The sequence below is a fragment of the Oenanthe melanoleuca genome, chromosome 2, assembly GCF_029582105.1.
Source record: "Oenanthe melanoleuca isolate GR-GAL-2019-014 chromosome 2, OMel1.0, whole genome shotgun sequence".
NCBI classification, from domain to species: Eukaryota; Metazoa; Chordata; class Aves; order Passeriformes; family Muscicapidae; genus Oenanthe; species Oenanthe melanoleuca.
In genome coordinates, this window is record NC_079335.1 from 118,788,428 (window position 1) to 118,860,516 (window position 72,089).

At 37.9% G+C, this 72,089-nt stretch overlaps 2 protein-coding genes across 7 annotated transcripts in view; both read left to right on the top strand.

Moving 5' to 3' along the window:
* The window catches only part of TMEM196 (transmembrane protein 196), an 18,979-nt gene extending 3,062 nt beyond the window's left edge, over positions 1 to 15,917 (top strand). For 2 of the 6 annotated variants that reach the window (XM_056484025.1, XM_056484024.1), the window contains exons 2-5: positions 8,772 to 8,828; positions 10,608 to 10,862; positions 12,715 to 12,788; positions 15,084 to 15,906. In XM_056484025.1, the coding sequence (XP_056340000.1) occupies positions 8,772 to 8,828; positions 10,608 to 10,862; positions 12,715 to 12,788; positions 15,084 to 15,090 (393 nt within the window). In that variant the 3' untranslated portion in view covers positions 15,091 to 15,906. Of the gene's footprint in view, positions 1 to 8,771; positions 8,829 to 10,607; positions 10,863 to 12,714; positions 12,789 to 15,083 lie in introns of all 6 variants that reach the window. The other 4 variants (XM_056484026.1, XM_056484030.1, XM_056484029.1 and 1 more) reach the window with 4 other exon arrangements.
* A 16,330-nt stretch (positions 15,918 to 32,247) lies between these two features.
* Positions 32,248 to 35,922, top strand: POLR1F (RNA polymerase I subunit F). Its single transcript, XM_056483869.1, has 4 exons — positions 32,248 to 32,489; positions 32,566 to 32,707; positions 33,787 to 33,995; positions 35,401 to 35,922. Exons 1-4 carry the CDS (start codon positions 32,266 to 32,268, stop codon positions 35,852 to 35,854), a joined length of 1,029 nt encoding a protein of 342 aa, XP_056339844.1. The 5' UTR covers positions 32,248 to 32,265; the 3' UTR covers positions 35,855 to 35,922.
* Positions 35,923 to 72,089: the final 36,167 nt, after the last annotated feature.

Sequence of the window (72,089 nt, forward strand, 5' to 3'; positions counted from 1 at the left end):
AAGTGGCATAAGCCTCCTTTCTGCTCACTGTAGCTTACACTGAGCTCATGTTGCCTGTATTAAACTATATGTCTTGCATAAAATATGTTATTTTTTTCCAATTCACACTCTTGAATCAGAGTTTTCCTTTGACAAGTGAATACCAAGGAAAAGAAGGGGACATTAAAGAAAAACTAATTCTTTGAAATGTTAAGATACAAAGCACTTAAGTTGAACAGTGTCATTCCTATTGCAATTTACTTGGAAATGCACAGAAAACCTTTGACCCTGTTCTATCCTTTTACGTGGGTGGAACTCAGCAGAGACCCAAGTTCATAAGGAAGTAGATGAAGATAGCATCACCATGGAAACCTTAACCTGAATTCCTAAAATTTGGGCATCTTAAAAATCATGCACATTCTATCTTGTATACTTGCCTCCCTACGATGCTTTGCACTTGACAAACATTTTTCTATTAAAAGAGTTGATCTTATTGTTCACTGCCTCCATTCAGACAGATGATTTACTAACATACCTAATTTTAACCATGTGAATTCTATCCATAGCATTATAGATACAAGTGAAGTTAAGCATGGGCTGAAGTACCCTGATCATTTCATGCCCTACATTATGTATAAGCAAGCCAGGGAAAATAGAGTACACCAGAATGAACAAATTGAAAGCCTAGGCAATGTCTGTATTAAAAAATACATAAAAATAGGGAAAAAAAAGTTTCAAATCTGTTGTTCTCATTGGAGTTGAATTGGATTAAGATAGTACAAGTTGTTTAAAAAGTAGCCGTAAGAAAACAACTGAAGGTGTGACTGTCTTCTCAAATTATCTGGAGCATGTGGAGACAACTATCCAGTTTACATCATCACCAATCTGTTCTCTTTAAAATAGGCCATGGCTGTTAAATTGCAAAGAAATGCTAAAAACAAAAACAAACCTACAATAAAAAGAGTCCCAAATACCCTAAAGTGGACACTTTGTTGATTTCTGAATTTTCTTTCTGTTTGTTATGTTTGCATTGGGATAAACTATTCCACAGGCTGTAATCAGTGTCTCCCAGATTTCTTTGTTTCCCAGAAACTGAGGGATATTTCTGAAATCCACCATTCCAATTCAGCTATATGACGTACTATAGAATAATTCAACCAATGAGAACACTGAACCACTAACAATAACATAGTAAGAATGACAGCATCCATAGCAAAGACTTTTGCACAAACAATGAAAGTCAGAAGATAATCAACCAAAAAGTATACACAGATTTTTTTTTTTTAATGTTCACATACCTCCCCATCTATATTTAGATCGCTGTGGTTTCATCACTATCACAACGAGTAGTGAATCGATATTCACACACACACATACATGTGTATGGCTCTAATCCTCATTTATTCTGCAGTGGTGAATAAATCCTTGCTGCAAATGAGTCTCCCTCACAGAGAGAAAGAATAAGAGACAAAAGCCACATCTTTAGACAAATATGCCATCTATCTTCATATGGGAGAGAGATCCCTGATGATTCACTTACGGCTATGCCCCTCAAGAGTAATCATTTCTTCCCTTATAAAGGCAAATATCTGAATGTATTGGAGAGATATGCACTTTCTGTATTCTGTATGTTGGTCTGTTTGCCTGTCTGGAAGTAGAGGCAGAATTATTGTTTCCATGATTTGTGATTTTATCACAGTGGAAGTCTGCCTGCCTATTAAAAATCTGCATTTGGCTACAGAAATTTGTTCCAAGTTGGCACTTGGAATATTTGATTTAAATTATTAATTTTTTTTAATCCAAGATTTGAAGCAAAAGAAAGAGCGCCAGTCTGTATGGACTTTCCCAGAGCAAGAAAACCTTTTAAGACTGTTAAATCCATGTTGGTGGCCTAAAATTTTAAACCACTAAATTTTACATCTAGATTTTACTGTTGCCAAGTTTCCTTTGGAAAGAACAGTCAAACTTTTTTTTTTTTTTTTCAAAAACAGCACTAAATAATTACATTATTGTTTAGCATGCAGACAAAATGCAGATGTGATCCTACTTTATTTTAACATATGCATTGCATTTTCATCAAAATGACCATATTTCTGTCTGGCTCCTGCTCATGATGAAATGAATCACAGGAATTTCAGCGAGCTCAGTAGAAGCTGGAAAGAGTTCTGTACCTATAGATGGGGAAGGACATAGCAAGGGTGGAAGCTTCTTGGCTTGCATGGAGCCAGGAAAATTCACTGAATTCAGCTGAGGTCTTTCAGTACATTTTGTCATTCAGAGACTCTAGAGGCACAAACCAACCTGGAAGATGGTCCATCTAGTTCCTGGGTTATATTTAGAGGATCTGTTGAATATAGACTGACTTAAGCATATGCTTAATTGTTTTGCATCAATAAGACTTTAGTTCACCTGCAGGGAATAATCTTTCATTTATTACTTTTCTGAGATGTAAGGAGTCACACTCAAAACCAAATAATTGATACAAAACAAACAAAAAGCATTATTTATATTTATTATTCTGATAGGCTCCAAACAAACAAAAAGTAAGCATTATTATTTTATGCTGAGAATTTAAGTGTTTTTAGAGATGGGTGGAGGTTCTTCAAATCACTGACGCCAGGTAAACTTTCAGATTCAGAAACACACTTATTAATTTTCTTGATTGTTTCTAAAAAGCATTTCAATTTTTAAAGCATCTCTGTAGGTCTATAACCAGATGAGTGGAAACACTAATCACAGGGCCCGGGATGGAATTTAAACTGCTTGCATATGGCCTGAATCAGTGGGAAGTGTAGCAGCACCTGACCTGATAAGATCCAACAGCACACTGCCAGACAAGGTATTGGCTCAGATTAGACACAATTTAACACTATACCTCAGTTGTAGCACAGTCTCCACTCCCAGCATGACAGATTTGGTGAGACACAAGGTTGGGTTTTGGCAATGCTGTTGCTGTTGCTTCTGTCTTTTAGCCAGCTAGACATTCCTGACTCCACAATCACTTGAATGGGACAACATTTAAGAAGTTTCCATCCTCCTTTTGCAAAATTATTGTATTTCTCTGTGGAGGTAAAAGGCAAATCTAGTTCCTAGGCTTGATCTTCTTGCTTGTTTTAATTTTTATTTAGTTTGATGTCTTTGTTTTCATGAGTAGATTCTGTGCCCTTTATGTCTGTGCTAAGAAAACCTTATTCTGAAAAATGCTTTGAATAAGATTTACAGTTAGAGATATCTATTCTGCTTAGTTCATCCATTAGGGATTTCAGATTTTTTCTCATTTGGATGGAGTTGAAACAACATTATTAAATAGAATTTTCCTTTCTTTACATTACTAATTTCAAATTCATGGTTGTCCTGGAAGTCACATGCTTATGCAGCTCTAGTGTAAAACAGAAATTTCTAGTTTTCTACCTGACAAGGGTAGATAAAAGTGAAACTGTTAATTCTGTCTTGATGTTTTAGTCTTCCAAGTGTCATTTGACTAGGTATGATACACTTGCATTTTTACTTGTGTTATATTCCATTTTGGAATAATTTCCCTTCCTCTGTTACGTTGTATACATATGGATGACTCATAGAGGACTTTCCATGCAGTGTATACAATTTAGCTATCTTCTTTGTCATGAACAATGACTAGAGATCAAGCTGTCCTTATATTCAATAGGTTTTCTTGACTACTTTGTTCAGCCTGTGTCCAGGAAATTTTTTATGTGCCGTTTTCATTTTTTTCAAGGGAATTACACTCACCATTGCTTTTGCCTTTTCAAAACATAAGACAGAAAGGTTTCATAGCTTCAAGATATAAAATAAAGATAGTTCCTTTTCTTCTGCATGGTGGAAAGAAACAAATCTTTGGTTTCCTGCAGATTAACTAAAACTGAATCTTTTTGAGACTACCAGGGACAAAGTTTCCATTTTCCAGAAGGAAGTGCAAGAAGCCAAGTCTTTTGTTCCAGAAAATATGAAAGAGGGATGGATCCAAACCACAGAACTTGAATATAAATTGAGATTTTAGCTTTCTTACCAAAATTTATGGGGTTTCAGATCTGAGGTTTTGTTTCAAGGCAATATTCAATATAAAGTAAATTAAAACAGTCTCAAAATAAACATTCTCCTTTTCTGGGAGGTCTTTGGGGTTCTTTTCCAAAGCTCAACAGACAAAAAGAGACATTTTCCAATACGCATATGGAACATTAGCACGTACAGCTGCAGTGTGAATGACAAGAACTCCACAGACAAACAGACAATACTGTATCACCTAGCAAGCACATGTGCTATCAGAGTGACTCTGACTTTGGTGGGTCCACGGTAAATGATCACTGAAAGTGGGACTGAAGCACTCAGCAACCTCTTAACAGCTTTTGGGCTTTGTAGTGTCTTTGGATTTTTTGCCATTCACTCAAGAGCGGTTATGCCCCTATTACTTGATGATACATTCTTATAAACTCATAGAATCACAGAATCATACAATAAGGATTAGAAGGGACCTTAAAGGTCATCTAGTCCCAACTGTCCCTGGGCAGGAACACCTCCTACTAGACCAGGTTGCTTAAGGCCTTGTATAACTTGGCCTTGAACAATGCCAGGATTTGGTTATCAACAGTCTCTCTGGACAACCTGTTCCAGTGCCTCATCACCCTCACACTAATGAATCTCTTCCTAATAGCTAGTCTAAATTTCCCCTCTTCCAGTTATCTGTTTACTCCTTGTCCTGTAACTACAGTTCCTGATGAAGAGTCGTCTCCAGATTCCCAGATATTGGACGGTTGCTATGAGGTCTCCACACAAACCCAATGACCCTCGTGGGTTCCTTCCAACTTTCTGTTCCTTCCAGAATTTTCTGTCAATCTGTGAATCTCTGAACTTTCTCTTCTTCAAGGCTGACCAGCCCCAACTTTCTCCAAGTACCTTCTTAGGGGATGTGCATCCACCATATTACTAACTTCCTTCTCTGAACTTGCACCAACAGTTTCAATACGACTTCTCTGCTAGTCTTGATGCAAAACATCATATATATATAGGAGATATGAATAAGTTGCAACCAAAAGTAACCCGATAATCAATAGAGTCTGGGTGTAATTGGTTATTTTTGTAGGTTTTTAAGTGAGGCTTTCAGTCTTTTAGCATTTTATGTTGGGGTTTTGTTTGTTTGTTCGTTTGTTTTTTAGTTGTTTGTTTTTTGGGTTTTTTTGGTGGGTTTTTTTTTGTTTTTGTTTTTTTTTTTTAATAATAATTAAAATGGAAGTCCAACAATGAGACATCTGTTTAAGAAAGTTCCAGCTGAAGTTCCCTCTCTGGCTACCACGGCATTTTGTAGGGCTTATTAGCTTAGCCTATACTCAATGAAATGTTTTAGCCTTATTCTCTGCATGAATTGTGAACACTTCAACAACTGAGCATTCTTTACAAGAAGCTTATCTTCAATGATATATTCCTTTCTCACTCCTGATTTACTGTATTTTCAGTATAATTCTGTTTGCCTAACTTACCTCAGGTAAGTTAGATTACATGGTTAGAAAATATATGGTTAGAAAATATTACTACATTTAAAGATTGAGAGATAAAGATTTTTACCAACCATGAGATTGGTTGGTAAAAATTGATTAAGGATAATCAATGATCAAGTAGAAAGGATCAAGTCCTCATTATGACAGTATTAGTTAGTCAAAGGTAAACTGTAGCTCAGAATAGCTGTAGAGTTACAAACTAAGTTTTATTGCTATGACATATTGACATGAAGTCTTTCAGGATAACTAAGAATAGAGAGAGTGAGTGTCAAGTCAACAAAGCCCCTGATGGCTGTATTCCAGTTGGCAGTATTATAAAATAGAAGATTCTAAGTAAAAGACACTTTCAATCTGATTTTTACTGCATCTTTTTTCTGGTATAAAGAGCTAGTGTAGTTAGTTTCTCCCATCCACTTTTCACTACTGCTGATTGCAACATTGAGGCATAAAAAATTTTACAGGAAATTCCTACATCACCACCAAAAAAAAAAAAAAAAAAAAAAGAGAAAAAAAAAAGAAAATAAAAAGTCTTACGTCTCTATGCTATCAAAAAAACAGAGAACAGAGTCAAGCACATCATATCCCGCTGAAATCCTAACCTTTCTAGATGTCTCCACATCAAAAGCTTGGCTAAAGAAACTCTACATGAGCAGTGTTCCTGAGCCATGGGTATTACTAATGTTCTCTTTATACAGCAGGCTTCCACTGTTTCCAGTGAATCAGCCATAGAAGAGAGTGATAAACTTGGCTCATAAGTTTCAAAGCTTTGCATGAGGTACAATTGCCTGACCCTGTGGCTCAAAGACATCCATGGTTTTAACTGCAAAATGCTGCTGATATAAATAAATAACCATTCTGGGTTTTGGGTAAGCCTTTTCTCTATGTATGCAATACACTGTCGTCTTAAAAAAAAAAAACCCAACCTAAATAACATTAATCCTTTGCTACTGCCTGAATGCTTTTCTTCCAAGGCTTTTAACATATTCAGGCACTTGAGTGCTTTTGGTTTCACAATTTTTTTATCTCATAGCCATACGGATTATAAAACTTAGGCATGACCTCAAAGTTAAACAGAAGAATGTGGAGGAAGCATGAATATCTAATTCCTCTGAGTCAGAATACAGAAAACTCTTTTATTTCTTTAACTATGGAACATGTTATTCCTTGCATGCATGTACAAATACTGTAGATGTAGAGAGAAAATACATACAGAGTATACATGAGACAATACAATATTACAATAAAATTGTAGAATTTCTCAAGTTGTAAGGGACCCATAAACATCACCAAGCCCTACTCCATGCTCCTTGCAGGACTACCCATCACTAAATCCCATGACTAATAGCAGCATCCAGAGTGCTCTTTGACCTCTGACAGTTAAAATGTTAAAACTATCCATGATGATATCTTTCAACACTAATTAGTTTTTCTATAGACAAAAATTTCATTTTGATCCTATTCAATCACTACAGAGAGATAATATATTATTAATCCACTTTATCAAGTCTGACTGAATAGAACTTAATGTCTTAAATTTCATTTGAGGTTTCTGCATTTTGAGAAATACAAAACACAATGTGAAAATGGCAGGACTGGGAGTGAAACCCCAAAACTTCACAGAAAGCCTTTGTAAGGGAACACTTACAAAGCAGATGTGATGAGCTGAAATCTTTTTTGCCTGTGGGAAAGGTGCAGAGGGAGCATTGCCCCTGGTGATTTTTTGTTTTATTGTTATTCTGGTCAGTGGGTTCTAGCAGCAATTACCAGTTGTGAGTTCTAGTATGTCCTGAGCCATTCAGCACCATGGTCCACATGACCCAGCCCTCTTCATAATCAGATTGGTGTTAAATTTACATCCCATGTTAGTGTAAAGGTTAAAATTTATACAAAATATACAAAAAATGTATATTTATAATGTATATAATGTTTTCATGGGTCTAACTCAGAGTAAAAAGATACCTCAAGGCTTATACTTAGCTATACACACAAACTACTTTAGTTAGAGTGAGATAAACTATGAGTTAAAGCCACTCCTCAACTGAAACAGCAAAATTGCAAAATTTTAGAGTGTAAAGAAGAAGTATTTGCAATATATTACACAGACCCAGAATGCTGTATGGAAACTCTTAGGTTTTTGGTTTCTTTGTTTGTTTTTTGGTTTTTTTTTTTTAATTTCTTATATAACAGCCAGGTCTTTTCTGTGATTTAATTCTAAATTAGAGTCAAGCAGAGCCTTTTGCTAGAAATACCATCTCAATGCAAAAATAGTGTGGAAAAAAATAAGTTTTAAAGCTATAAAATTACTTCCCAAGTGGGGAGTAGGGTTAACTTTATTGAAAATAGGTAGCATAGATTTCTTAATAAAGGAGTTTATGAGGTATCAAGGAAATCTTTTGACAGTATTGCTAACACCTGGAGAAGTCCTTATTACTTTTGTGCAACTACTGTAGCTCCTACCATGACTGCTCCCCTGGGGACTATTTATTGTTTTCCTCGTTAAACTTTTATGTAGGAGGAAAAAGACATCAGAGGACATCACTGGTCTTTGGCAGAGGTCACTATTAAGCATTATCATCTATTTTTATCAGTTGTTTGGTAATTAATTTTTGCCTATAGCTTGATGTTACAATTAGCAGATCAGTTGTGTGAGGGAATGACATTAAAAAAATAATAAAATTACAGATATCTTCATGCTCTCTCTTGCGAATTGGGCTATCAAGAGTCTGAAACAAATCTTTCTGCATGCCCAGAGTAGTCACACCAACAGATGTACTCATATTTACACCTGCACCCACAGACATGACTGAATTATATTCTTGCACAGAGTTTCACTGTCTTGAAGACAACGATCCATATGTGATCCTTCAGTGGTTCAGATGGTAGGATCAGGGCACTAAGTCCATATGCTATGCTTAAAAGTAGATGATTTGGTTCACTGACTAGTACCTTGCTAAACTTTTCTGAGAGAAAAGGAAAATAGTAAAAAGGCATTTTTATGCTTGCAACACTGGGGATTTTTTTTCCAACTTGTTTACCTAAGCAGCTTAAAATTCAGATTTCTTTCTTTTCTCATGGGTTATGGTCACTCAGACTTCTCATTCCAGCTTTTTAAACAGTAAGGGTGTTTATGCTTGAATGACAACCTCCTGAAGCATAAGGTTTGTGACAAAATGCTGACAACTGTGACCATTGCCTAAACTGTGGTCACCACCTCAGCAACACAGCGGGATTTGAACTTCATACCTTAAATAATGAAATAATTGCTTGGTTTCTTGTTTTTTGCAGTTCCTGCTTTGCGGCGTATGTGGAATATTGTGCGCCAAAAAAAAATCTGGACTTGTTGTAAGTTTTTCCACTACATCTATAACACATTAAGTATTTGAAAGGCTTGCTTATCTAATTTGAACTCTTTACTGGAGGGTTTCTGCATCCCAGGGTTTTTTCTAAACAGAAAAATTACAAGTTGGCAATCTAAAAAAAGCAATCAGCACTTTGGAATAGTCATAAAAAACAAGGCAGTACTGAAATGGCCTATGTAGGTCATGCGACTTAAGCCATACATCCCTATTTGTCCGTATCTGCATAAACTTTGATTGGAAATCACTTGATATAGATTTATGTCAAGTCAATAAATGCTTCTCAATAATGTCACTGGACTGTATCTTCTTCAAAAAACAGCACTGGCTTGCCATCTCAATAAGGCTGTTGACCAAGTTTGTTTCTAGATATCACAGCAGTTAAGGGTTTAGCAAGTTTGTTTACCAATCTGAAACAAATGTATGCAAGTTTTAAAGTGATGGAAGATATCTCTTTGGGTACAGTAATTTTCTGACTGCAACAAAATTGCTAGTGTTATTGCTGTGTTATTACTCAACAAGTCACAGCAGAACTCTATTTTGAAGACATGATCTTATTGTAAGTGATAATGCCCATTCTAATTTTCTGTCAGCTCGATTATTCTGCCACATACAGATGGAAGTCACACAAAACAAGCATAAGATGTGACAGGAATCAAAAGTTCTCTACAATTATTTTTCAATTATCAATGAGTTATCCTAAACTCTGTTAAAATGATAGTCCCATTTCTTAAAACGTGTACCATAACCAATTTCTAAAACTCATCGGTTCCGGAGGTCTCATGGAATAGTCACTTGCCAGTGGACTGCAATGTACATCCTCAATGCCACATTCCTCATGAAATTCTCATCCCAGCGTAAGGCTCCATAAATTTATGCTACCACAGTAGACAAGTACATATACAAGGCCATATCAAGAAACATAAAAAGCCCATCTAGATCATCTGATAGGTCAGCAGTATCAAGGGAAGTGAATAAGACAAACATTTAACACTGTCTCCATAATAAGGTCTTTTGCCCCTGAATCATTTGAGGTTAATGTACCTCCTGAACCAGTGTAACATCTTTGTGATTAAAAGCAATAGGAGGTCTTTAAAAATGTCTTATTGATTGCAGTCTGTTCCACAACTTTCTAAAATTCCCAGGAAGATTTTAGTCAACATCAACCAAACCAAACAACCAAACATCAGCAAACAGACCTTCTGTAAAGCAGCATCACAGAATTCTTTGTTGTTTCTTTCACTTCTTTAACCAGCACATTCCCCTTGAACATGTTCAAAGACTGCACAAAAGCTGCAGAAAGCCTCCAATCTGCTATCTGACTGAAAAAATTATAATTGAGCAGGAGGCACAGTGAGAAGTCACACAAAGCAAGAGATTCACTACAAATACATGAGGCATTCACTCCTAAGGCAGAGTGATAAACTGCGCAATAGAAAATAACGACACATTCTGTCACGTTACTGTTTTGCATGAACAGCTGGAAATCAGTTTTGTGTTCTAGCAGTCCTTCCACTGAATAGGTTTTAACTTTAACTCATTTTACTCAACTTTTTTTACATGCAACATCAATCTTAACTCTGATATACTAGAAGGTAATATATTCCCTTGGAGCAATATGGGAACAAAGAGAGTTAAAAACAAGTGTCTGTGCAGTGTTCTGCAGTCAATGATGCTATCAAAGAATTGAACTCATATTTTATATGCATTAATCCATCTCTGAAAAATACTACTGTGACATAACCTCTCTTGTCTCTCCTGACAGATGATACTTTTTTCTGCCTGTTGCATCTGTGGACTAATAGGAGGAATCTTAAATTTTCAATTTCTTCGTGCTCTGACAAAGAAGTCATCTGCTCTCTATTCTTTGCATCTTGCCTCCATGTCTCTTGCATGCATTGGAATTGGTGGTTGCACCCTTTCTTCATGGCTCACTTGTCGGCTAGCCAGCTATGAACAAAGGCGAATGTTCTCAGAAAGGGAACATTCATTGCATCACTCCCATGAAATGGCAGAAAAAGTGAGTTGTGTGTCCTCCCTTATTGGTTCTGCTTCTCCTGAAATGTTACTATATGTGTTAACGTTTATAGTTGGCAAGAGATGTATTCAGTTTTCAGTTTTATGTGAGAAAGAGCTTCTGGAAAATGAAATGCTGCCATTCTGTGTAAGCTTTATTATGTTTCATTATATGGAGCTATTTTTAGGTACTGTATATTTGCAGTACATCCATTTCAATGAAGTACATCCATTTTCAACATAATTCCATTGTATAGCTATTCAGGGGCTTAGCTGCTAAATATAGCACTTCCTAAATAATTGGAAGCCTTATTAATATGAATTATCATGTATTGTACTGTGAAAAAAGCACAGAAAGCTTTCTGTAACCACATCATTGCATGCTTCCAGGATTTAATCAATTTCTTCCTCTCCCAAGTACTCAGCTTATAAATTAGGTTATTTAACAGAAAAGCCACAGTTCACAAATGTAGGTGACTTAACCAAAGCATCCAAGGGCATATTTAGACACCTAAATGAAACTGGTCTCATTTGCAGCACTGAGTACTTACTTCCTTTCTGTATTAATAGAAAGCCTACCAAGATGTATAGGAACATAATTAGGTGCTGAAACTGAAAGCTGAGCATATAGGATCAAAACAATTAATGGAATGGAATTCTTGAAATCACCTCCTTGACTTAACAGATCTGAATAATATTTGAGGCATTAAGTGCTTGTAACCCTGTGCTTTGCATTTGGACTTAGTATCTATCCAATGCCTTTCATTTGAGAAATGAGCAGAAAAAAAGAACAAAAGTCAAGCTGACTGCCCACCTAAACCTCCACATGCAAGTTTGCATTACTGTTAAGTTCAAGAATCTGTTGTCTACTGAAACCTCTGAAGAGCAGAGCAAGGACTAGTTTGTTCAGACTGTAGAATTTTTTCAGATTCCTTGAATAAAACCATGAACAAACCAAGCAGTTAAAAATGACTCGTCACTATTCTTTGGTTTCTTAACTGAGATGAGACTCCAAGTAGAAATATAAACTTAATTAATCTTAGATGATGTTTTAAATGTGTTTTAAAAAGAGGATGTTTTAAGTTTTAAAAAGTTAACTAGTAGAGGTTACAACAGTAGCATAAAGCAGGGTGATAAAATCATCAGACAAGATTTATTTCTCCATCTCATTTTAAAATTAAGAAGAATTCTGATAAATTATTAGGCAAATATGATAGTCTTGATGATGGAAGGCAAGATACTGACTTTCACAGAGACTCTTGCCTCAACAAGGACAAAGATGGGAGAAGAGAGGGGAAGGAGGAAGAAGCTTGGAAAGAAAAAATCTTTCCAAATAAAAAAAGCCGCCAACATCAATTTGGGGTTAGGATGATCATGGGTAACAGTAGTTCTCTGCCCTACCTTCCTGGTCTGTTGACCTACTGAGCTTTTTGACACTTAGCAGCAAGGACTGCCAGGTGTCCACTTACCTTGGGTGAAGGGCCATGATGTACATGCAGAGCACCTACTGCACACACTCAGCAGATCTGGGATGCGCCCCACTGATGGCAGACTTCCTGCATGTCTGCTTTAGAGCCAAGTATGCATGTACACATGGCCTGATTTGGAACTTAGATTTCTTATATTGCCTGTTCATGGCAAGGTTGAGTACACTAGCTCACAGCATGCCCCTAAAAGATAATGAAGTCTACATAAGAACTTACATTAAATTAGACCCTAATTTAGAAAACAGCTTAGAATTGTTTTATATATAAGACTATATTGCATAATTATACTGATATACAGTAATGTAGACATGTGCTGCATGTGCATTTGTTTGTGCTATATTTATTGTATAATTGTTATATTTATATTAGAGATTGAGGGGTATTGAAATAACCGACCTGCCCAGCTGTCCGGTGATTCCCCCGACACCAGAGTTACCTCCAAGGTACGCTGAACACTAGGGAGCAACCATGTTGTTATGTCACTTCAGGAAGGGCCACCTCTACAAGGCAGTCATAGTTTCAGCTAATCAATGTTGGCTGATGCTGTGATGTCACTCTGAGGCAGGAATGGTGCTTCCAGGTAGTGACATAACTCTACGTGGTGAACGCTGCAATCCAGAAGTAAGTTGAGTATTTAAAATATTCACCCTAGTTACAGGCATCCAAATACTCTTATTTGGATGTAGCCACCATTGATTCACTATGCTTCTAATCTGTGTGCTCCTTCATTCCCTGAATTCAGCAAATTTTTTATTTAAATTAACTTTTTTTTTTTTAAATAGAAATATTGGGGAAAATAAATGGGTTTTGATATTTTCTGAAATTATGGTGATATTCTAATAGCTGATGTCTGCAGACAATTCAAGTGATGAAGCTGACAAAAGGAAACTCATGAGTAGCCTTCTGACAGATCATTACTACCAAAATATGACTGACTGATAGTTACTATTTAAATGGCTTTGGTATTCTTGGTCTCCTTCTCAGCTAACAGATATCTTCAGTGTTGATCCAAACAAAGGCTTTAGGCACCCACAAATAAACAAATTACAGTGCCAGACAACCCCCAAACTGGGAGCCATAGTCCAGTATTAGGCATGCATGTTCCTCTTCAATATATGAGAAGAATAAGGCACAATACCAAAACATCCAACACCATCATCTGCAAATGGAGATTTGGGTAGTAGAAAATACTCAAAATTAGTTTCACACCTGATTTTCCCTGGAACTTAGGCTTGATTCAGGAGTATTAATTGGCAAGGCTACTTGGTGTGATGACCCTAAGCTTACATTGCAGAGAAGAATAGAACATCCCTTCTTTCAAAAACTGTGAAGGGAACAATTAAGTCCTGTGATTTGCTTTAAAGTGTAGCTGGTAACACCTGAGAAAGGAGGCATCAGTGCATTTTAACTTTGTTATTCTGAGTTCTGGTCTCTGCTTGCCAAATATTGTGGATTAAAAGAGAGAGACAGAGTAAGACCAGTAATAAAGACCAGGTTGTATAATTTTCTGCTCTTTACCATGAATCTCAGCTACTAGGTTAGAGAGTTGAGCTCTTTCTTTCTGTCTTTTTCTCTCTCTCTCTGTCTAGCCCAATGAATGTTGCTTCACGTTTTTTACAGAAGCTTCCACAGGAAAGGGGACAAACAAATCCCTTTTATTCCACATTTTCTCCAAGTGTACCTAGGAGGAAGAAGAGGTGAATTTAATCTTTCCATGCAGAGAAGAGCCTCTGTTCATCATGCAACTATTTTAGAACTAGTCAAACACTGGCACCTCCACCTTATCAACTTGAATTTTAGAAATACTCCAAGCTGCATTTTTACCTGTACCCATTCCTCTTGCCATAGCTGAATGTTCTCTGTCATTGGACATAAGCAGCAGATCACTTATTTCTGCACCCAGATTCAATCTGGTATGAAACAGGCCTGGGATTGCTCAGAATAAGATAGTTCTGACCATAAACTCAATGTGGCTTTGCAGCCTTGAAAATCAGGGAACTGTTTAATTAACGTGGCCATCTCTATGCTCAGACAGCTGCTAAGGGGGTATTGTTGGGATTTCAATTTGAGAATTAGAAAATCTATCTCCAAACAAATCTTGGTTTAGGTGCTTTAGAATTCTGACTCATGAGCCAGCCAGCTTACTCTGGGATGACTCACCTGCCACTGGAGAAGCAGTGCCTGAGCTGCTAAAAATTGTAAACTGGCATATAAAGGGAAAACTAAAATCAGTCCCATCCCAAGGGAAAACAAGCAGCTAAAACCCTTAGATCCTGTTTGGATCTAGATTTACTTCCCAAATGTCTATTTCAGCAAGTATTGAATGGCATCTGCTTGCAGTATGTCAGCACAGATAGAGGTTTGAATGGAAACAGAGACTTAACTACCATTTCGTTCTTTTGTAGATCAGCACACGAGCCCGAGCTGGTGCAATTTCAAAGGACAACATCACAAACTTGTACAGATGCCATCAATGCTGTATATGTGGTCTGAGTGTAATGTCCAACTCAATCACTATCAATGAGTCTATCAGCTTTCAAATGTACCTAATTTATATAGGAAAAAACATGATTTTTTTTTTTAATAACAAGGTTTATCAAGCTAAATAAAAATGTAAAGTGTTTCTGAATGTTTGAAATTCTGAGTTTGTTCAAAGTTCATCACAACCTTAGATAACTGAATTTTGAGCACCTTATAATAATCTTAATTTTAATTAATGCTTTCTGTTCTTGTTCTAGGAAATGACAGACAACCTAAGCAATGGTGGCCCACATCTGATTTATAATGGAAGTGTATATTAAGAAATTTTTAAAAGTTCCATGGAAGGAAGTGGTTTTAGAATTTTCTTCAGGAAAAAAAATAGACTCCAAGAAATTAAGAAAATGAAACTATCTTAGCTTTTATGCTCAAACGTCACAACTGCCAACCAGCACAGTTGCAATTCCCTTTTAGAACCATGTTCAAAATTTACCTCCTAAACATTTTGCGGATATACAGTATTTATTCACTTCCTGCCTACTCTCTTTCAGTTTTTTGTCTGAATAATCTTTCTGAATTGTGATAGTATTTGAAATAGACTTCTCAAGACTCTTATTCTCATGAAGACTCAAAAATCAGAAAAAACCCCAAACTGAACTGCATTTAGCCCACTCAAAGGAGAAGGCAGAGGAAGAATGGCTCAGGGGAATCTTTTTCTCCTCTCCACTTAGCAGCATCTGGTGCAATACGATGGCTTCAGATCATGGCATGGTACAGCAACACATCTGCACAGTCCCTCTCCTCACATTTTGAATGCATCCTGCCTCTGTTTTCCCAGTAGATCATATCAAAGGAGTGCAAACTCCTTACAAAAAGCTACCCTTCCACATCCAGAGTGTAAATGAACAGTGTACTGAAAACAAAACCGATGTCTTTGTTTTGAAAGACAGAATGCTCTAAGAATGCCATAAATCAAAACCTCAATAATGCCTTGTTGTAAATAAATTGTAAATATTTCCAATTTGTGAATGAAGTATATTTCGTAATTTGTTCATAAAAGATGACAAATAAAATGAAATCTAAAGCAGAGATTTTAGAGAGATCTTTTGGGTTTCTTTTCTTGCAAGAAAAATCTTGCAAAGCTGAACTGTCATGCTTGCAGTTTAGCACTGAGAAGTTTCTAAAACAGTGAAGCAAGCTCAGAAGGGAAAAAAAAGAAAGCTGAAAAAGTCATGGTCAAGAAATTGCTGGTAATTCTTCACATCAACAACAATGTCTGGGAGTATGTTAAAGCAGCAGGAATGCAGCTTTTACTGACCCCAAACTTTATTGTCGAACCTAGTGGTTTGTACAGCCATGAAAAATGGAAGATATCATCCATAACAGAACATTTAAAACATTAATAATAATAATAATAATAATAATAATAATAATAATAATAATAATAAAATCACTCATATGTTACATAGTGAGTCTATGACTTTGCAGTATTGCCCAGCACATCAACATGAATTTCAGATGTGAGCATCACTGATGACTGACAACATTTGATGATTCATACCCATGTTCCCAGGCAGGTATGAATAGAACCCTATAAATGTTCAAAGCATGCCATAAAAACCTCTATAAATTACATTAAATTGTTTTATGAATCTATATGGCATAAAATAATCCTTAAATTTACTATCTTAGAATTTTTGAAGTCTTTAAGGGGTTTTCCCATCTAATTACAACATGGGGAACATCTTCACTGCAATTTAAGCCTCTCACTTAAACTCCAAGATAACTAGTTGGATGCCTAAGTTTATGAGTCAAAAAATGATCCACCTTATAAAGCTTCTCTTCACTTACCTACTGTCCAAAAGAGCTTTTGAATTTTCTCAGAGACCCTGATATACTAGTATTTATTACATCTCTTAGAAATTGCTAATGAGACTGTTCAGGTTCATAAAGAATACAGATATTGTCATAGCAAAGTAACTAGGAGGTACTCCCCTTTCCAGGTACTACCAGACTTTAAACTGTCTCCTTCACTATGTTGCAGATTGTTTGTTTTCTTTATAGGTGCCATTGTCCCTTCAGCCTGATACTTCTCTTTCTTTGCAGTAGGAAGCATGAGATAAATCTGTCCCCAGTATGTGCCTCTTATGGGAACATTGTTGCTGCAACTCTGAACACAACCTGCCAAGGCAGGACCATGGTATAAATGGGTGCAGAGATTTACATATGTTGAACAATGCACATTGAACATACAACCTGCGGAGGTGGTTCTGTAACTTTCCTTTCCTTGTTGCCTCAGAAAAAAAACCACCAACCAACCAACCAGCCAACCAACAAAAAGTAAAAGGGCTTTGTAAAATAAAATCAACAGCAAATTTTCAAATTACTCAAAAATCCCCCCATCACTAGCTCCATAGCACAGTTATAATATCACAGTTCACCAGAGCCTCTTGTGACATCTCAGGACCAGGGATGGTAGCTTCAGATTGTGGAGTAGTTTGGAACTGCAGGTCAAAATCTGCTCAGGAATGAGGTGTTATTGACCATAACATCACCCTAACATCACACAGTTATTCATCACAAACCTAATTTCCTGGAACGTTAATGAAAGTATGAGATAGTGCAGGGAAATAGGTGATTCTTCTATACCCAACACAGTAGTTCAGAACAACAGTCACTTCCTCATACTTTGGAAAGGAAATGAGGACAAATTCTCTAAGTTCATAATATCTGAAGCCCTGCTGTAAATTATGAAATACCACCACACCATGTCTGCTCACAGAGGTGCTGGAAGGAGAGAGAAGAGATCTGGGCCCCAAATCCAATCGATAGGGTTTATTCCTTCTTTTGGTGCCAAGCTTGTAGAATGTAGAAAAAGCTGGCTGGTCCCTGAATAAATAAAAGCCTTGAAAATGCAAATCTGTAATTAAAAAGGCTTGGGAACAAATGTGACAAAGAGTGTTCCTACTTGAGACATAAAAAGAGGATCAGAATTCTTAAATTCAGAGTAAATTACCACAATATGTGCATGTGGTAGGGGAATTCTGGGAAAAGTTTCACTTTGTTTAATGGTTTTGTTCCATAATTACATACAGAATTCAACTGTAATGGAAACATTCTCTGTATGTTTTTGTTACTGGTACAGATGAGAGGACATTCATTCCATATATCCAACTGCATGAAAAACAAAACTTTCACTTTTCAGGCTATGACCAGCCAATGTAACTACACCAACAGCCTTAAGGCTGGGCACCCAAGTCCTTTTCGATCTAAATAGGATGAAACATGTACTGCTGTTGACACTGTTGTCTGATTCATGCTGCTGTAAAATCAGATGCTGGCTTAGATTCTCTCTGAGATATTCAGCTGTTATTTACTAGGTCAAGCAACACTCTTCCTGAAGGAAGAGTGAACTTATTGAACTTTGTGCAGAGGAATTAGCTGGTAATTCCTTGATGTATAATACCTTAGGCTGTATTTTCTGCTATACTTTGCATTTCATTGAACCTCAGCTGATGAGAAACACGTTTTGAATTTACAACAATCAGCAGTGCTTATTGCAAACTGTGCAGAAAAGTGTGTATGCTATGCTTTAAATCTCTGTCTTGCACAATCTTCAACATATATTTGTTGTATTAGGACATATGAATTTCCCTTCAGATGGTCTAGAGAGGTATGAAAAAGAGTGAAGCAGGCCACATTCAATAGGAAATTGATATACATTAAGCCATAATCACAAACAGTCATGCTTATATAAAAAAAAATTTCCCTGACAGTGTGATTTTAAAGATACAGTGAAAAGAGTCTCATGGTTTAAGCCATTTTTAATCCTTTCAGATCCCAGTCCCAGACAGGTTAAGGAGTTAAAAGGAGCCTCTTATAATTAAATGCTTAGAAATATCTAAAAGCAGACTGGTATTACACTACCATGTCACTGCAGATATTACTGCATAATCTTCCTGCCTAAAATGGTTCTATCTAGCTTTCCTTTTCTTTATCGAAGTGACACCTTTAGCTTCATCATAAACCTCCAACATAGACAGCCAACATGTACAACCAAAGCTGTTGTACATGCATCTGCAGACAGATTTTAAAGAACCTTTTAAAGAATATATATAATAAAGAATATCTAGAAATAAAGAATATTTTAGACAATATTTTTAGAACTTGTACAGGGCTAACCAGACAGACTTGGAGCTGCCAGGGGGCAGAGAAAAAAAAAAAAAAAAAGGATAAAGTAGCAGAATATTTTTGATAAAATACAATTTGATTGGAGTAAAGATGCTAAACTCATCCTAATTTAGTATCATCAGCCTATGAACCTTGGGAAGTTTGCTCAGAAAGGTCTTTTTACTCCTAATTAAAAAATGATGAGAATGCAACTTGGTGTTTTAAAGGAAAAAAAAGAACTAGATGAGATTAAACAGCAGCTGAATTTCAGCAGAAAGTGTGTGCCCGGAGAGACCTGCTTGGCTAAGAAATTTTTGTTCTGCTACAGAAAGAAGCAGCTTTGACTTGGAGCAAAAAGTCCAGAGGGCTGTACCAGGGTCTCTCTTGCCACCTCTCATCAAAACAGTCAAAGAAACACTGAAGACACAGTAGAGACACCTACTTCTGCCAGAGAACCAACAATAAGCTGTGCAGGGCACCCTCACAGTTGCTCTGTGGTTCCCTCAAACGAGCTCCCAGCATAAATAGAAGTGGCAGGTTTTTTGTTTTTTTCCCCTTACACTGTGTTTGATTTGCTGCAAGGCATCTTTTATGTTCTTAACCACAAGACATAGCAGGCTGCTAGAGTGACTTCCACATCTAAGTAGAAAGTTTGTTCTGGGTTTTGGTTTTCTTTTACAGACATCACTCTGAAATTAATTTAAAATCCTGCCATAAACTGCAAAATGTCCTAAAAATAGATGCAGTTATGGCATTTTGAACAGGTTGACCAAGTACATTAATTAAAAATAATTTCATACGCATATTGAAAACATCTGTTCACATGAACTGGCATAATGTGCAATTATTCCTAGGATTTCCTAGGATTATCCTAGGAAGGCAGGGACAAAGAGGCACCATAAATACAACTGGAAAGCTGCAGATAATTCTGCTGATATAAACCAGGTTTAGGAGTCAACACAACTTCCTTCTGCACCCTTAAGATACACCCTTACATACATTTAAAAGATCTATGAACCATTAGGATTTCCTACCCTCCTTCCTGCGCCCCATGGCAAGTAGCTAGTGTAAAACAAATCAAATTATGTTACCAGGACCACAAACTTGTTCAGCTCCTCTCCCACACCATTAGGTAAACTCTATTTTCTCTCCCTCCCACCTCATGCTGGTTCAAGCTAGGAAATTGTGTCTTATATTTACCCTTATCTTTTCTCTTCTGTTAAAATGCAGCTGCATCCTTTAAAGTGTTTAGCATTGAATCAAATCTTACCTTTCTTGCCCAGGGAAAGGAAACACTGGTCATTGCCTTCATTTTATGGTGAGATTGCAAACAAGGCAAACCTGAATCTAAATCATTAAGTCCAAACATGCAGACTGACACTACTATATTCCTATGGTTGCTACATTACTGATATCACTACATAAACTCCAGGAATGCTGATACCTAGTATTTCTGAGGACTATTTATTAACTGTGTAGCACCATGGAAAAGTATGTGTCAGAACTCGTTTTCTAACTATTACACACTGTTCCACAAGAACTATAGGCTAATATTTATATCCACACTTTGGTGGCAGCAGCAGAGATCTTAAAATGGTCCAAGTGTTCTGGATCTAGAAGGCATGGGATTCTGCATGATTGTATTTATGCAATAGAGTGTTTTGCTTTTACTTTATGCTTGCTATAAATAACTTATAAAACTATGAAGAAAACAGCTGAATTTGTAAATTAAGATATTCAAACATGAAGAAATACTTGGATAGATTTTATAATTAATTTTTCCTTCTGTATAGCACAAGACACGATACTTCACCTGATAATCCTTTTATCAATTATATAACATCTTTGAAAGCAACATATATTTTTCCACCAATAGACGTAATCTATCACTTCCCTCACTCCAATTAGCACAAAATTTCCCACTTTAAAGTAATTTTTTTCTGTGCAGATTTCCCAGGCACTGGCTCTCACTATGCTATTGTCTGCTAAATTAAGGAGCCTGGGACAAACTGGGAACAAGTAATTTCTTAACCTAATTTTGGGTTAACTTCTTAAATTCCTTCACTGTGGGGCAAATTTCCAGACTATATATATGTACATATTTTTTTTCCTAAACCCTTTAAAATTTTCTCATGTAAACTTACTCTGTCTATCCTGTCCATAGGAATTATGTCAGTATCTTTAACTTCTTACCCCATTCATCCCTGCCTTACCAAAGTTACATTGGACCAACAGTTAGCAGGCAAAGAGTTCTCATCTCTCCTTGACTGCTTTAAACTAATCTTGATCCTACAAGGATATTAAAATTGAATAAAAATTCATACTGTCTTAGTTTTCTCTCCCAGTTTTTTGTCAGTCAAAGAGCCTATTTTACCTGTAGGAGTAATGAAGAAAATAAGGAATTATTTTATATTTTAGAATCCATCTTCTTCCCTGATTTCCATCAATGGAAAAACAGATCTCGTGTGAATTTCTTGCAGGCTGACAAGTTTAACACTGATGCATAAATACCTAGAGTCTTAAAATGTTTACACTGTGCCATAAGGAATTCTGCAAACCCAGACACAGAGCGAGTCACACTGAAGTTGAATTACTGAGGCACCCCTGACCTGAGCAGCTTGGCCATGCTGGGAGGTGGGGCTGACAAGCATGAACACACAGAAAACATGAAACACACGAATGCATGGCTCTTGCACGCCGCAGGTCATGAACAGGAATGCATTGTGAGGCACAGGCACATCTACACTGCTTCAAACTCGCGCCTAGCTCGACACAGACAGACCTCTGCTCTTGCCAGCTTTCAAAGCCAGCTGTCAAACAAAACTGGAAGACTATGCAGGGACTGCAATCCCATCTGTCAAAAGAAAGATGTTTCCCTTATGCTAAATGGTTTGCTCAACAGGGAATGACCTTTCTTCCCCCTCTTAGGATACAAGCTAGCTTTTTCAGTCTATGCTATGTACTTGAGTCAAAACAGTCTCTTGGCAAGTAACGGAGCCAGAATGAGCATCCAACAAAACAGCTTCAAGGATATATAAATATTAATTTGTGGCAATTTGTCTTTCAAGAAAATGTTGCAACAGTCTTAACTCTGTATAATTCTACAGCTGCAATGATGAGATGGTGTAGGCACAAAGGAGCCAGTTGCATCTCTGTTGCAAGATTGGAAAATTTGGAAAGAAAACCTCTGAGAAGAAAGGCCTTAAGGGTTTAATGATGTACTGACACATCATACCTTTAATGGCAGACCAAAAAACCCAAACCATAACACCCCCCAGAAAAAAAAAAAAAAAAAACAACAAAGCAAATCCAAATCCAAAAGAAAAAAAAATCCCACTAATGTAGTTTTGTTCAACATATCTTTAAGTTCTTCGCTTCCATTGTAACAATTTTTCGTGCGTTCAATTTATTGTTTTTTTGTCATACACTTGTGACTCCCCAATGCCCTATAGTATTACAATCAATATTTGGTTTGAAAATCCCACAAACAGAAAAAATATTGAAGAATACTTGAAAGTAAACAAAAGGTATTATGTCCATTTTATGTCCCTGTACCTTGGGGGTTCAGCTTCTCAAAAGCAAAATTAATGTCTCTTTTGAGGGCCATATTTAAAGGTATGCTTAAGAAACTGCTTCCACTGAGCGCAACTGAACTGTGATTTATTTTTAAAGTTAAACCTGGACAACTGTCTCAAACAAGGATTCTTTTGTAATGGCAGACTAACACTCAGACAAGTCCAATGATTAATACCTATTTTTGTTGCAGTGTCAGTATGAGAATCAGAGCCTTAACCTGCATTGCCCTGAACATTGCAAAAAATAGTAAGTGGATGTGCAGGCGCAGAAGTGATCAATCAGAATAAATGAATTTTATAAGTACAGATCTATTGAAGGATAAAAAAAGGAAAGAGACAAACAAAGGGATTTTTACTGCTTTCTCCCCACCTTTCCATTAGCACCCAATAGTGAAAAATGCCCACTTCCATCAGTCAGAGCAATCACAGCTGCCTTGCCTGCACACTCCTACAAGACAGACTGCACCATCCTTCCCCCTCACAACACCTACATTTATAGTCTGCAATACCTGCAAGCCTTTAAGATGACTCCTTTTAATGGTTTCCTCAAATACACTGCTCTTAACCCCCCAAAAAGGGTCATGTTTGAACACTGCAGGTTTGTTTGGAAGTATTTACTTTTGATTTTAAGTAAATGGACATTTTGGGGACTTCCACAATATATATTGGTTCTATCAAGGAATGGAAACATTACAGATACCCCCCAGCTTACTGGCAAAGAGAGGACGTTCTGTCAAAACAACGCATTTTTTTGGGAACTAAGAATTTAATTTAAAATTTCCTTCTTTGATGGCACTCATTTCTTTGGCATTTACATTTCCAATGTTTATACTGATGTCTTAAGAACACTTAAGTAGAACATTTATTTGCAAATAAAATTTCATAACTTGGCAGACTCAGGTTCTCTTTATAAATCTAAGAACTATAAATCCTTTTTCATATAAACATATGTATTATTTCCTACAGAAAGTGTGTGACAAGCACAAAGTTTATTCTCAATCTATAAACCTGCATGAGACAGCTCATCCAACAGAATGAGTTTGCACAGGCAAAATCAAAAATATACCTGTCCAGTAAAGGTAAATAAATAAATAAAAGGTAGAAATAGCAGTGACTTACCAGGAAAATTATACTGTATGTTCGAATAACCCATACATCCATTGGAATGCAGTTGTGGTGGAAAATTACAGAACTTTTTTCATCATTCTGCCAAGTGAAAACTAGCAAAAAGGGAAGAAGACAAAGACACCCCAAGCTGTCCTTTTTGCAGGGATGCACACAGCCCAGCAGTGAGGGGGCTGCCAGGGAGATCTGTTCATTTTCTCCTGTATGCAGGCATCGCTAGAGATGGTCCAAAGATTTTCAACACTAATGTGGACATCTTGCCTTCTCTTCTGAGACACAGAATGAAAACAGAGTAAAAACAAACACAAAATTAAAAAAGCAAAACAAAACAAACAAAAAACAAAACCAGAAAAACCCACCAAAACCAAAACAGTGTATTTTTCCAAATGACAACCACTGACTGCCCCACTGATTGCCCTGGGGGTCACTGCAGAAGTGATTCCACTTACAGAGAAAGAGCTCAGTCCTGGTTTAGCCAGATTACTTAACTTCTTGGATAGCTCATCAGCAAGAGATTAGAAACAGGCCTCAGCATGGGTTTCAGTGTTGTGGACCCTGAGGCTTTCATGTTTCACAGCTGCCTCCAGCTGGCCAGTCTGGCTGCCACCACCGTGCTGCCCTGGAGAGGCACCACACCTGGCTCATCTGGCCAAGGAGAAGCTGGGAGCACTCACAAGGTCCTCATACCACTTCTCTGGAGTTCCACTTGAGCCTGGTTGTCCTAGTGAACTCCAGTTTGACAACAGGTCTGCATTTTCTTCAAAATCCTCAATGGAGATGGTGAACATGGACTCAAACTGAGAGTAATCGCAATTTATGTTAAATTCCACTGGTAAGTCCAGCATTAAAAGGCACTAAATTCTGATATTTATCAGCTATGGGGAGATGCAAACAGGAGCCTTGCTCTCAGAGTGGAATCCAAAGTTTATTTAGATATTTGGCCAATTGTGGAGAAAGGGGTAAACTTTGGCTCTCCAGAGGAAACATGTTTCCTAATCCAGAATTTTTACCATTAATCAGTAATCTGTTAAAGAACTGAGAGCTTAAAAACTCAGGCTGCTTCAAGAGGACTTCAGGGTCCTACCACCTGAACCATATCTGGACAGCAAGAGCCCATTTTGCTCACCCTGAAAGCTCCCATTCTGATTTCTCAGCAGCGTCACTGTCTCACTTAAGGTTACACTGCGAGGCCCTCTTCTGTCAGAATGAAGTAAGAATGATTTACTGCACAGAGGAGCTTGAAAAGAATCACTGCTCTGGGAGACACTGACTAGCACAGCCAGCTGAAACCCTTGAATTTGGCTGTCGGCTTGCTGCAGTTTCTCTCAGGTTTGGGTGTTGCTGCTTCCCTCCTCCATCACCACCTAAGCAGAGGAAATTTCTCATACTCTTAAGTGATTTGGGTAAGTGAAAAGAGAATCTGAGAGCAGGATTTTGTCCACACCTCATTCATTTTTTTTTTCCTACTTTCACCAGTGTAGGGAACATTAAGATTGTTTCTCACAGAAAAGTCCCTGACACTCATGGCTTTTTTCTGTTATTGGATGGTTTTGGTTTGTGGGTAGGAGTTTTTTTTTTTGGGGGGGGAGGGAGGTGGTGGTGGTTTTTGGTTGGTTGGTCAGTCTCAGTTTTTTTATTATTACTATGACTTCTGAAATCTTGGGGTTTTTACATGGAGGGGGTGGATGTGATAGTAAGCAATTGAACCTGGTAAATGAGAACGGGACATACTAAACTAAACCAAGAATTCAGCAGAAAGTTGAACAGGAATAGAAGATTTTCTCTTTAAATTAGGACAACTTGAAAATCGCCCAAAAATTGCACTACCTTATTTTTTTCCTTGATATTCAGTGACCATTCAGGCATCAAGTGATACCTAGCACTGATTTATTCATTGGTGAGACACTAACAGTTTTCAAGATAAGGCACAGCACACTGGAGCTTACCTAATCTACTGAAGGTGCATTTGCTTGAGCACCCAGAGCTTCTGTGCTCAAATGCAAAAGTTGACAGTCAAACTCTTCAGTATCCACTCAAAATAATGACTACTACCCTTTATTTTTCTGAGGGTAGATAGTGCTGCTATTGGTAGAGGCCCAGCTCCTCTAAGAAAATAAATTATATTACAGACTTTCTAAAGTAGTATTCATAACCTGAGAAGGGCAGCAGAAAAATAATAAATCTATGATTTTTTTTCACTGATGCCTTTTTCTTTAATCTTATCTTTAAGAAGAGCTTTAGGAATAATTTCTTCATGTACAAAGCACTGATTAAAATAATTAAAAGCTTATCTTTGAGATATTCCTGGAAAAGGAATCTCAGTGGTTCCTGAAAATAAACAGGATAAACAGGCAAATGCTATAATGATTACTCAGCCTCTTTGGCTTGCAATGTGAAAACAGAAGCCCCATCAGATTGGAGATTTTTTTTCCATTCTCGTAGGATGGAAATACAACAAGAACAATTGTTTTGATATTATCCAAACAAGTCCATATTTGATCCAAAACAAAACCATAGACTAAGACTTAGGAGACTAAAACTAATCCCATTTTTTAACTCTGAAAAGAATTGTCTCTCATTTCCATTACATTTGGAGCAAAAGCTTCAACTTTTCTAGTCTATCAATACAAAAGAATGTTTAACTGCAGAAGAAAATACAGACAAAAATCCCCCAGATAAATGTGTTACCCTTACAGTTAATAATAATCTACATGCTAAAGTCTGTAGATAAAATTTAAAAAAAAAACCACATAACTGAGTTCTTTATTCTTGTTTTTAATACTTCTCAAATGTCAAGCCTCCTGAAATTCACTTATAAAAATCAGACTGTAGGCTTGAAAGTAGCCTAAGAGATATAATCAGCTATCTTTCTTTCAAATGGATGATAACTTTGGACCTCTCTGGAATGGCAAACTCCCCAGATCTGGGACCTGTTTTCCAGGCCAGAAGGATTAACAGTTTTCCGTTAAAAAAAATAAAAACAGAAATAGCACTGTGCAAGAAAGGATTAAAGTATAACTGCCTCATTGTTCTTCATTTCATTTATAAATGTCATCACAATTCTTTTTGTAACAGGGCTTAGGATATGAGGAGCACTGAAAAGACAGAGCAGGCTATTACTAATAGAACCAGATTATTTTGTCTTTTGCAGTATCTGGAAGAAGTATAGGAGTCATAAAACAGGATGACAAAAAGACATTTTCTACTCTTAAAATGAATAGCAGCTGACTTTTCTGGAGGCAATCCCCTATGGATCCTTAATTCCCATCTTTCCTGACAATTTTAAAAACACCAGAGTAAAAGGTTGCCAGAAGTTTCTCAGAGTATAAACTGCAAAATAGCACAGACAGATTGTCAAGAGACACCTCATTTACCCCATTTACAACCTGAGCATCCATCTCATTTGTTAGCATCATTCACCAGAAGCACTCACAGTGCTGTAGAAAAGCCTGACTATTCTTACAGTGGCACAAGCTGCTTTCCTCTCTTGTTTCTGTGGCAACATCATCTCTTGTTTCTACGAGAAAGGCCATGTTATCATACTATTTAATCCACTATCAACACTTCACTCACTGGCTGGAAACACACAGGAGAGTTTCAGCATTAGACCAACAGCCAGACCTCCACAGGTCATGATGTCTCTGTGATTGAAACTATGCCTTCAAGTAGAGCTGGAGAGGGGCACCACAGTCAGCATCAGGCATCCTCCATCAGGTTCCTTATTTCTACAGATATAAGGCCAGGGAGCTATCTGAACACAGGTCTTTCAGTAATATTTTATAGACAAGGTTTATAACTCCACAAGAGTGATCCCCAGCTGTATCAGTCATTCCCAGCAGGCAATAACCTACTTAGAGAATCAAGGGCCAAAGGCAAATCTACTCAACCCCCAACTGGTGGAAGATGTCCATCCCAAGAATAGAATCATAGAATAGTTTGGATGGAAGATACCTGAAACATTGTCTAGCAACAACTCCTCCTGCTGTGGGGAGGAATTCCTTTGATTGGTTCAAAGTCCCATGCAATCTGCCTTGAACACTTTCAGGGAAAGGACATTCACACTTTTTGTGGGTACCATGTTTCAGTGCCTCATCACCCTAACAAGGAAGAACTTCTTCCTCATATCTAATCTAAGATCACTCCTTTTGAGTTTGAAGCCATTCCTCCACCACTCCATGCCCTTGTGAAAAGCCCCTCTTCAGCTCTCTTGTAAGTCCCCTTTAGGTACTGGAAGGTGCTGTAAGTTCTCCCTGGAGTCTTCTCTTCTACAGCCTGAATAATTCCCTGTCTGTCTTCACAGAGAGGTGCTCCAGCCCTCTGATCATCTTCGTGACCCTGCTCTGTACTCAATCCAACCGCTCCTTGTCCTTGCATCATCAATGTCACTACAAATCAAGACAAATTATTAGCTGAAAGAAATTAACATAATTGCTGTCTTATCGCATTTCTTTCCCTTAATGTTTTTCTAAGTCATTTCCTAGCTATTAGAGATTGACCTACTAATTGCTGACAAAACAAAGCAGAGTCTGCATAGTGTAACACAGATTAAATTTTCAGCCAGGCATGCAGTTCCTCTTGTTCCCTTGGACAACAGCACTTTTCTGTACCAAGGCTTTTGTGTGCCATCTGGTGGACTTTCAGCATTTGGTACATCTTGTTTAACTACAAATAAAGAGAGTCCTGATACCCTTTCAGGATTATCTACCTTCTTTTGGTAAGTTTCATCTTATCATCCTGTATTTGCTCAAATTAATGCTTGCCTGACAGTTATTCCTCTCACCTTTACTACTGTAACTGTTGTTAACTTCAGCTAACCCTTTACACTGATAGATTTTATATGTAATTGAATGGTCACCCTCTCAAAAATAACTTCCACAAAACTAGCCTAACAGAATTCCATATATAGGACAACAAGCTGACAATCCTCAGTGGCATTTAGATGCTTAGTTCTCAATGACCTCAATGCTAGGATTAGTCTCTATTTGACATGAGGGTCAAAGATACTGAAGCACACCTATCACCACATAACTTTAAAAACAAAACGGAGAGTTTGAGTACTGATTCTTCCTTCTAAGTATGACAGCAAGAACTGTCATTAGAAATACTGTAGGTTTAAAAATTAAAAAGGAGAAGCCAACTAAAATATTAAAAAAAAAAAAATCCAGAGCAAAAGTTTTGTACCATTTCCAACCTTTCCAAGACTTCCAAGACTTTAAGGCTGGATGAAGGCCACCCTCAGAATGAATGAGTTGCACCTTCCACAACAGAGCATCAATAAGCAATTGGATGAACTTTCTATCTTGGATGCAAGATGGCAGTGACTGTATGGGCAGAAAAGACCAGCTGAGAGGAGCTGAAGTTGTGGTTGCCAAGGAATCTCCTTTTTGGAATCTGGCCTTCCTTTCACAGAGAAAACAAGACAAACCCAGATAAAACAGGAAGAAGAAGAAGAACAGCAGTGAAGAGAACAGAAAAGGAACAGAATGCAGCTCTTGGGTTTGGTCCCCATTGTTACTTGCAACCTGACCTCTAGAGAAAAACAGGCTCAGGACAGTCTTATCAGCCACTATGGGATTTGGCAAACATATCAACAGCTGGGCTGTTTTAGACATTGATTTTAGCTGCCTTTTTGGACACAGGCTCACTGCAGTGCTGCTGAAAGGTCAGCTGATGAAAGCTAACATCAAGAAGTAGAAAGATACACGACTAGGGAAGAAAAAGAAGCCAAGAAATAAATGTGGGGATATCAGGATTTAAGTCTTACAGTCCAGACAGTTTTAAGAAGTGATCTGTGGCTGGAGGAGGTGGCACTTGGAATGAGATTCCTTTTTTCATCAGAGTATCTTTTACAGAGAGGTAGTGACTCCAATTCATACCATGGGTCTGAAGTCTCTACAAGACTGCAAGACAACACTGCTTTTGGTACAGGTAGATCATGCTGCATCCACAAGCAGTGTGACCTGACAGGTGTGGATGTGCAGAGAAAAACAGCTGGTGCTGACGCCAGGTATTTACAGTCGAAGGATTTCAAACAGGCTATTTTGAATTATCTCTGGCCTACCACACAGACTTAATGACCATTTGGATTTAAATTCTCCTGATTATTTTAGCCTGAAAGGAAATCTGGGAGTCCCAAGAGCATTGTGTAATGAAAACCAGGCACAGTAGCAGGGAAAAATGGAGATTCAATTAGAAAGTACAGACTCGACCTCTGTAGGGAATTTTCTGGACAGAAGTCCATGGGGATAACCTTGGATAGTTGCAAGCCCTGAGACACAGAGCCATTTTGACACCATCTTGGCCAACCTGACTACAGGGCGAAAGACAAAGGTCCACATTTTGTTCATGATGTCATTCCATCTTATTCTTAGTTTTTATTTTAAGAGCAAAAGTAAGTTTTTATTATCCTGGATAAAATTGAGTGGAGTCCTTAGTGTATTATATGTTCTCATTGCAAACTAAATCCACTCATAAATAAGAGTTATAAAACATATATTTCTTCTAGGAATAGAAGTGCATGTAGTTATTGTTTAAGGTCTTTAACCAAGATTGAAAGCACATTGCAAGCTTTAAATACGATCCAAATAGTTGAAATAAAAAATACAATATTTTTTCCAGAAAGCTGAGGCCATATAACATAAAATTAATTTCAACAGCCATTAAATACCTTGGAGGACTAAAGCCACATAGGAATACAGATTACAGTAGTTCAAGACATTTTCTCTTTCAATTTTGGAGTTTGGTATGACATCTGAAAGCCATTTTACGTCAGTTCTTTCACACTAATCCAACTTTACTTGCAGTAAAGTACTGCAAATTATACCATTTGTTTTACTTGTGAAAGCTAACAATGTCCTGTCTTCACAATATGTTCAGTCAAAGAAAACTTTCTGGTGATGTAGCATTTAAGTAGTTTCAAAGGCTTTTGCATCACTAAATGTTTTATAGCGAGTTCAAGGATTTCTGGTATCTGACGTAAGGCTTGTTTTCACAAAACAACAGTGTTTCTGAGCCCTCCACAGTATAAAAGGAATTTTAACACCTTTAATGAAACTGATACATGATCTTTTTTTGTAGTTCCCCATGTGGATTCAATCAGTTGGAAAGTGTACATTTACTGTAACAAGTTAAGTTGATATAAATTAGATTTACATCAATGGGAGAGCACCTTTTCAAAGTTTTGCATGAGTTCAGTTGAATCAGTCTTAACTAAAATCATACTGTGCTGCTTTGTGTGGATATGAAATCTGAGTTACTTTTCTGGACAAAATCTTCAATAACCTGCTGCAAATTCCATCATTTACAACTGGACAAGGTTTCTATTTGTAATACTGCAGCTCACTTTGTAACTGCAGTGTCGAATGCACCACAAATCCTTTTGAGGACTTGTATTTATTTTTGTTCTCCTCAGTATGGGGTTATTAAATGCATTTAAATATTTCTCACCGTATACTAAAACTGGATCTGGGGTCTAGCAACAGAAGACAACTTCTGTATTCTTAAAACTGCTGCATATGAAGAACGCCACTAATTTGTCATTGTGTCTTTTGTCTGAATCACCACATGTTGTGTGAGATGTTACACAGTGATTCGTGCCATTACAGAAATACACCACGGGATCAGTATAAACAAGAATACTGAACTTAAAGTAAAGCATGGACATGAGACACAGGAAAAGATAATGATTTCATTATATTTGTCTAAGTCACTTTGCTGTGAATTGCTGGCTTTTGTTTTTAGGTATGCTTTTTCTTTTTTATTTTTTTGTCCCTGCTTGCTAGGAGTGTAACCTGACAACATGTTGAGCCTTGTGCAGACCTGGTGGAGCTTGTAGCCACTGCTGCTTGGGCCCTAGCCAAGATGTTCGGGCTTTTTCGGTCTTGTACCCCAGCACAGTGGGCATGTCACAGCCCACCAAGAAACTTCCTATAAAGGGGCAGTGACCAGGGGTAGAACGGACCACGGTGCTGGCGGAGCGCGGGCTCCCCGCGTCCCCAGCGCTGCTTTGCCCGTCCCTTATCAACGAATTAACAAATTGCCTTATTGATTGACCAACTCGATTGCGGTGGGTAATTTATAACAAGTGCGATTTAAATTTACAAGGCCACCGTAACACATCTCCTGTCTAAGGGAGCACGTGTTCGGTTCGGGTTCCCGGTTCGGGTTCCCGGTTCGGGTTCCCGGTTCGGGTTCCCGGTTCGGGTTCCCGGTTGGGATTGGCCAGCGGGAGCGCGGCGCGGCTCCCGGCGGGGTTCCCTGCGGGCAGGGCCGAGCGCCGCGGGTTCGATCCCCGCACGCGCCATACGCTCAAGAGCTGGACTCGATGATCTTTCCAATTCAGAATATTCCGTGATTCCGCGTTGTGAAATGAGTCGGAAAGAGTTAAAGATGACGCAGGTCTCTGCGGCACGAAACTCCCCGCTGAACGCGAACACACGCCCCTCGCCCGTCCCCTCACGCTCACACGCCGGCCCCGCCCGTCCCCTCGCCCTCAGGAACTCCGTCACTGCCGGGCCCGCCCGCCTGACGCCATCGCAGCGCGCCGGCGGGCCGAGTGTCGGTGTGTGGCGGCATGGCCGTGCCGCGGGAGCCGCCGCCCCGCCCGGCGCTGCCGCCGCCCGCCGCCGCCGCCCCGCCGTCGTTCGGCGCGGCCCGGGCGCTGGCGGCGCGGCGCCGCTCGTGCCTGGTGCTGGCGGCGCACCGGCGGCACGTGGCGCTGCCGCCGCGCTTCCTGGGCCGCAAGCGCTCGGGCATCCGCGCGCAGCTGGACGCGGAGCTGCTGCGCTACTCGCAGAGGTGCGGCGCGCTCGGGCTGGCGGGGCCGCGGGGCCCCGGCCCGGCGCTGACCCTGCCCCTCCTCCTGTCCTTCCAGCCTGCAGGGAGTGCCCGTGGCGTACGACAACATCAAAGTGGTCGGCGAGCTCGGCGACATCTACGACGACCAGGGGTTCATCCACCTGAACATCGAGGCGGACTTCGTCATCTTCAGCCCCAAGAAGGGGAAGAAGCTGGTGGTATGCGAACGCCTTGGCGTCTCACGGGACCGGCTTTTTTATTAAGTGGTCTGGGGCTTACGTGATGGCGTGTTTTAGTTTATGTTAGCTTATCCATTTATGCGTAGCTCATGGCAATTTATTAGTTGTTTGTTCTAGTACATTTTACTGTAGTTTGTTTTGTCCGTTTCTGTATAGGTATACTGTATTGCTACTATATTACTGGAGCTTTGTATCATAATTATTACACATTTGCCAGTGAATTCAAACTGTATCTCATACCGGTGCTGCTTTCTGAAGAGCAGATAATTCTCAAATAGGTGCGTTTGTTACAGTGACAGGATTGTTTAGGATGCTCTCGAGCGTTCGGTTCCTTCAAGCACAGGAGCAGGACATCGAGTGGGAGCCTGCCTTTCAGTAAAGGAGGTGAATGGCTCATAGAACAGCGTTAAGCTTGTCAAAATCCTTGCTCAGCACTTGTGGGTAAAGTATGTTGAGAGCTGGCTTGCATTCATTGTAGTGTCATGCCTTTTGCAGCACAGCTGGTGTCTTTATAATTGTGTTACAGGACAAGTGTGCCATCTTCCTGGGAAGAGAACAGAAGAGTTTTCAGTGTCATTAATTCTATGGGGAAAACAAAGGTGGATATGGTTTCATAGGCATATGTGTCAGAAACCCACTGAATGGAGTGAAGAAGCTTTTTATGTCTCTTCCCTGTCTTCAGCTGCTAAGTACTGCTGTGCCAGCTTGAAGAGCATTTTAAGCAAGTAAATCAGACTTAAAATGGTTTCAAAGCAAAGTTGATCACTGTAGTGTAAGGAGTTACCTAATCTGTTCAGGTATTCACTGCAGCTTAATCCCATGTTTTGACTTCTCTTGCAGTTCAGTTCTATTTTCAGAGGAAGTGTATGAAGAGTGTACAGGAATGGCTTTGGTTTTAGTGAAGGAGCATTAACTGATTGCTACATAAAGTGACTGCATAATTTGTGCATAAACTCTTATTGAAAACTTTCCATATAGGAAGCTATATATTTAAAGGTTGTGCATTGAAAGGGCAAATTTTTGCTATAAACTTGCATAACATTCTTTTTCTTTTTTAGGGTGTAATTAATAAAGTGGCCCCTAGTCATATTGGATGCCTGATACATGGATGCTTCAATGCATCTATCCCTAAGCCTGAGCACATGTCCATTGTACAGTGGCAAGAGCTGGGATTTAAAATAGGGGATGAACTGAAATTTCAAGTGTTGCACTTGGATTTTGATACAGCTGGGGTGTTCTTCATTCGAGGAGGACTCACTAAAAGCAGGTACAGTGCTGTAACAGAGAATATTTTTAACTGATTTAATACATTTTTTGCAAGCTAAGTGATTTTGTTACATCTTAATCTTTCAGTTTTCTTATATTTACACAAATGCCTGTATAACTACATATCTATCTATCTATCTATCTATCTATCTATCTATCTATTGAGATGTTGTCTTAAACTAAACTTTCCACTGTTTAGGGCTCCAATGGAAGTTTACTCTGGAAAAAGTAAAACTAGGTATTTCTTGAACTTTAAAAATCTGAGTGTGTTGACCTATGAATTGTTGATTGCATGTATAATACATGCCCAAAATAGCACATCCAGGTGTCTAAGAGTAGCTTTGTGCATGGGCTTTTCAAGTGCAAACAGTCCAGGAGTCCTGAAGACAGTGGTTACATTATGCAAACATCTCCATATGTATTGAAAAATGACAAATACTTGCTGAAATGTGAGAATTTCAAAGATGAGAGAACGTGTCAACTTCCTCCTTAGCCCTCTGTAAATTTATAGGGCACCTCACAAGAGATCTTGTCTTCAGAAGAGTTCATTCATGTTTTTCTTTTAAAATACTCATTTACTGAGCAATGTTTTTCTTTGAACATGGTTTTGGTTTTGATTAAATGTATAATATGACTCCTGCTGGCAAATTCATAGCATTTTTTGTTTCTTTCTTTTTTTTTTTTTTTTTTTTTTTTTTTAATCTGGAAGGATGCTCTGGATCATTTCAGTGAATTTACAATGAAAGTTAGCAATTTTGTCTTCAGTGCCTCTGGGGACATGAAAACCTCCATGGTTTTTAATTGCATTCTTTCCATATTTGTCTTCTTAGACATTTTCTCTAGTATTCTTGGTTGTGAGGTACCTGCTGGGAGGGAGATTTGGTGTTTTCTTGTGGAGGATTTTTTTCTTCTTTTTTTAAAACTTCTCTGGCATCACCTTTGTTTTAATTAGAGTAGGGTAATTGCTTGGCAAAATCAGCAGTGTGCCTCATATATGACTGAATAGGACACTAGCTCTGTGTTTTTGTGAATGACTTAAAAAATAACCCAAAAAAGCTTTACTACATAATGTGCTATTATGAGTTAGGGGATGAAGAAGCACAAGAAATGAGGAAATATCAAATGATCTGTGTGGCACTTTAGAGAAGAAATTTAAGATTCCAAAGAGAATGTTTATTATTTGGTAAGAAGGAAGCTAGTAAGTAACAGAAATTACCCTGAGAGTATTAAAAGTTATGATTCTCTGTAACACAGAGTACCATGTCCTCCATTTGTTGTTGTTTTTAGCAAATGTTTGTATTTTATCTGCTTGGCGTAAATACATATTTTAGCAATTTCTGACATTTCACTATGTGAGATGCCCTAACATGTCTCTAATCCAGTTTATTTTCTATATTTCTTTACAGCATGCGGCCCAAAAAATCTGTCACAGTCACTGAAAGTACAAATGGGGACGAAATTGAAAAGCTTGAGCAGCAGGAAAATGGCTTGAATGACTGTGAGGAAGATAATGTCACAGAAGAGCCTTTAAATGAGACAGGTAACCTTGAGAGGGAGAATGAACAAGAGCAAAACATTGATGCTGTGAATGGAGTATGTGATGATAAAAAGAAGAAGAAGAAAAAGAAAAAGGACAAGCAAAGAGAACAGGAGCTTGTATTGCCTACTGGAGAACAGGAACTTGCATTGCCTACTGGAGAACAGGAACTTGCATTGCCTACCAGTGACTCCAGTGGTTACCAAAGTGACCATAAAAAGTCAAAGAAAAAGAAAAGAAAGCATTGTGATGAAGTTGAAGAAAGTGAATTGCCTCAGTTGTCAGAAAAACCCAAAGCAAAAAAGAAAAGGACAGAAGTCTGAAGTGCCTTTCCTGTGTTACATTTCAGAGGTTTTTGATAAGTTTCAATAAATCCCTGTTTTCAAAATGGGTATGTCTTTTTCTTTATTGCACAGTCATCTCTGCTAGGTCAGATGGTGTTTGTGTGCATATGTGCACCACCAATTTGAAAGGCAGCATCTTTTAAAGTAGTAATAGAAGAAATGGGATAGATGCAATATCTGCCTGGCTTTTTTACTGGAAAACAAGGCACAAAAGAACCATGGAATGTCATCACAGGAAGACATGCATCACCTCTGTATCTTGCTTTCCAGTTCCACACATTAGACAGTTGGTAGTTGTGATGTTTGCTACTCTAACTCCATCTTTGGCAATCAGTGTCTTGAATTTAAAAGAGTAGATTAGGCTTATTTTTGGGTTTCTAGGAAATTCATGTGAATTCCCAGGGGGCTTAAGAGATAAATTTGTTTTGAGTATCAGTGCTTTTGGTTGCAGTTCTTTTCTATTGTGAGGAGCTCTGGGGAGAACTGTTGTGTGACATGGTCTAGTCTTTGATATTGATTTACCTTTATATTACAAGATTACAAATAACCAGCTCTTTGAGGGCCTTGTAAGTAAACAGCATGAATGTGGAAAATTGCTCTTTATCTCTGTCCTAGGTGATAAAACATTTTGCTCTAGTGTTAATGCTGGTGCTATAAGCTCACTTCAATAGATGTGTTTGCAAGTTCTAATAACATCCATTCACATTGAACATATTTTGAATTTCAAGTGTGACAATACTTGTTTTAGGGCTCACTTTGTGCTATATGAATGTCTTTTATGCTTCTTTAAAGCTCCAAATGTACAAAGTTACCAGCTTATAGGCTGGATGGCATGGCAGTACATAGCAGGCATTTTAAAGTTATGACACTATAAAGAACCAAGTTAAGACTTTTTGAAGACTTACAAGAAGGTGAATTTAAGTAGCTAATGCCAGTAGTAGCAGCAGAAACTGCAGGATATCCTCTTGTGTACCTCATCTTGAAGCCAGTTTCTGAGCAGTCCTGGGATGACTGTGAATTGTCCCTGTTGTGTTTCTACAAGTGATGATGCTGACACTTGCTTTATGTGCAATGTCATAGACACTGGCTCTTCTAGCCATGTCTCCTGTACTGTGACAAAGCCTGGGAGGTCAGATGATGTTTGTAATGTATTACAAACACTGCAAGGTCAGCTGAGGGCAGTATTCTGGTGTGTTCACAGTTCTAGAGAATGGCACACAAGTCCCACCCTGTTGTATTTAAATTACACAGGCAGGCTGAAGGTTGGGACACAATTTACAGTCAGAAATTATGTGCTAGTTTCCCCTTTTTATGGATATATATATATATATATATATAAAATATATGTATATTTATGTAGCAACTTGTGGGACAAGCTGGATGGATGGGTAAGAAGGACATGGAGAGGAGGATGGCAAGCACAGTTATTTTGATGCCAACATGAAGAGAATGATGGAGGCAGTTACTGTTGCAGATGAACCAAAGACTGAGTCTCATGAGTTCATCTCTTACTCCTTAATACTCACTGTACCTCACTTTCCCTTTTAGGGAAGGGAAACACATCTCCAGAGTCAAGCCTCACCAGTTGATAGAACCACTCTGTAGCACCAAAAGTTTCTCTTGCTCTGTTCTGCCTTTTCATCAAATAAAGAAGACGTTCAGGGGGAAGTACTGAAGCTGCAACTAATGAATCAAGTAGCAGACAATAGAAGTGCTTTCAGCTCTTTGCTCTTTTCCCACTTGTGCTGCTTTACCATTCTGTTGCTGGGAATTGCTTACTGTAGTTTAGCGAACTGTGCAAAGTGTTTTGTTGATGATTAGTCCTTTCTGAAAGCCTACGATAATCTCTGTTTTGGCTTTACTTAGAGGCAGGTTTATTTTTGGCACAGAAGTTTGGCTGTCACCCACTTGTATCATTTTTTGGTTTTCTTTCTTGGGTTGCAACAAAAGAGAGCAATTAAAAATAAACGCAGAAGCTAGCAATTAATGATTGCTGAACAAGTTGTTTCTCCAGTGATACAAATACCACAACGTGTTAAATTCTTGCTAAATCTTGAGTCTTTGGAAGGGGAAAATTGAAGAAAAGACTTACAAAAATACAGAAGAAAAATGTGTTTTACACAGTTGGAGGCAATATTGGCAGCCTCACAGCTGCACTGTTGATGTTGCTGTAAATACTGTTTTGGCATTTGCTAAATATGGCAAGAAAACTTGGATTTTCAAAAGTGAATTTTCACTCTGATCATGATTTAAATCACTTGTCTTTGTTTTTCCCCATAAAAAGACAAGATTTTCTGATGCTTATAATTAACAAAGGAGCTGAACATGGCATGTTCCATTAAAGTTTCTCTGAAGTTTGATCTCTATAAACCTTTAACTTTCTGTGTTCCCCTGGACTACAAATGAAGAGTTATATTGAATTTTAAGTTGAGACAAGATTTTTGAGCATATAGAACAATCATTTATAAAGTTTCCTGTGAGGCCAGATGACTTCATTTTTTTATGTGCAGCCCTTCTGTTTTTTTTTCAAGGTGCATTCTAGTACAAATCATATCACAAAGCACAGAGAAGGTTAGAAAGTAAAATTGTTTTTTCCCTTACAACTGTGTTGATAGTTACACCAAGGTAACTGTGACCTAGAGAACGAATTTGCTGGGGTTTTTTTTCTGTTTTAACATTGAACTTGCAACAAAGCCAATATTTACTTATGGCTGTGGTTGGTACTCTTGTCTGTATTATGAAAAATGTAGTTCCAACTTAGCCAGTTATAAGTTTCTAAAGTAGAAGCTGCTACTTTGTAGTATAAATATTTTGATTCTGCAAATGTTTCTCAGTGTATTGTATGCCTTTGGCAGAAGAGCAAGCAGTCTTACAAGAAGGTATTTTTAGCTGTCTCTAAAACAATTGTTTTGTATTCTCTGAAGCTTGCAATAATCTGCAGCGTTAACTTTTGCTCTTTGTCTTTTCCTTGCTTCTCTTAGAAACAAATTCTTTGCGTTTTGACTTGGCACTTTGCTGCTGCTTTAAATACTCAGCCCAAACAACCCAGTGGATGAGCTCTAGGGAAAGGATTTTTTTTTTAAAGGGCTTAAGCAAGCTAGCTGCCTTTTGGAAAAACATGAGCCGTGATCAAATCTGCCTCTGAGTAAACAATTTGCCTTTGGAAGCATCCCAACCTTAGATAGCCTCAGACACTGCAGAGCTTTTGCTGTGGAGAGGTTATGGGATCTGATGTTCTCAGGATCATTACTGTTGGCTATGGAAGGACTCAAATAGTTTCATTATAATAAGGCCTATATTTTTCTTACCAAAATGTTGATTCTATTCTGCTATTGAGCTTTTAGAAATTCTATATATTTAATAAAGTCTGAGAGACTTCAGTAGGCTTTGTTTATAAGAAGAAGGTATATTCTGGATTCATGTGAACAAAAATAAGACTGAAAATCAAGCACTTCTCCAATACTGTCACTAAATAAGTTTCTTACCAAAAGGGCTCAAGATTTTTTTTTGCTCTTCGTAACTTTACACATAATTAAGTTAAAGTTGGGTTTAATTCAGTTGTAAATATTGTCCCAAGCCACTCAACTGACCTGATGTTAACCAAGTAAAAGCAATTGCAGCCTGGCCATGACTTCAAGTTCCCCTGAAGCCAACTGTCCTAGGCAAAGAATGAATAAGCTTTAATTTTCCCATTTTAAAGCACCTGGTCCATAAGATTGAATACAAAATGATCTCCCATTTCCCAAACTGATACGTCTGTGGAATATCTGGTAGATCTTCTAACTGCTGGTAGAATGTTTCTGTTACAACCAGAGACAGTTGAACTTGGAAATGACCTTATTTGAGAAATCTATCTATAAAAACAGTTGAAATGAACTTTCTGTACAGAAGGTGAGTGAAGCTGCAGAAGTTTTTAGTATGTAGCAAAGAATCCTCAAAAACAGAAGAAAGAATTTTGCTACAAGATTCATTATCAATACCTTCCTCTTTTATGGATTATTTTAGTGTATTTTATATGAGTAGAAGGTTAAGCTGACACCTTTGGTCTCTAAATCTGTATGATAATTAGTAAGAATAGAGTTAAAAAGACAGGAATAACTATTGCCCTTCAAAGGTTTCTTGCTCATTATTACCCATGTTCCTCCTTCCTTTATGTTTTCTTTCACTGGTGCATTTGGTGTATGGAAACTTCTCTAAGAATATTCTCAATACACTGGAAATATGATGTCCCATTCAAGAGCAGGATTTCATTGTGCTGCACAAATTGAGTGAGCAGAAATGTGTGTTTAAGAGGCTTTGTCAGTCCTGCATTGCTTGGAAGCTCACATTGGGTCTGTCAAGTTTGGACACTGAAGAAGCAGATCTCTATCAAATGCTTTGACTTGAGTTGCAGGTAAGGTCACATTCAGAAATAATATTTCAGTTCTACCTGCAAAGCCAGAATCAGTGGGCATGACCTCGCTGTGATACATCCATGCCCAGCTGATGATGGACATTGCAGCAGTCAGTGGAATTGCAGGCTGTGCAAGTGTGGTCCCAGATTTCATTGAAAGCATTTTGTCAAAATTAGTGTGGAATAACTCCCAGTGATTCAGGGAGCTGGCTGAAGCCAGAGTCATCTTGTTTTCAATGAGTAGGCTCCCAGTGACAAGTCACAGCCTGTGATTTCATTTCCTTATAATAAGTGTGTTAGCACTTGGATAACTTAAAAATTCTGTACGGATCAGTCAAATCAACATTTAAAAGCTGGACTAAAAGAGAAGGCAAATTTATCCTGCATCAGTAAATATGAATAATAATCAGAAAAAAAGTGGCATCTGACCCTCTTCCAGGATCGTGCCATTTTATTACATATAAGTTTGAAGGTTCATTTCTTCTCCAGAGTTTTGGTCATCTCTACATGGGCTCAAAGATGATCAGTTTTTATGAAGCATTTTCCTAGGACAAGCATTTATCTCCTGTCTGAAAAAAAGCCACAAACCCAAAAAACCCAAAACAAGAAGTGCACAGATGGTATAGGTATTCCTGGTTTATTTATGGAGCCTCAGTGGATTAGCTTATGGATTTGTGAAGATGGGCTTGCCTTCACCTCTGGTATATCTACATTCTCCCCAGAGAATGATACTGTGATACTCCCCAGTTCAGGACCTCTGCCTTTCAAAGAAATTGCATATATTGTGGCTAAAAATTAGTCTGCACTGATGATGTATGGAATGTGCTGATAACTACTTTTGATATGATTTTCTTGGCATTAAAATGAATTGAGCATAAGTGACCTGCTTTATGTCTAAACTAGTTACTAATCCCATATTTTTCTCTCTGAGAGGACAATTCCTGTTTCACAGATATAATTTGAAAAATCGTCTTTTCATTATGACTAGACATTAGTTAATCTTGAGCTCTTAGTTTTCTGGGCCAAAGGAATTATATTTGAATGACAGTTCTAAGGTTTCTGAGGTAGAGAAAAATATGCATATGTTACAGATTTAAATGCATTTGCATATCCATTTTTCTACTCATGGAGTGTTTCTGAAGTAGTTACCAAAATATGCAGATGCTCACAGATTAGTTTTGGAGTCATCTGTGTTGTGACTATTTCTATCTCTCTTCAATGTCTGGTTTACAAAACCATTGTCATAAATGATCCCCAAATAGAATCCAGCATCATCATATTCATTACTGTTTCATATTTATCCTGTAAATCTGTGGTTGTGCCATTTTATGATGAGGAATGTGAAGACAAGCTGTTGCAAATAACTTTGTATCTTCCTATTAATTGAGTATAGCAAATGTCTTTTCCCAGGAAAAATTATTACTGCAATTAGTTATGGTGAGACTTGTTTTGTTTTTTCACTGGAGCACGCTTTGGAAAACAGCCTAAAGAATTCAATTAATATATGGAAAATTGACTAGGAGAGAAGGATTTAAAACAAAACAAAACAAAAAAAGGCTGGGGATTTTTTCATAAAGAGTGCAAAGGAAAAAATTCAGTTTTAAGGAGGTTTTGGAAATCTCAAAATTTTTCCTGAGAATGAAAGAAAATTTGAAGCTCTTCTTTAAAGGCCTTTCTCATCTCTTCACTAAATATTTTCAGTCCACTAAAAATGCTTCTCTCATTTTTTGGAGTATGACATAGAATATTTTAAATGAGCAAGTAGTCATTACATATAGAAGACTATTTCATTCTAGATACCTGAATTGCTTTGTTATGGAGTGAACCAGAGGAGTTTTGCCTCCCAAATTCATATTCTGGTGAAATTGACTCAATTTAGTAGGTGTCTCTTGGGGTTTTTTTTTTCTTTTTTTTTGTTTGTTTGTTTGGGTTTTTTTTTTTTTTTTTTTTTTTTTTTTTTTTTTTGTTTGTTTTGTTTTTTTTTTTGTTTGTTTGTTTTGTTTTGTTTTGGGTGGGTTTTTTTTGGCTTTTTTTTGGTTTGGTTTGGTTTTTTGTTTTTTTGTTTTTTCAGATGTGTCAGAATATGATTCCATGAAGACAGCTCTACTCCACTATGATTTTACACTTCATATTACAAATCAGTGTAAGCTTTGGAAAAGTCTGACTTGAGGAAGGCTTCTGCCTGTTCTCATGCAATGCCACATGGTGGAGTATTGCTTTTTCTTTTGGGCTTTTTCTCCACATCTGTCATCTAAAAAACTCAAAACTTCTGTGAACTGGTATTTGATGAGAAGAAGAATTTCAGCTAACTGAAATAAGGCTAGAAATAGAATTTGTACCAGCTCTGTATATCAGCATTAAAACCTTGGTATCTACCCTGGCTGCTGTGACCATGTTGCTTTAGTTTATATTCGAATTTTCATATATTTTGAAGTGCCAATAATACTGGTATTCATCTAGTTTTTCACTGTTCATATTTCACATCCTTTCTGTAGTTTATATGTATAGGAAGAGAGATTTCTGTAGCCATGCTGTGAATAAAAGCTCATGCAGATGCTGTGATGTCTAGGTACATTTGTTTGTTCTTCTTTAAGTAAATTTTTAGTTAATGCCCAGTTTGCAGATTCCTGTCTACTTAAATGAAATACTGAATTTCTATAAGTTTCATGGACACTAGTTGCTGGGTAGAGGAGAGAAATTATATTATTTCCCCTGTTTGAAGAAAAGTGACCCAAGTTCAGCTGTGGTGAATACAAACCACTCTGTGGACTCCATGGCACTGGGAAAAGCTCCAGGCAGAACTTTGCACCTTATTATACTTGAGGGAAAGGGGAGGGAGGCATCCTTAGCTCTGGTGCTGAGGAAACAACTTGGGTTTGTCTTTACTGCACTTGAGGATTTGGTTTTTTTTTTTTTTTTTTTTTGTGTTTTTTTTTTAATAACATGGAATTATTTTGTGTTTATTAACATGCGTGTTTGTTTTGTTGTAATTTTTTTTTCTGAGTTTGCTGTAGACTAGTTTGTTCCCCTTGGGAACAAGGAAAAAGGCTGAAAAGTCCATGTTAGTGTTGAGTTCATCAAAGCATTTTAGTTTTCACATAAGCCCACTGTTAACCATCAAAACCTCACTATTATTCATGTTAAAATATCAATGCCTGATATAAGACCTGGAATTAAGATTTTTAAAGAGCACAATTGGAGATGGGGGAGTTTCTCTCTGTACCACCAGCCTGAGCAGGCTGCTGTGCTGTGACAATACCACTAGAAGACACATTTGAAATATATTATTGTAAAAAGGGTGACATCAGATTGAACTTTTAGCCCTCTGCATTATGTCAGTTCCAAAGTAAAATACAGAACCTGTCTTGGAGGCTGAGACCATAACCCACTTGCCTGCACTGAAATACAGTAATGTGCTCAATTACCCTTAGCCTTGTTCTTAATAAGATACTCTTAAGTGTTTGTCTGTAGAGCTTCACTGGGAAGGTTAAAAGGTGTCTTAATCCTCCTTAGTGTGGTGAATGATGTTCCTGCCCAAACATAAATCCATTTGTTTTATGTGTAACTAATGTAACCATTGGAATCTTGCAGAAAAGGTGGATGAGAAAAGGTGGATGACAAATTCTTTACCCCTAGTAAGGAATGACATTTTTAAAGAAAACTGAGCCCTGCTCATGAATTGGTTGTGGGGATTTGTCTTTGAGGGGGGTGTCAGGCTTCTGTGCATGGGGACTCATAAACAGCAGTAAGACTTTGCCAAGTGTGTGTGAAAATTGGTGATAGAATATGATAAAATATGCAACTGTGTTTGCATTACATCTGAGCTCTGAAATAGATGTGGATGTCACTCAGGTTGCTTCAGACTTAGTCATAAATTATCCACTGACTTATTTTAGGAATTGTGTGTTTTCTTTAAAAATTTAACTAGAGAGTAGAATTAAGGAGATTCTCTGAAAAAGAAAAATACTAATTCATTACTTTAGAGGAAACACTAGAGTTTAAGGCATATTTCCATTATATCCCATTAGCTAAATTTACTATAAATGAATGGAAATGTGTCCTAAAGTTTGGAATATGTTCATTCACACTGCTTTTTACAGGGATCTGATATAAAAATTAGTGTATGTGCCTATCAAAAAAAAAACCAAACAGCCTACATGGGACCAGTGTTTGTGCAGCTCTGGTTATTAAAGCTCTAGAAAACAGAACCTTCTCTTCAATAGATGCCACCCATGGTTAAAGACTTCCACTCTGTTAAGTAGTGCCTTTCACCACTGAGCAATTTCATTTACTCTTACTCTTGAAACACCAGCAATATATTTTGAAAAACAGTTTTCAAAATGTCTTCTCGTAAAAAGTCCCAGTGCTGATAAATGGACAGTGTTTCTGTTTTCAGGTACAAAATTTAACCTAAGACTTTTTTCTCTTGAGTTGGAAGATTTTCTAATTAAAAAAAACTTCTCAGACAAATTATAAGGAGAATAGCATTCTCACTAGTTCAATAAAAAATTAACAGACTCCTTGTGAGATCAGTACTAAAGCATTATGTAAGTGACAAATCAAGTGCATTCGTAGTTTTGTGTGTCTGTGTGCAGTTTATGTGAGATGATTCACAGCAGCATGCAGCAGAGCCAAGATGGGGAATAGCAGGACTTCTGCTGAAGGCTTGAGTCAGAAGGGATGGTCAGGGGGCTACAGGAGTGTGTGACCTCAGTGTGCTCTTTGTAATGTAATGTATCAATATGAGCAGTATCAGAAGAAAAAGAAAGGTGTTATCCTAGTATTTCAGCTATTTTAGGCTGAATGTGCTGCAGCATTATTTTGGCACTGTGCTGGTGGTGTGTCTGCTGTCTCCTGGGGCCCTCGTCAAAAGCAGAGGAAAGTCTCCTGCTGTGCCAATACTGTAAAATAAATAACATTCTCAGAAGATTAGTACAGAGCTGGAGCACAGAGTGTTACTAGTGTCATAAAACAGACAGTAAAAGGGTTGCTTTCTAAAAGGCAGGACTAAGGAAATGACTGATCCCAGGGAAGGATAAGTTTGTTGATCTGGAAACATCATTTAAGAAAGAAATGATGAGCAAAAAGTTGGGAAGTTATGAAGGGACATGTGTCCAAAATGCAGATCTGTAGCTCAGCTTCTTCCAAGTGCATTTAACCTTGTTTTGTCTGGAAATCTCATGAATCTGGACTGTGTTTTGAATTTACACTTATGTGTATTGGTGTTGCTTAGTTTGGATGTGATACTGTATAAATGCTATCTGGAGAGGGTTTTTTCCCTATATTGTTATTGTAATTTGTAAGATAAATAGTGCATTAATTACTTAAGGAAGAAAAAAAAAAAAAAAAAAAAAAAAAGATAAAAGGCATGCCCCAAAAGAGTGAAAAGTGTGTGTTGTGGGGTGACAACTAAATTCCTGTCTAGTTTCCTTGTCATTTACATTTTGCTTCCGATTTCCAGGCTGCAGTGAAACCAGGCTTATGTCTCTCTTCATCCTTCTCCACCACCCCTCGTAAATCAGAGAGCAATCAGCAGTTCCAAACCACTTACTGTGTGCCTACAGATATTGTAAGTGTTGCTTAACAAGAAGTCAAACAGCTAATCATTGTCATACACACTGCAAGTAATTTATGGCTGTGCCAGGGGCTCTGCCCCGTGCTGCACCAGCTGGATCCTGCTGTGGAGGATCAGGGGATTGTCAGGGAGAGCTGCTGCAGCCTCCCAGCCCAGGCACCCCTTTCCTTTGCAAGGGCTGGAGGTGCTCACATAAGCACTGTCTCCATTCAGAGTATGACTGGAGCTGTTGGAAGCCACTGCCCAGCTACTGAGTGTATTCCTGTTTAATTCAAGTTCTGGAATTATATTAAAGGAAAGAAATAACTGTCGTGAAGAGAGAGAAGAACTGGCCATTTGATGTCCTTCTTTGTATCAGCCAAAACATGTACATCTCAGGAACATAAAGGAAATTTCCTCATTTTCCAATCAGTAGTACTTCTGAGACAGGAATGGACTGTTGCTTAAGGCAAAAATGATTGTTTGGAATTTTGAGAATTTTAAGCCAAAGGCAGGTTTTGAGGGCAAGCCAGAGGGAGGCATATGCACAGGCAGCCTGGGAGCAAGGAGACAACACCTTGGCCCCTGTGGCCACCTTTGTGAGTTTTATGCAGGTTTGGATCAGTGAGTGCACATTCCTTAAGAAGGATTTGACAATTTGTGTTTTGTTTTGGATTTTCCTATTATCCAGTTTTAAATTTGCTGCTTAGAGCACAGTGTATTTTAATTGATTATTGTATTAGGATAATGGTTTTCTCCTAGAACTGTTTCTCAGCTTTCTGTTTATTGGGTTGTCTGTGCTTCAGGAGTAAACAGGACCCCCAAATCTCATTTTGGGTCCCATTCACTATGTGCTCTTTTTGTCACCATTTTTCTCAACATGACCCCAACAAATGAATCCTATTCCATCTTCAAGGAATGACAAATTTCCTTTACTTTTTGAATCTCAAATCCTTGGTTTCTGCATCTGAAGTAGAAGTTAAATGGGAAATCCCCATCTGTATTTAATGTGCACTTGGCTCATTTTATTTATATGTTATTTCTTTAAAATAATTTTTCCCTTTCAAAAGTCAAGGTTGAAAGTCTAACCCTGTTCAAGTCAATAGGATTTTTGCCACAGAGTAGTGGGGCTACTGAAACCAACTCCATGATCCCAGAAGGTACATTTTTATTGCTTATTTTTATCTGTGAGCATCAGATTGCCTCATCTTTGATCTCTTCATTACTGTCTCCTTAACAGTCCTTTTCATAATGGAAAATAGGCATAAGGTGTTCAGTCAGTTACCAGAACTGGAAATAAAGCTCATGGAATCTACCTTAATTTAATTTCTTCTTTTTAGGCTTAAAGGGTTTTTTATCAGAGTGCATAACTGAGAAAAGGTCTCTTAAATATTCCAGTTTTCCCTAGTTCTAAGTGCCAAATTTTTTTCATAAGAGAAGCCATCTTAATTTTCTCTGTTTATAGTTTAAATCTACCAATCTTTTGCTTTTCCTGTTTCTTTTCATAACTAATAACATTATTAACAGAAAAAAACCCCTTCTTTTTCATTCTCCAATCCATTTAACTGGTCATATATGAATAAGAATGGTGCTGTCCAAGATCATAAGAACATAAATAGCAAGTTCTGGTGTCAAAACCAAGGCTTTGTACCTGAGGAACCATAAAATAGGGAGAAATGGCCATGATCTTCATTATAAAGTACCAACAAAGTCAACTGCTCTATTATAGGGAGGTAAGTTTTATTGTGGGCAGATGAAGATATTAGAAGGTCATTCTGTTATGATCCCTATTTGAAGATATTGGCTGGGGAGCAGAATGAAATCAAGTCTTTTCTTTCTCCTGAGTACTAGAAAATATCTCTATTCCCCTTTATGGTTTTTTAATCAGCAGTATCAAGCTGTTAATAAGCTCAGCACAAAAATCTCTGCAGACTATTCTGGTGAAACATGACATTCTTCATTCCTACATAGTAGCAGATGGCATATTACTTTTCTTTTGCTGAAATGCTTCATTTTGGAGCAAACTGGACTTTGTAAAGGGAACTTTCTTCCCACAAAACAATGCAAACTTCAGGTATACATTAGAAAAAAGATGCAATTTTTTTCTACCTGTGCCACCAAGTGCTACCCTTAGATATTTCTGATTCTCAGCTTTTTATTCATGCATGTACTGAATACACAGGAAGCAATGCTTTGATTTTTGTCTGATTTCTCAACATCTCATGCAGCTTTCCCATCCCCAGGGATCTGTCCTGAACCAGAGCATCATTCCTCCTTCCCTGCCCTGCTATGTTCTGGTCTTAGTTTTTTTCCTTCATATTTCATTGGGTGTTATTCTCTATTGATCCCTCCAGGACCAAGCCAGTTATTTGTGCTTCATGCATTGAGCACTGCATCTTCATTTAACCCTGGCTGCCATGGAGGAAGGATTAAACAATGGAAATAACCCATGTTTGATGTCAGCACAGTTCAAACAGAGTGGGTGTCAGTGATGGTGACTGAACCTGGAGCCCACAGCAAGCTCCTGTGCAGCTCATGTCCTGTCTCTAAGGCAGTCTGAGCATCAGGACAAGTTTACTGGGATGCCTGCCAGGCCTGCAGTGAGGGTAGCCAGCACATCAAAGCAATGCACTGGTTCCAACTATTTTTTTAAAAGTGAGGCAAAAGCTCAAGAGCTCAATTGCATGAATTACCTCAGAGGAGCATGGGACAAGTAAACAGAGTACAAAGAGATGAATGTAGAAAACAAATCACAATAAACTTTTTCACTTTTAATATTTTTGCCTTACAGCTTGATCAGTTACATCTTTCTTGTATCAGCTTTTTCTTTTAATTGCACTTCCCCCTAAATATTTTGAGGTTTGTCTATCACACTTTCTTCTTTCTTTTTTTAAAAAAGAATCTTATTTTCTGCCATTCTTCAGATCTATAAAACATAAGTTATGATTACCTATATAGGCACTAGGTGTGACAGGGGCTTTAATTAGTAATGAGTTAATAAAGGAAACATTACACTTGTGGGATGAAAACTGTTGATGCAAAGAGGAGATCATATGTGGTCTGTCTCTTTAATCAGCCTCTGTTTTCCCCATATATATCATTTAGGACTCCACTCCAATATCAGAAGCTTTATTTAATGTGAGATTTTTTGCCTCTTTCAATCAAAAGGGCTTCTGGGAGAAAAATATAGGAGAGGAAGAAGTAGGAGAAAAAGGATTTCATTGCAGGCATCCTCACATGTAACATTTCCATCCCAAATTCCTAAAGAACATATAAATAACAGTATCTGCAAGGGTTCTTTATGAAAAAAAAAATCATCCTAAACTTCATGTAGAAGCATTGTGAGCTTTGATCAGCTCTTGAATTTACTCCACAGCAGTTATTTGGTACCCACATGCTGGTAAAATGCTAGTGTATAATTATTCTCCAGGCTGCCTCCCATCCCTGCACAGTCTTTGTAATTGAATTTTACCCAGAAAGTCCAGCATTGTCCTGTTACCAAACTCTCCAAAATGTAAAGCAAACAGAGTAACACTCAAGTGCTTATAACTGAAATATTTTTTGCTGAATGTCAGGCTGGTCTCACATAAACCCAACAGCTTGATGTGGTTTTCCATACTTGCAGCCATTTGGTGTGGTAATAAACATCCCCAAATCTTGTGTCTTTGATTGGCTTCAGCAATGATGAAACGTGGAAAGCAAAATAAAGGAACATAAACCTTGTCTGAAATTTATTTGGAATCCATGTGAAGCATACCTGGCTTTTCCTACTTATCATAGCACCTGACAGAAGTGACACATTCCACCTTTGCCATGTCTAGTTTATCTTGTCAGAGTCTGAAACAGACAGGGAAAGCCTTTCAGTATTGTACTTCATAAAATTGCAATCAGACTGATAAATCTGTTTATTTTTCCTTCAAAGGTGCCCTGGTTTTCATAACAGAGACAGCTTGCATGGATGCTGATGAATGGTTAGTCTCCCATCACAGACCTTTATGGACACTTTGCCAAGAAACTTATTTTGTGAATTCCTCAGCTTCTTCTTTTATTTTTTTTCTCAGCACCTGAAAACTTGCAACTGGCCTGGCTTGAAAGCTGCCTTGGAAATTTTACGAAGGCTCTTACTTTGGTAGCTAAAAATGACCTTGAAGAATGATTAATACTGTGTAGGGGTTGATGACATAAATCTGTTAAAATGTGCCTGATGTGCAGTTTCACATGCAAGAATGTTATAGCCATATTCCTGTGCTAACACAGTGACATTGAACAGAGTGTAGCAGATATTAAATCTAAAAAAAAAAAAAAAAAAAAAAAAAAAAGGAAAAAAAAGGAAAAAAAAAAGCAAAAAAGAATCCCCAAAAGGATTTGAATTATTTTTACCAAGTAAATGCTTCTGGCAAGAGAATATAAATTTAATGAAAAATAAAAACAGCGGTCTTAAGGTATATTGGCACATAAATATTTTCTAATTCACAAAATTCTAGTGGTTGTTACTAAGAATGTAGGTACTTGCCCCAGGAATGGAACTGTCTGCTCTTTCTGTACTGTACTGTTAGTAATGAAAAACAGTAACAAGCTACAGTTAAAATGAATTAAAGCCCAGTTGAACAATTAGGTTCATCCTTTGTTTTAAACATATCTGTGGAAATCTGTCCATTGCTAATAATTTTGGATGTAGATATTTAGAACACATGGACTAAAGTCTACCTAACCTAAAGAAGGAAAAACAAATCCAGAGGAGATAGGTGCAGTAAGGTTTATATTCTTTCCTGAGCTAGTAAGAAATGAACAAAAGTAGCTATCCTTACTGAAAGAAAATTCTTATCCTACTATTTTGCCTTTGTGAAAATAACTGAATAATTAGATTTGCAGAGGAGCAACTGGGGACAGTTTCTAGCTAAGAGGTCTGAGCAGTACCTCACCCTGTGTTTAATCATGGGGAATTAAGTTGATCTTTTTGTTGTATATTGGCAATGAGTCTCTACCAAACATTCTTCTACCCCAGTGTGTTTTCCTTTGCTTTCAGCAAAATTTTGGATAGTGTGATGAGAGGCAGAGTGCTATCCTAGATGTGCTTAAAATGCAGTGCTGTGTGCCAGGTCATGTTTTATGATGCAGAGATGAGCCAGAATGCTTCCATTACCTTCCTCATCCCTGTCACCAGCTCCCACATCTGCCAAAGGTACAGCCCTTTGTGGTGCACAAGGCTGGAGAAGCTTCCAACTGCAATTTTAACAGTAAAATAAAATAAAATAAAATAAAATAAAATAAAATAAAATAAAATAAAATAAAATAAAATAAAATAAAATAAAATAAAATAAAATAAAATAAAATAAAATAAAATAAAATAAAATAAAAAAGTGTTCTCAGCAGAAACTATTTTAGTTTCTACGTCTGACAGTTTGGCACTTTTCACATCACTAAATTAGTTTAAAACATTCATCACTGCACATGCTCTGAGAGAAGCAAAGCAAGTACTCAGTAAGATTTGTGATTTGGTAAACTTTCTATTTAAGGTAAAATGATTTAAACTGACAAGAAAATACTGTGAAAACAACTCAGAAAAATAACTTATTTCACTTTAAGACTCGGCAAATATGAAGAGAACAAGAAATGGTACTAAAAAGGGTGTTGTGCTCTTCTGTAAAAATAATTTTAAAATGACAAGACTGATTTATGTGAAACTTTGCAAAGCCATTCTGCATCCCAGCCTTTCCCCAATTAGAACTTCATGTGCCAAGTTTCAGCTTGAACCATTTTAAAGGAAATCGTTCCTTAAAGTATGAGAATAGTATTAGAAAGTGCTCATGTCTCATTTAGGATTCTAAGTACAGTTTCATATGTGTCATTTCTTAATAGAACAAAGTATAATACAAGAAAAAAATTTGAGTGCAGAAAGAATGTACACATTCTATTAAAGTTGCAGTGTGTGCAGAAACTTAAAGACCCTTGCTATGGTGAAGCTTTAAATCATGCTACTGTATCTATATCCCAGGAGATAGATTCCTACAATACAAAAACTAACATTTTTGCTAATGGTTACTAGCCTGGCAAAAAGCTTTGTATGGTTTTATGGGAGGAGAAAGTAAAAAGCCATTTGTCGTATGGTTTTGTGAGAAGTAATAGTTTGTAAATTAAAAGGAAACCTAGCAATACCTCTTAAGAGACGTATTTGCATGGCTCATGACAGTTCACACACATTTTGGCTCTGTTTAAGATTTTCCAAGTGATTCAGGCTATGTGGAGATGCTCCAATAATTTTGGGTTTAGTTCATTTTTTTAGACCTTGTTGGCTTTCCAAGATCTGAACGTCTCCTCTCAGTTACACCTTGCTGAAGCTTCATGTTTTTCTTCTGTAGAACATACAAGTAACATGACTTGTCTGACTGTAAAGAAAAAAATGAAAAAAAAAAAAAAAAAAAGAAAATAAATCCCCTGAAACAAAACCACAATATATTTGGATCCTAACACAACAGGGTTTCCAAAGTGGAAACTCTTAATGAGCCCATGTATTTATCATAGAACAGTTAATGTTACTGAAGATTGAAAACAATTTTTCATATTCATGTAAACACAGAGGTTTGTTCCTAGTATTTTTTACTTTTTGCTATATATTTGATCTCTATGCTTATATTAGAAGATAACATGAATATGATTAGCAATATTTTTATTTAGCCTAGAATTCTTAAGGGGTTTGTTACAAGGAGCAGTGGATTGGGATCTTTTTCTAAACTCTGGAACTCTGCAAACACACTTGGAGCAAAGGGCTAAAAGTCTGCACTAAAAGTGTCTGGTTTGATTTTCAAAGTTCAAATATGAAAAAAGCAGGCAAACAGGATGAACAGTGAAAAATGTAGCCAACTAAATTATTTCTTTGGTATTACTCTTAAAGAGTTATGAACAGTTCAGACAAACCAACCTTCTCTTCAACAATATAAATGTCTTTTATACTGTCAGTTGCATAGTATATGGAATAACCCTGGATTTTTTTATATGACCTCTGCTTTTGACATCTCTGAGTCCTGACTTGCCTTTCCTATTTCTCATGTTTTTACCAATATAAAATAGGCAATTATGAGATGATATAGTTCATTCATACAAGAAATTCAAACACCAGATAGAAAACTCCCTTCATTTTTTCCTTAAGTGTGTCTAAAGTCAGGGCATTGCTCTCATAACTTCACTCATTTAAAGCACCAGATTGCATAGTAGCTTTAATTCCACCTTGGAGTAATGTTGAATAGAGGATTTAAGTGGAGTTATAGTCAGTTTTATCTGATGCTTCTGTCTAACCTTGGTGTAATCCCCTTCTTTGCTAATCATTGCAAAAAGAGATAATTTATTGTAATCATAGAGAGGGGGAGAGAGAAATAAAAATAAACAGCAACATCTGTTCCTAACTTCATTGTCTCAATATTTCTTTATTACTCCACTTCCCTGTGTGTTTCTCTTTCATCTTACAGGAAATATGAGACCTCTGTTCACCTCTTTCCATATAATATTATATTTTTGGAATGAAGAAAGAGAAATATATGTTGGCAGAGTTTTTTCAAGGGGAAAAAACCCAATAAGGCTGTGGGGTGCTATGTCAGATAGACTGAAATAGCACTTGTCATTGTTTTACTACATCACTGCAACCATCACAAAGGTAATACTGCTATTTCTTGTGTTCATCTAACATTTATCTAGAACACTGTAAAATCTCAATTTTGTATCACTTCTTTCAATATCTTGTGTCTTTAAGCTTTCTAGGAAATAAATATTTCATTTATCTTTCCAAATTCTGTGCTCTCAGATACTTGGCGAGGTCATTTGGATTATTCAGATCCAAATAGGATACTTGAGTCAAAAAGTAATATAGTGTACCTTTAAAGGAACAGTTGTTTCAAGTCAGGGGGTTTATTTTGATCCTCTGAGGTTTTGCTGTGTGTCCCAATGGGACCTCATTTGGTGATGCAATCCAGAAACTGAATATCCTCTGCCTCCATGCTCTTGTCATTTGCTTTTGGGGCAACTCCTTTGTGTGCAAAACCTGTGCATTGTAGACATATTGGGTCTCCCACCTGTCAGTACATGGTGTCATGCTCTTGATCTAGACTGTGACCCCATCCAAAAATGTTTTTTTGTCCACTATAGATCCATCAAAGGAAAATAGTAGTGGTGGGATTCAGACAAACCCCATCCTTTAGCTGAGTGGTCTCTGCCCTCAGTAGAGGGCACCACCAGCACCAGTCTAGTAGAGATAAACCATAAATGACCTCTATGGATCTGCCAAATGTGCTAACCTGCCCTTGAGAAATCGGACACAGTGCCCAGTCCTGCCTAGATAAGGACTTCTGAATGCATTCACAGAGGGCACACTGTACTGCAGTGCCAGAATAAGGGCACAGGTTCCCCCTGAGAGCTACTTTTGAGTGCTACTTGTAGGCACCCAGGGTGCTGGAGTTAGTGAAATAGGGTAGCAAGATTTAAAAACTGTATTTTAATAAAGAATGTCCTAGTCAAGGTGTTTGTAGTGCTGTGGTTGAACAATACTGCACAATCTCCAGCCAGCATTATCACACTGGGACAATAATTTCTACCAACGCTCTCAGGAACAGCAGGAGTCTTTCAGTATTGTCCTTCTTATGGCTTTACATTGGTAAATTTCTTGTCAAAGTTTGGTTTGGTTTGCTTCAGAGTTTCTGTCTTTTTTCTTTTTTTTTTTCTTTTTAACAGTGATTAAACTCCACTGCAACCCCATATGTTTTAACACCACAGCTGTGAAATTAGAGAAGGATTTCCAGATGCAAATTTAAATGGCTAGGAAACAAAAATGGGCTAAGTAAATTATACTTTCCCATCAGGGCATCTTGGAGCCTGCTACTGTTATCCACACCAGTAACATTCAGCAAACTACCCACTTAACTGGCTATAATTTTAAAACCTCCTTCCCTGTGAGACTAGCTGTAAAGTCAACATGTGCCAAAGCACCAGGATTGAGTTCCAAAAGTAAATGAGAACTTCAGTGGAAATACTACACCTATGCTTGATTTTGGATGTGAAGATTAAATATCTCTGCTTCATGACAGTCACAATGCCCTGGTGGCAGCTGGTTTTGCAGTGTGTGAGGGGTCTGGAAGCACAGCCTATCCGGGTACCACAGCCAGCAGCTGCACACCAGGACTCCACAGCTGTACCTGGTGGCCCTGGGCATCCCTCCCTGCCAGGCACTTGCAGCTATGGGAAACAGCCTTCTCAGTGCTCTCCTTTTCCCTTTTAAAGAACAAGCACTGCTTTAAGAAAGCAAGGTTGCCATTTTTCTGGACGGTACTGGGTTCCTAATTGTTTAAACACACACAGCCCTGCAGGTCAGTGGCCAATATAACTGACAGGCAAACTTACACATATATATAACAAACTCACCAGGTTTTAGGTTAGAGTAAAGTGACAAAAACTAATTGGCTGAAGGGTAAGCATAATAAATTCTGAGGGAAAAGTGTAGCTGATCCCATCATAAAACAACCAGTATGAGAATGTACTACATAATAAACTAAGTGTTACTGTTTTCTACAATCACCCAGGCCCTGCATTTTGATTGATTGCAGATTCTGAATTACTGAGAAAATGTCAGTTAATTACCCCTAACACCTTTGCAGGAACAGCTTGGAGGGGACTATGAAATTAGCACTCTGAAGTCTGAGTTAAATATATCATTTTAGCTTAATGGAATTTAATAATATTGTAATTCAAAAGTATGTTGCTCAAAATTAATGGATTTTAATACTGAAATACCTTTATTTGATCTGCCCCATATTTTATGCACACTGACATTTACTGATTCCTTCTGAAATAACCATCACTCGCAGAAAGTGGAGGAGAACCTTGGGAGTATGTATGTCAGGTGAGGTATTATTCCAGAACCAGTTGTCAGGACAGAGGTTTGATGTGCCTGTCCTGATGGTCTGGCTGCCTTTTTCCATGCTGTCTTTCCCTCTCTCAAGTGGGTTGTATCTAGCTGTGAGCCCAAAGGACTGAGCTGTGGTTTTGCAGCAGAGCCCTTGGAGGAGGGCAGGGGGTGGGAGCCCAGCAGGAGCCCCAAGCCTGCAGGTCACTGCCAGAGCTCTGCCACAGCCCCTGCAGCTCCCAGCCAGTGCAGCCCTGTCATCTCACAGCTCTGCCACAACTGAGAGTGGCTCTGGAGTGACAGGGGGTGAGCTAGCTAGGCTGTGAGAATAAATCCCTTGGAGATCCAGAGAGGGAGGCAGTGGGAAATCCCATTTATTCCACAGCTGCATCTATGATGGGCTTGAAGTTACAGCTTGCAGTTACAGCTAGCTGTGGAAAGCTTTATGGAAATTTTTGGAAATGGAGGATATGCTGAAATGTCATGTTCTTGACAATTCTCCTGGGTGACACTGGGCCATGCTTACTGCAGCTGTGACACCCCTTTCTTAGTTCTTGGTCCAATTAAAACCTGCACATTTTCCATCAAATTATAATTTGTTTGGACATAGAGGATTAAAAAAATTATATCTAATGTCTCTTTACAATTTGATAGACCCTATGGAAATTATAAATTAATAACTAGACACATTGAACACATATGTCCAAGAGTTATAAAAATATGTATGTTTAAATAAAATGAAACCTCAAGGCAGTCAAGTTGAACTTGACTAGTTCCATCAAGTTGAACTTGACTAGTTCCATCACTGAACTAGATTTTACACTTAAGAAAATCCATTTAAACACCAAGGACAAATATAAAAGTCTGCTACAGTACATCCTCCAATCCAAATCAGAATTACACTCACATGGTGCCAGATGCTTTTCAAATTCAGAATATGATGCTGGACTCAACAATCTTTGAGGCTTTTTCAGCCTTCATAATTCTACGATTCTATGACTCCTGCTTCCATTGTAGCAGCAGAAGCTTCTCCAAGTCATCTCAAACCCAGACTCACATTCTTTTTGAGTCCTATGTTGTCCCTACACTTCTAAATTCAAGAATGATTTGTTAATCTTTAAAGTAAAATCTATTCCATGTCTGAAATATCTGACCATATAAAATATTGGCTGCATCCTCAATTTAGGTCGTAAATAATATTTGTAGTATGTGATCCATTCAAGGAAAGGTTTATTAATTAATATAGAAGTAAATAATGTGTTCACCCTGAAATTCTGTTTAAAACTCCCAGTAAGGACGCAGGGACAGTATGTCCAAGCATGCAAACACAAATAAAGAGATTATTGCCAGATCTATACCACAAAACCAGATGTAGTAAAAAAAATCACTGACTATAAGAGAATTTAGGGAAATCTTATAAATACAAAAAAGCACACAGAAAAGTGACAAAGTTTAAGGAAGTGAAAGTATCTCAGAAAGGTGTTTTAAAAGGATAACAGATACAGAGGCTGTATTATATAGGTGTGACACTTGCTAAATACTGTGAAAAACAACATGGGGATGACCAAATATTAAATATAAATATATTCAATTTCATTGCCAGACTTACTTCTTCTTCTGCAGCATTTTGTTAAGGAAGAAAATTTTGCATCTGTGTGTCTAAACTCACGGGATCACATCAAATGCCTTGATTTCATAATCTCCTTAAGTTCTGTCAGCTCTTACAGCCTTGTCCATAAAGGAGTGAAAACTATCTGAGAAAAAAACATTCCTTGAACAGAAGACTTAAGAAAATCTTACCAAAACTTTCATCTTGCATTGACCTCTAAGTCATACTCATACTATTGGGTTTTCTTCATATTTAACAGAATTGTATGCACATTATTATATGAAAGGCAGAATAAATATAAGACAGCAAAAATACCACTTTTATTTAAATAGTGATATAAAATATTAAGGGTCTTCTAGCTGGGAAACTGAAGTATCTATTGTGGATGACAATTGTTTTTCACAGGTATTTTTAATGTTTGTTTAGAAATTGCATTGTGACAAAATTTTCAGAGCTGGGAGCTGATTCTCCCCAGACTCTTGCTCAGCACAAGGTATTGGTTTGAATGCAGTCTGCATCACGCCCCAGACCTGCCTGAAACTCCAGGTTAGAGATGCACAAACTGCTCTGTCTCTGATTCCCTGAAGGAGCCACCCCAGCCAGAGCAGAACTGTCCCAGCCAGGTCAGGGATGGACTTCTGTCCTGAGGACTGACCCTGCCCTGGTCTTCTCTCTCTCTCCTGCTTTTCCTTTACCATCTTCCAGTTCAAGCCAATAACATTTTGTTCCACTCTTTATCCATTGCTTTGTTTTGCTGGGCTGCTCTCTCCACAGAAACTGTTCTTCAAGATTTTGTCCAAGTTTTTACTATCCTCTCAAAAAATATGCCTATATTGCTCCATGTAAGAATGGGAATTGTGCCCAGATGGAATGGAAACCTTAAAAGCATAATACCAAAGAAATACATGATTTTCTACTGCTTATGTTAAATCTGCTGTACGTTTTGTCCTTTGCAAGTACTTTTCCTGAATTATTTTTTGTTTTTTAAATATAAGCATACTATATTCAAGCTAAAGACTACCTTGCATGTCAGGTGAGGATACAAATGAAAGTCTTGGAACAAGAGATGAAGTATTCCTAAGCAAGTTATGAAAACAACATCAATGAGCAGTTGGTAAAGCAATCAGGGTCTCAAAATGAAACATACAGCAAAAGCAACGACCTTAGACTTTCTCTTTTGATTTACAACAGTGTTGGAAAGTAACTTAACTAGGTGTTATGGGGCTCCAAGAGCAGTTGAGTCAATGTATTGTTTGAACTGTTATAGATGTTAACTAGATTAGCAAAATGATGTTGAGACCTTCAGAGAGAAGTGGGTGTGCTCTTTGAAACTCATTCTTCTGGCCTTAAAATTCATTAGAGATGAAATCCTGGAGAAATAGGTGAGGTCCTCCTGAGTCCCAGAATCCTCATCAGAGCAGCTTATGAAGTAGCAAAGGAGTTATATTATCTGACTTTGGAGGTAACAGGCACCAGCATTCACTGCTCAGTCCATGAACAGATACAACAAGCAGGGAATTAATGTTATTCATACTGGTGCATTGCAAAATCAGGTCTCTTATCAGGTGCTAATAATCTTTCATTGATGAAGTAGTTTCAAATCAGAATTGTTAATTAGAAAAATGGAGTTGCTATTACACTTTTAACCTTCTTCTCATTACCACAGTATCTGAACATCTTTCATGTAAATTACAATAATCAGTAACATCTACAGACAAGTAGTCCTTGCCACTCTGCCATAGACTAGAATTCAAAGCAAGAAAATAAGCAAAAAATTCCTGTAGGAAGTTGGGGTTTTGTAATCCTGTGGAATTACAGCTCTCTAGTACTTTTGCAAAATACTGCAACTGTCTGCTTTAATAATATAATGGCAAGGTATTGAGCTTTTTCCTCGAAATCACCTATACTTTTTTTCTCAAATTCATAGCAATTATGCTCCTAAACTCTCAAACATATCTATAATCTTTGCACCTTTGTGTCTTATAATCTTTGTGTTTCAATATCTACAATTAGTTTGAAGTGCTCATATATACAATTATTTTGCAGAACTAAGGCTCCAGAAAGGACAGAGGTTTGCTGAATCTGCACTTCTTATTGCCACATGGGTTTCTCTAGAGGCCTGACAGGCCTGATCTTGTTTAATCTTTCAGAGACCAGAATAAGTCTCCTACATGTCACTACTGCAATCATAAAACAGGCTGACAAATAAAATCAAATCTGTAAACCAATCCAGCAGCTGGAACTTCGAACTTGCTAATTTTTTGTGGATAAAAAGTAAATGGAATTCTAAATTATGAAGGACCTTACAGAAACCTCCCAACTAGTGCTGGGCTCACAGCAGACACAAGCAATGTAAACTCCTTTGATGTCAGTGCAGCAGAGTCTGTTCACTCCAGCCAAGCACTGGCAGAAAATTTATTGATATTAAAACACCCAAAATTTGCAAAAACGGAGATGGTATGATAAATTGCTCCAGCTCCTGGAGAGAGATTCTGGTTCCAGAAAATTGTCTATTTCTTGCCAAGGCAAGAGCCTTGATAACAAGCTATTCCAGTACTGGCATTTCTTACTCATGTACCCCAGGTGAGTTCTCTGCCTTTCAGACTCATGGCTACTCTGGAAGGAAATAGTGTTTTGGGTTGTTTTTTTACATGGGTGGGAACCAAAAAATCCCTCACAACTGCTTAAAACTTCTGTTCTTCAAATAAAATAGGACAAGAAAACTTCTCACTGTATTTTTGTGTTCCCGTGTTCTCACAATGCACTATGGAGCCCCTGTGTTCTCATGGGCATTACAAAAGTTTGTAATTTTATCCCTGTGACTTCCATCAAACAAATGAAAATTATAAAGTACATCTCATTCCCACTTCTCTACCACAGGCTCTTCCATGCTTATCTCTGACTCATTACTATCCTGAATGTCCTGAGACATCTATATCCATAGAAGACTCATTGATATTTTTTAACATGTGCCCTGTTTAGGAAACTGCTGAAAAAAAAAAAAAATCAATGCCCCTATGCTGTCTTCTGAGATTATCAAGTAAAAAATAGTGGAATGAGAAACAGTCACATCAATGCCATCAGGATTAGTCCCAACAGCAAGAAAATAATGTTACTGCACCTGTGCCAGGTTTAACTGCTATGAAGACTGGGGTGACTTAGCTTTTACATTTTCTGATCAAACCAGAAAAAAGCAGATTGTATCCATGCTGTCTCAGTCTGTTTCTATAACAGTGGAAAAATATCACTGCAGTGAAAAATGAACCCATTTCAGGGAACTCATTTCAGTGCACTGAAAACACAAAGGTCATTTACAGTTAGTGCTGCCAAAAGGTGTGGTGCCTATTGTACTTAAACCACTATTTCTGCACAGCCTTCAGTGTAGTGGACATTATGCCAAGTGTACATATGCAGGGAAGGGCATTTTTTGCTGCTGCATTGGTAAGTTTTGGGACAAATTCTGCACTTCCTGCACCAAAATCCTATTGGAGTTCTTGCAGTTTTGGGTTATATCAGTGAAAAAAAAAAAATTGTAGAGATTATTCACACAAAATTAAAAATTTAGAAGGGGCTCCATTTAGAAATATAACCTAGGACATGAAGAATCAAGATGCTCCACTGGCCTCTTCTCCTAAGTAACCATCAACAGGACTACAGAATATGGTCTCAAGCTGCACCAGAGGAGGGTTTGGTAGAACATTAGAAAGAATTTTGTCACAAAAAGGGTGACAAAACATTGGAATGGACTGCCCAGGGAGATGGTGGAGTCACTGTCCCTGGAGGTGTGTAAGGAAAGGCTGGGTGCTATAATCTAGTAGACAAGGTCATATTAGGACATAGGTTGGGCTTGATGACCTCAGAGGTCTTTTCCAACCTAGTTGATTCTATGATTCTGTGATTTACATAGTGTTTTAATATTATTTCCTTTCTAACATTTGGTAGCTTCTTCCCCTGCTTCTCAACAGGCTTCTAGCCAATGGTTACATGCCAAAATAACTGACTCACATACATGCAGATGTATGTCATCATCATCTCTAAGAGCTGCTACACCTGGTACAGGTAGGAATCACTACAATTTTTTTCACTATTGCCATCTTTAAAGCAATTTATATTCAGTTCTCTGCTTGAAATCTGAATAAAGTTTGAAAAAGCCTTCTATCATGTTGTACCATTACAGACATCAGAAGAGAAATCGTGGTTTATGAATGATGTAAGGCACATGCAGGACCTTAATGTGGACAGAAGTTACCTCCTGAGGTCTATGGAGCATGACCCTAGCAGGAAGCTAAGGGCTGGCAACCTACTGCTTGTAGCAGAAGTGGATTGAGAGTGTGGTGGATGCTTCCTGCCCCAGGGCTTTGGCTGGGGGAGATTGGGTGGGTGCAGTGGCACCAGTCAGCTGAGGACTTTTCCTTTCATTTGCCTGGGTTCAGGTTTAAAAATAATCCTTGGTTAGGATTTTCTCCTCACTTTCTGTGACTGCCCAGTGGAAGTAAAAATGATTTAGTGAGAGGGAAAAAACATTCATTTCCTACCACAGGACTTAAACCTCCTGCACATTATGCTGTGCATACAGGACAGACACAAGACCATAATCCTGAAAGAGTGCCAAGTGTTAGGCAGTGGAAGACTTGCCACAAAGAAAATTGAAGCCTTAGCCAAGCAGGCAAAGAAGGTAAGAAGTGTGGGTAGGGAGTTAAACCTCTTTCACAGAGTTGTTTAAAGTTTCAGAGTACACTGCTGGATTTGCAATCAGTTTGGCAGTGGAGTCTTAAAATCAGACATCTCTTTTAAGAAGCCTTTTTATGTCTGAACAGAAAGAGGCTTGTCCTCAAGCAGGAAGCCTAATGCAGAGCTTACACAGCAATATATTTTCAGTCATGTGGCCAAGACAATAAACATGCATCTTTTGATCTGTGTGGCAACAGTGCACCAGTTGTAGCTTATGCTGGGATAGAATGAGATGCTAATCTGCCAGAAATGAGTCAGTACTCTGGGATGTTTCTGCACATCCTAAATTTTACCAGGCTGAGACTTGGGGTCCAGAGCTGAAACATCTCAAGAACCCATGAAAATATTCCAGCAAGCATGATGGCTTAAGCCTTTATGTCAAAACACAGGAACAAGCAGTCTATTTTGTATAAAATATTTTTTGGTCATCTAATGATAAATTAAAATTCTTTAAAACGTGTACTTCTGTAGGCATGGATTTACCAGCAGCCTTTTCCTCTCTGTATGATTCAAAGAGGGGCAGTAATACCTCTCCTGGGACTACAGAAAGCACGGGTCGAATTTTAAACTACCATTAAAAATTATCTCTTATTAATCGCTGTCACATTCAAATTTGAGCAATATCCTCTGGCCATTTGATACCAGGGCTGCCATTATACCTTGTTGCCTTATGACATTATCCAGCTAACCACACTGGTACATTATTCCTGAGACTGCCTCTGTTTACAAATCAAAGTGCCTCGCTCGAGCGCAGCCTGCTGAAATGCTGTGCTGTTATTAGGAAATGTGAGTGGGCTGAAGTGGGGATCCCTGTAGAGTTGACTTGGCAGCCTTCAGGATCCTGGCTCAACCTGATATTAAAAGTGAGTCATCAGTTTACCCACACAGCAGGCCCTCACTTTGTACTTTTCACTGCGAGGAGCTCAGCAGAGGGCTGGAAGATGCAGCATTTTCTTCTCTAATTAATATCCAGCTGAAAGGAGCTCCTTGTTCAGGAAGGCTTGGTGGGGTTTTTGTTGCTAGTTGGTTAGTTTAGGTTTTGGTTGTTTTTTTTCTCTTACTTTGGTTTTGTTTTTTTGATAAAGAACAAAAGCAGGTCTTACACCTGGAACAGTAGTGTGCAGTGCGTGTTGGGTGCCCAATACAGGCTGCCTTATTTCACTCCAGGTCTAGGGCTCTGCATCTGCCTCAGCTCCATCAGTGTTGTTTTTGTATCTGCTGAGAGCTACCTGTTAATTTGAGGCTAGGCTTTTATCTCAAGCCCCATAAACAGCCCCAGGTGTCTCAGGCAGAAGGTGCTGCCAGTGCCTGCACGTCTATGAGAGCTGAGGAGCCACAATACAATAAATGCTGCAGGGCAAGCATGCTTTCCAGGCTAATTGATCAAGGCCAAGTTTTCCTTCTGGCATACATGCTAAATATCTAACTAATTGGTCTTTCATGGAGCAGTTTCTTGTTCCAGCAGCACTGGGGGTGACATGTAAACATAATGTCTGATTGACAGACTGTTTCCTGTACTCTGAAGCTGTCTTGATCCTGCTTTTCTCTTGCTTTCATCCCAGCCCATCAATCACATTTATATGTCTCTCTGTAATTGAGATAACTTTTCTGTCCTTTTTACAGCCTAAAAAAAAAAAAAAAAAAAAAAATTCATTTTCTACATGCCTGCTTCCCTGCTTTAGAGGTACATTTTATTGAAAACTATCTCCTTCACATTGAACTTTTTGATCTTTTTTGTCCCCAACATGAGGTAGGAGCTATATGAGCTAAAGCATGTGGATTTCAGTGGAACTTGGGCACCTAAGTATAGATACTTTCCTGAAGCAGAGACTGCTTTTTGGTTAATATGTGCTGGATCTGAAGGGAACTGAAGTCAGTATGATATTTCACTAGTGGTCCTGGTATAGTTGAATAGCCAGGTTGGTAAAAAAAGGATTCTGTGAGTGCAAAAAAAAAAAAAAAAAAAAAAAAAGTCAATATCATAGTTATTTTGACCGCAGAAATTTGCAATTACAAAATTCCATGTTTCCCAAATACACGTTTTTCAAGTGCCTCCTGATTTTCTTCTGTTTTGTTTCAAGATATGCTAGTTTTATGTCCCTTTCTCAGTATGTTCTCCTTCTATTTGTGCCTGTAACAGGCAGAATCATTGCTATTCATTTCACTAGAGGAATTTAATGACAATGCTACAGTTTGTTTCATACAGCTGCACAACCACTAAATGCAAAAGCATACTTTAGTTTTGCTGCTATTCACTTTTGCTGGAACTCAGATCACAACAGTTGGGGGAGGTTTTTTTGTTTATTTAGATCCTCCCAAAGGCAAGGAACTGGAATAGGAGAAAAATAAAATTTGCATTACATGTGAAACTAGTAGAAAAAGGGAGGGAAAGAGGCTGAAGAAAATATAAATCTTCTTAAACAACCAAATGATTTGAATTATGGAAACAAGAGTGTTTTATGTCAAGTGCCTCTTCACCCTCTAAGTGTGCTATGAAATATGATCACTTGTCTTGAATAAACTCCGTCCTAACAGTAACATTCCTGAACTTATAAACACTATTAATTGTGTCAAACTTGGAATCTGAATCCTGCAAACCCTTCCTATGTTAAACTGAATGGGTCTCATTCATAGCTGGGCTAGGTTTGAATGAGCTCAGCATGGTTATGTTAGGCAGGACAAACTTTTCATTAATAATTCTGCATTCTTCTATCAACAAATATTTGAGTAACCTATTTTGAAGTAGTCTATATGGCAACAGGACCCCTTTTCTGTATGTTGCAGTTACTGAGAAAGTCATGTATCACAGACCACCAATGAAACTGGATTTTCCAAAAGGAAGAGCAACAGCCAGGTGAAGTTAAAGTCCTTTTCAGGCACCATTCTCCATTTTTGCTACTGGAAGAGCCTCTGCTGGTACATGGAATATAGCTTTTATTCCTGCCAATCAGATTGGTATGTCTCTTACCCCTTGACTTAAGTGCATTTAAAGTATTGTTGTTTTACATGAAATTATAATTATGAGAACAGAGAGGAATAAAATGGAGATGGCCTCCCTCTGAGTTTGCTAACATATGAACAAGCTAACATACAAACAGGAGACAAACCATAGCAACAGGTCTGTTCCACACTGGCACTGCTTCTCAAATTGGTCTGGCTCAGGTGTTCTCAGTGGCAGCTCTCCACAGCAGCACAGTGACAGTGTGAGCCTGGTTTCTGCCTGAGACAGAGAGGGACACCCTGGGAAAGGTCAGTGTGAGCAGGTAAGAATGAAACTACAATGTTAGACAAATTTTAATGTTCCATTTTATGCTTCTATTTTTGTTTCTGGGGTTGTAATAACTTACTTAACCATTTGATGCCAGTGTCTCCAAAGTTTGTCTGGTTCTAGTAGCCTGGTTTTAAGGTGTTTTGCTAGATTATGGATAGGCTGTTTCAGAAGGCAGAAAATTGCTCCATACAGGCACAAACTGGCATTCCTCAGAGATGCCACCATTCAGGATCTCTTTTGAGGTTTGGCTGAGTAACTGGTAAAACTCCATGTTATACAAGAAAAAGACATTTCCTTTATCTGGTGAACTCTATTATATTTGAAAATATCCTTGGATTTTTTAGGTCTTTCCTTTAAAAATGCAAACGTTGACCACCCAGACTGAGTCATGCAGTATATGATGCCAAGAAATCCTACTTAAGTAGTGATCTGAGTCTCTGTGTGATGCATGTGTGAGAGCAGTGAGGCTTGTAAGGAGGAGATGCCAAACCTGCTTTGCTGTTGCACTCAGGAGGAGAGAAAACGTGATGGCAAAGCATTTGCTGGGATCCTGGATTGCCAAGTACAGTCAGGGTGGGCTGGAGGTGTACCAGTCTCCCTAAGGAGTGTGGGAGGAGGGAAAGGCTGTCCTGTGCAGTAACACACTGCTTTCTTCATCTTCTGATCCTCTGAGTGACAAGGGCCACAGAGATTGCTGAGATCTCTGTCCAAGCAGCAAAAGGTTTGTGCCATCATTACTCAGCTCTCTTCTGCTTCCTTTGGGCTATGAAGTCCCTGCCCATGGATTTGCCAAGAACACAGTACAGTCAGTACAGTCTCCAGAAAGCTCTGCAAGAAACCTCAACAGGATGATCAGTAGCAGCACATTTCAGAAAAACAATAAATCAGCATTTATGTACTACTTAACAATTGTAAAGCATTTCTCAAGCATGAATTAATGAATACACAGAGTTCTATCAGGGTAGATGGTTCACAGGCTGTAATGATGATGAACAGGCACCTTTAATCCGAACCACACTCAGCACTAAATCAGCACTCGGTGCAAGATTACTTATAAAACTCAAAGGTAAATCAGTGATCAGCCAAAAGCTGATAGATAATGCTAAATGGGGAGTCAATGTGAATTTCCCAGACTCTGTGTGGCAAACAGAAGGCTGCCACTGTTACAAGACACACAGGTGAAGTCTGGCTCCCCAGTCACATTTAGCAGTAACTTTATCCAGACATCTTTCTCAAAGCAGCATCACTGACAAAGCAAGGTGTTACTTAGTAAATGTAGCACAATTTCCTCCTTTTGGTCTTAGTACATGGTATATAAGGTCTCATATATATGATAACAAGAGCCAAAAGTTCTCACAAGAATGCAAGGGGGAGAAAAACTCTTAAAAAATAGGAAAAATGGGAACATGTGTGACTAAACAAGAGAATGGACACTTCAGGCAGCTGTCTAACACAAGAAATGTGAAGAGGAAAAGATGAAACTGTCAATGAAGCTGTGCCACAATCACAGAGCAGTCAGAGGAAAAGTGATCCCTGGATCCATGAACTGGAGAGGCTTTTGCCAATTTTGGTCCTGACTGTTTCCAAATTCAGTAAGTGCATTTTCTGCAGGACAAGATCATTAAAGCTTATTCCTGAAGTTTAATGTTTAATGCTAAGTGGATTGTTGAACCATAGATATCTGAGGGAATGGCAAAGAGTGTGAGTCAGGACTGCTGTATTCAAAACCTGGCTAAAGAACAGCAGATTTGAAGTAAGTGAAATAAAGTGCTGAAGTAGTTTAATAGACTAACCTGAACACCAGGCTGTGACAGAACAAAAACCAGATCACTCTGATATTTCTGAATTAGCAATTCTGTTTCACATAAGAAGGAATATTCAATCATAATTTTTCTTGAAAAGTATAACCAGATGGGCAGCCACCCTAACAGCCAAGAAACATGTCTTTTGAGAGTCATTCTAGGGCATTTCATAGAATAAAACACCCTTTTCTCTCTCTCTTTTTTTTTCTTTTTATTTTTAGCAGCTCTAGTTTCAGGTTTTGACAAAGGCAGACAGGACTGTTACACATGGAAAATGGTGCAATGGGAGCACTATCATAGTGAACCAGCTCCTGTAAGCAGTTGAGTTATTCCATTCTTATTCAGACAGATTCTGCTGACAAGGTCTTGACCCGAACAAGAATTTTAAAAACAAGGAATTAATATCATTAGGGGGAATAGATATTTTCTGTACTATTTTCTCTACTCTTTTCCTCATGGTGTAATATGGGCAAGGAACAATTCTCCTTCAGCTGAAAAGTGAACATACCTGGAAGAAAACAGAGAATCTAATTCTTCCTCTCTTCACCTGTTCTTCCTCTCAGGCAGGACAAAATTTTCATTAATAATTCTGCATTCTTCTATCAATAAATCTGTACTGTTTTTGAGGAGAAACTGCTGTTCAAATGTACAAGACCTGTTTTAGTGAGACGGAATAGATTACTTTTCCCTCCCTGTCCTCATTCTTTGAGTTCTGTTCTGCTCACTGCCATTGCACCTCTTGTGTTTTGAGTTCTGCAGGATTAGGGGACTGGCATGCAAGTGTGGTCTGATATTATGAAGAAACAAAGTGCTAATCTCTCATAATGCACAATATTATCAAGGCAGATCCAATCCTGAAGTTCAAGAACCAAGTCATTATTCCAGAGATATATATATATAGCTACTGGAGGGGTAAATCACTTCTAGAGAGATCATTTCAAGGTTATAGAACATTGAAAAAAACCAACAGAATATTTTTATAAAATGAAAGCCAATTCTCATATAAACCTATAGAAGGGCAGGATTTTGGATGGCAGAAGTGTCTTTGAGAAGTTTGGAAGTCTCTGTGTAGTTGGAGAACTACTTCTCTCTTCTGTCCTTTACTTCTGTAATCTTGAAAAGAACCATAAGATTTATTCCTGTGACTGTAGCAATGATGACAGGGAAACCACTGCCGAAGGAAACTAATCAATAGTTGAACTATTTGCTAGTAAACCATACACTGAATAAACTGTTCCAATCATGGTGAAATCTGGGAGAACTGCAACTGCAAACACTGTGCTAAAACTAGCAGCATGATATTCCCCAGTAGAGACTTTTATGTTTTGTGTTTCTAATATATGTTTATTTGCACTCAGCCATAAATACATGTTGCACACCAAACTCTGCCTGCATAAAAGTGTTAAGGAGAAATATGTGCTGGCACAGTGATTACACCTTATTTTGAGTTGGATTTGATCAAGAAAATGCATTCCCTAGGATGACATTTATTTAAGACACAATATTTTATATAGTTTAACTGTCCATTCACTCTGGAAGAGCACCACTAACTCTGGATAGCAGATGCAAGTCCACAGGCTAAAAAATAGGAATTTGCTTCTACGTAGTCTGAAATTCATAAAAGAAATATATCTCAGGAATATGTGTGTGTTCACATTCTTGTGTGTGTTTGGGGAGATAGAGAGATAGACAGCTATATAAAATAATGAGTCTTTCCTTTCAATACAGTATAGCTCTGTACAAGCCACACCATTACAGATAAGCCACTCTCTATCCCTGCTACAGTGGGAATCTGTACTTCATGAACACATTTCCTACTCTGTTGGAGGATTTCTACCTGATATTCTGTGTGTAGGGGACAATGCCACATTATTTTCCTTCCACTTTCCAGGCTCACCACATAGTAAAATCCTTGTCTGCAGATTTCAGGTTTCCTCTTGCATGGTGTAGTTATCAGCTTTCTGTCAGGGTTGCATTATGTTTTTTTGAAGGTGGTGGAAGAGGTGGGGGAGAAGGTTTATTTTACAAGCTGACAGTCAAGACAAGCTCTAATGAATTGGATCTGGCCAACTCTCCATCCTCTATTGAGCTTTCCAGACTTGCAAAGCTTTGAACCTTGCACATGAAAGGGGGAAGTATTTTTTGGAATCTGCTATGACTGAAACTTTGCTGCTCATCTGAAGGTATCGTTTGTATTTCACTTTATAAAATAATGAACACTGGAGCTGTCTCTTGTGAACTAGTCCAGCAGTCTTATCCAATTTTGGTAGGAAAGGTCATAAAAGTTAGGTGTTCCTGCAGTGAGACCCCCTCTATGGCAATCTTCAAAGGACATGCTTCTGTCCTGGCCAGAATCTAGCATATAAGAATATCAAAGAACTAATATCTAAGATTTTTCTGTAACAGATATCAAGTGAACCTTTATCCAGCATTTATGAGGCTTGAGTAACATTATTGTGCTAGGAATAGCAGGAATGAAAATAGTTTCCCAAAAAGATTTAGATGTTTTTAAAATTTTAACAATTTAACATCCTGCATTGTTGGGTTTTGCAGTTTTCTCTTCCTTGTAATGAAACATTTATCTGACTTCATTTGCAACCTATACAATCTTTTAAAAATGCATTTTATGATAATATTTAAAACAAATGCCACAAAAATGGTCCATATGCAAATGAAATAGCATTTTTAGATCAAATGTTGCTTCAAACACAAGCCAGGTAATTTTTCCCATGAATTACTTTCTTCTCATTTATTTTTGCTGTCAGTCTTTCAGACTTCTATGCTGATCTTGCCAAGTCTCACAAAATGAATGATCTGCTATGTATTTCAAAGAAGGAAAGTCCTCCAAAAAGAAATCCACATCCATGGAGGAAGTGGAGCTGGTCTTTCATTTATAGCAAGCCTGAATCACAAGAAGATTTAGTAACATTTAGTTTACATCTACCAAATGGGTTTTTTGGTAGACAAAATGGGTTATTTGAGATTACAGTAGTATTAACTCCACTGCTTGATACACATTTTAGTAACAATCCATGATACATAGTTTGTATTAAATAGTTCACATTAAATGAATGGCTTATTTTCATGAGCATTCTTTCTTCCTCCCAATATGCAAATATTTATCAGCTTTTCAAAATCACATCTTCATAAATAGATAAAAAAATTATCACCTGGTGATAGGCCATATGAAATAAATATTCAAGTGAAATCAGTTATTGTTATCTGGTTGCTTCTGAGGGAAATGCTTGACTGAGACATAAAAATCAATTTTAAGGCAGGTTCTTTAATACCCAGTGGAAAATACTTGTGCTGGTTGAACAAATATCTTCAAAAGGCTCTAGAGTAAAAAACCTGCCTTATTAGGGAGATTGAAGAGTGAGATAGCACCATAGGCTGAAAGAAATCAAATACAACATGGAGTGGGTGTATCATCCCAGCACCCAGCATCCATCAGTTTAGGGTTTTCTCCAGCAAGGAAATGGTTTTTGTGAGCACTGACAAAGGTTCTTTTAAAGAGTTCAAGCCATAGTTGGTGCACCTACCATTCTTGGCCTCTGCCAGTAGACAGTAGTGCATGGTGGCTGTGGGGACCTGTGCTGCACTGTTTAACACACACAGTTGTGTCACACCCCAAAATTGAACACTGGCTGCATCTCACCATAGGGAGAAGGGATTTCTGCCCTGTATTCCCTGAGGAACCTGGCAGTGCAGCAACCAGTGGGGATGGTGTGCTCAACACTGAGGCTGTCAGCTCCTCTTTTGACTAACAAAATCACTGTTACATATGGCCCAAATTTCTGAAAAAAAATTAAGCTAATGAAAAAACATCAACTCTATGTTCTCTGTTAGAGTTGCCAGGGCCTCATAAGCTGGGCATCACTGGACTGGAGAGCACTGGACTCCAACAGGATGGCTGATAAAGAGCTCTGATGTATCTATGAACAGCATAAGATTTCTAGCAGAGGTTAAAATCTCATGTGGAATTTTTGTTATTCTTTAATGACACTCCAGTTACTATGGAAAATGAGTATGACCAATATGATGACAAATACTGATACACATTTTCCACTGTCTTGAGAACTAATTCTCCTTTCTCACATTCTCTTCTTTGGTTTATGCATATGATATAATAGAAGAGTAGTTAACTTTCAAAAACATCATGTAAATATTGAAAGCAGTATGCAACCCACAGCACAGTATATCTTTCCATAGTTACAATAAACCCTATGCAATCCTACAATTAATGTCAGATTGGATTTCTCCTGTGCTTTTCTGTCCTTATTATAGCAATCATTTCTGTTTTTCCTCTCTCTAGTCTTTTCTTAGGCTCTCAAAGTGATGGCTTTTGTGATCATTTACTTTGTATATTATTCTAGTTTTCACTTCACTTTGAAATGATTGTTCCAATATTATATTGAATTGATTTTTCTTCTCTGTTATACCTCCCACACTTCCATATTGATATCACTTCTTCCATCCTCATTTCCTCAATATCCTTGGATTGCTTATGGAGAGAGTCTTCAGCTGGGTGGTGTTTGAACATGGCCATTGGTTTGTTTGTGAGATGTCTACACCATGTCTGCTTCAACCACTTGATAGAGATTTTTTATAGCCATATTGGCTTGGCAGAACCTGCACATATTTCAGCATCATTTTTACATGGAATGTGGATCTGCTCTTTCTAGCTTGTTCCTAACACTCAGTGTGGATTAAAGAGTGCATTGATCACAGACTAGTCTGAGATGGTTGATTTTAAGCAAGATTTAATACCAGAAGTTAGTACATTTGGATTCATATAAAATAAGTAGAAATTAAATTAAAATATTTTCAGTTCCTCCCTCTGTTTGAAGAGCTAAAATCAGGATTCATTGAATTCTATTACTAGCTAATTATTTCTTGCTCTAATCTCAGGATATTTTTTTTCCCAGACCTATTTGACTATGCTGGATTTTCTCCAAAAACTGGAAA

Bases quoted from the DNA above. Each gene is read 5' to 3' on its own strand.
- POLR1F (XM_056483869.1), top strand. From the start codon at position 32,266: ATGGCCGTGCCGCGGGAGCCGCCGCCCCGCCCGGCGCTGCCGCCGCCC. The intron at 32,490-32,565 runs GTGCGGCGCGCT...CTGTCCTTCCAG, and splicing joins CTGCTGCGCTACTCGCAGAG to CCTGCAGGGAGTGCCCGTGG. The intron at 32,708-33,786 runs GTATGCGAACGC...TTTCTTTTTTAG, and splicing joins AGAAGGGGAAGAAGCTGGTG to GGTGTAATTAATAAAGTGGC.